Source organism: Rattus rattus, chromosome 9 (assembly GCF_011064425.1).
Source record: "Rattus rattus isolate New Zealand chromosome 9, Rrattus_CSIRO_v1, whole genome shotgun sequence".
NCBI lineage: Eukaryota > Metazoa > Chordata > Mammalia > Rodentia > Muridae > Rattus > Rattus rattus.
Genome location: NC_046162.1, coordinates 33045501 through 33117373, shown reverse-complemented (window position 1 = coordinate 33117373; position 71873 = coordinate 33045501). Strand labels below are relative to the sequence as shown.

At 46.3% G+C, this 71873-nt stretch overlaps 1 protein-coding gene across 1 annotated transcript; it reads left to right on the top strand.

The window, feature by feature from the left end:
* The first annotated feature begins 27228 nt into the window (after nt 1–27228).
* On the top strand, nt 27229–69716 carry Rufy1 (RUN and FYVE domain containing 1). The gene is made up of 18 exons (XM_032912511.1): nt 27229–27573; nt 35627–35800; nt 36913–37030; nt 37710–37811; nt 39292–39415; nt 42559–42620; nt 44812–44877; nt 48228–48297; nt 50891–50992; nt 52250–52366; nt 53820–53987; nt 57066–57163; nt 59915–60034; nt 60611–60740; nt 63347–63441; nt 66776–66824; nt 68626–68703; nt 69061–69716. Exons 1-18 carry the CDS (start codon nt 27255–27257, stop codon nt 69202–69204), a joined length of 2136 nt encoding a protein of 711 aa, XP_032768402.1. The 5' UTR covers nt 27229–27254; the 3' UTR covers nt 69205–69716.
* Nucleotides 69717–71873: the final 2157 nt, after the last annotated feature.

Genomic DNA, 71873 nt, shown 5'->3' with positions numbered 1-71873 from the left:
CACCACCCACTGTGGATTTATATGACACCCTGGGATCAAACTTAGGACCCTAAGAAGAAAGCCCTTTACCAAATGAGTTACACTCTCTATCCCCAAACCGGCTTTTATAGAGTTTCTTGCCTACCCACTTGTAACTAGATAGAACAAAAATCCTCCACCCAGCTTACTTGTGTCATGGGGACAGTTGCTTGGTCACCCAGTGCCTACCTTGGAGACACAAACATCATAATTCATCAAAAAGCACTTGCACACAGAAGTGTGGTGGCACATGCCTTTAATCCCAACACTCCAGAAACTGAATCAAGTGGATCTCTGTAAATTCAAGGACAGCCTGGTCTATAAGCAAGTTCCAGGCCAGCCAAGACTACACAGTGAAACTCTGGGTCTTAGTCTTCTATTGCCCTAAAGAGACACTATGACCCAGGCAACTTATAAAAGGAAGAATTGGTTGGGGCTTACCAACCAATCCAGTCCAGAGGGTTGGTACATGGCCATCATGGCAGGAAGCACGGCAGCAAGCAGACAGGCAGGCATGATGCTAGAGCAATAGCTGAGAGCTTACATCTCACCTCTAAGCATGAGTCGGAGAAAGCACAATGAAAATGGTGTGGTCTTTTGAAACTTCAAAGCCCACATACCACCCTCAGTGACACACCTCCTAGACCTTTCCAAACAGTTCCACCAACTGGGGACCAAGTATATAAACAGATGAGTCTATAGGGGCCACTCTCAGCCAAACCACCACACCCTGTCTCAGAAAAAAGCGAAAACAAAAACTTGCCCAATTGAATGGTTTCACGGCCTGATTTGCCTACTATCTTTTCCTTACCCGGACCTAATGTGAAGCTGAAGAAAGGTATTTATTTAGTTTGCAGGTGGGGTAGCATCTTTCATTGTGTCCATTCAAAGTGTAATGACAGATTACTAGAACAAAGAATATTTCGCTCCTTGAGGAGATGACATCAGCTTTTATGCAGGCCAGAGTGGCAGGCTTGGGAAAGGATATGAAATTACCCTTTAGAATGGGCTTTATGAGGGGAGCCTATTACCAGAGTCAGAGTGATGATTGACACTTTAGATGGAAGAGCATTAAGAAATACAGCAACATGCCAGAGGGCCAGAGATAGCCTTGAAAAAAGAAAGAGAAGCTTCTGTTCAAAAGCTGGAGGAGGGCAGGAGATACCATAGTTAGGAAATAGCAAGGAGGTGTGGCCTGATTTCTGGGAGAGCTTGGGGTGCCTAGTGGGGCTGGGATCTAACACTTTGACACTAAAACATGTTCTACTCTTGTTGATTCTTTCCTGTGTTCAAGAAAAACATGGTTTTGAGACTACTTCTTCAAGATCTCTGGCCCCACATTCCGGAGATCCAACCATCCCTGCCTTCACGGCCATGTTGGTCAGACTCCATACAATGCATCTTCATTTTCTGAGCCACAATCCAAGTCCCCAAGCCTTTCCATCGATCCTGGTCACGGGATTCTTCCAAGCATTCCTGAGGGCCCAGTTCCATACACCATGTTTCCGGTACCACTGGACTAGAAAGAGCAGACTCAAGTCTGCTGACTGGAAACAGCAAGAACTTGCTGGAAAAGCACGCTGTGAACTTGGACTTAACTTTTACATCTTTATCTGTTTGAGATCCTCTGGGCTCCCTCCCTCGCCCACCCTGAAATCCTAGTGATCCTTGGATAAAGAGTCCTCACTAGAAAACTATTGGGCAGTGATTAAACTTAGGCTTCAGGGAGTCACCAACATCTTCCCAAGTTCCCTAAATAAAAAGATCAAACGTTGACTCAAACATTGATGGCCAGCCCTTGAATTGTGCCTGCTGGTGTCAAGGGCACTGCAAAAAGAACCCTGGGGTGGGGGTGGGGGGCCTTTCTGTGCTGGGAAGCCTGGCTGTGGAATGCCTCCTTTTTGTAGGCACCTCAGCCTCTTGCACCAGCCTCGCCTCTGGTACTTTTCCATCCTCGCCTTCTGAATCGCTGCCACTCGGTCCGCTCCCCAGATAAAGTCACATGGAACTTTTTAAAGTTCTCTCACACAGAGCTCAGACTCATAAAGACAGTAACCAGAGCTCCAGGAACTAAAGAGAAGCGGAAAGGGGAGCCTAGGTCTCCTCGATACCGCGCGGCTGCCAGGAGCCTAGCAGGTGAGCCTGCGCCAGCCACCTGGCTGTGCATTCCCCACGTGTCCCCAGCGGCCCACTGCCATGGAAACCGCACACAGCATCGCCTGCTGCTCACACCCTCCAGGAGCCAGACAAACAACCGGGTTTGGCAAGGCCACAGGATGGGTAGAAAAGACAAAACAAAAAAATTAAACTAGCGGAGCCTTCTCTGCTCCCAACTGACACGATGTCTTGGACAAGATAGCCCCACTAATGACTTCCTCCTCTTTGAAAGTGGAAAGTCAGATCTCTTGCATGGGAGATTCAGAGGCACCAGCAGCCCTGGGATCTGTCTCAGTTACGACACATTTGAATAACAATGATAAGGACCGCTCCGAAGGGACCTAGTGGGAAAGTGCCCTCTCAACCTTTCCAGCCTGGAAGCTGAAATGCTAAGTTTCACCCCCACCACACACCCCACCCCTTCGTGGAAAATATGATTGCGAAATAGGCCAAATAGCAATCTCTCCACAGCACACAGCAGGAAGTTAAGAATTAAAAGTTAGAATCTCTTTTCTCTCTTCCATGCCCCGCACAGGTTCCAGGAATTAGATCCTCCTGGTGACATTGTAACCATCTCCCTCCTCCTCACCTCCTCATCCACGGGGATGGGGAGTAGGGGGCGGGACGGGGGAGGGGAGCACGGCAGCATCACAAATCCCAGCACAGGGAAACAGGAGACAGTACGTGAGTACAAGTCAAACCTGGTCTACATGATTCTGGGATAGTCAGAAGCTACTTTTCTCAAAGCACTTGTACATGCACACTTGTACACAAAATACCCTCCGTGAATGACAGCCCAAATTCTTCACAATCTGTCTCTGGTCCTGAACCCTCCCCATCACCAACAGCTTGAACCTAAATCCCCACAGGCTTGCCTGCCCATCATTCTTTGAACAGTCTGGGCTCCCTTCAAGATCCTTTATTCCAGAGACAGAAGGAGTAGGAGCTAGAGGCCAGCATCTGCCACATAGTGAGTTGGAGGCCAGTCTCGGCATCACAAGATCCTGTCTCAAAAAACAACATTAAATAAAGCTTCCTCATCCAAAACACCATAAATCAAGTCTAACAGGACATCTCAGGAGCAGTTTGACTTGTGTAAGTAGAAGCTGTGATAAGGGCTGGAGAGACGGCTCATTGGTTAAGAGCACTGCCTGCTCTTCCAGAGGCCCTGAGTTCAAATCCCAGCAACCACATGATGGCTCACAACTATCTGTAATGGGATCTGATGCCCTCTTCTGGTGTGTCTGAAGACAGCTACAGTGTAACTTATATGTAACAAATAAATAAAAGAAGCTTCGATGCTACCCTGAAGCCTGTCCCATGCTACAAGGGAAAGGTGTGAACGCTAGGATTTGATAGCTAGAAAACAAGGAAGAATCAGAACTATTCCTCCCAAAGCAGGCAAGAGGGGATGGCACAACCCCAACAGAGGGACAGCCAGCAAAATCTGCAAATATAACGGGTGCAAAAACCCTGAGATACAGTAGTCCCACTACTGAAATCAAGTCTATAAAGACAAATCCACACAGACAGCTATGCAAGTTTATTTTGTGTTCCATTTGCTGGAACCGCAGACATTTGGACACTTGCATTTGGACACTTGCTAACAATAGTGGGCTGTATAATGTACTGTTATGCAGATCCACCAGTCAGCTGGTGAGCCCCAGCATTATGGGTAAGTGTATGGCACACCACCTCTCTAAGGCAGCGAAAGGAAAAACACGTTCACGCGCATGTGCACAGAGACCCTAGAGGGCTAGGGAGGTAGAGTTAAGTAACATTCACAAAGCTCTGGGTTCGATCCTCAGCACTGCATGAAACAAAGCCTAAAACATGTGCCTGGGATGCCATCACTCAGGAGGTCGAGGCAGGAGGATCAGAAGCTCCAGATCACGCTCAATCACGTAGCAAGTTCAAGGCCAGCCTGAGCTACATGAGAGCTTTTCTCAAAAGAAAAAAAAATTTAGTTAATTAATTTTAAAAATAAAGACACTATGTAGACAAGAATCTAATAAAAAATGATTATCCAGAGGGTCAGGGTTGTAGCTGATTGGTACGGTTATTGCCTAGCATGTGCGAGATACCTCAAGAAAACAGAGATGGGAGAGGCTTGCTGAGAATGTCTTTCCTCTATATTATTTTGATTACTGAATCACATAATGTTCAGCTTCCACTGGGAAGCCAGACAAAGTTCTTAAAAGGATTTTAGTTACACGGGTCTGAGACACTTTTTAACCCAGTCACCTTCCTAAAGACCTAAAGAGTTGATAGAGATGCTCCCTAGAAGCTATGATCTCTTTTCTCCCTAGAAAACTCCCTGAAGGGACAGCATCTTGTCCCATTCATCTTTGGGTCACTAGACTGAGCAACAGATAGCTGTACATCATCAAATATTGACTGACTGGATGGGTGGGATTTTGTGGTGGGATTTTGATTGACAGGCACAACTAAAGATGCCAAATTAGGCTCCAGGACGCGTGACAGGGGCTGTTCACTTTATTTAACAAGAATCACCATAGAGATGAGAGTAAGACAGTGGGGGAGATGACGGTTGCTAACAGCAGCAGCCTGGGCCTGTTGAGCCCCCGGAGGCAGAGCCTGTACCATATCTAAATACAGGGTTCATCTCTGTCAGGAACTTCATACTTTGTGGGGGGGGCACTTTTGGGGTGAAGTTTTATTATTTTAACAGCAAATGTTGAAAATGTTCAAATATGTATTATCCCCTAAAATGTGTAGTAGGAGATTCAGTTTTTCTTGCCATTTTTCCTTTGCCGATCAAAAAAAAAAAAAAAAAAAAAACAGGAAATGAAATCTGGTTTATATATAATTTGTCACACATGTAATATACCCAACTCTGTAAGCACTCCAAGTTTTCATTAACTCTACTGAAATATATTCACATTAAGAAATCTCTCAGCCCTAATGTTGTTAGTTTCAAACTTCCCAACTTAGTTGTTTTGCTAAAAATGCAGATTGGAGCCAGATGGAGGGCAGAGCACCCCCGTTTGACCTTCCTCCTAGCCAGAATCCCACAAATGACAGGAACATCTTCCCTGATTAAAAGACGCATAAAGAAGAAAGGGAGAGAGAGGAAAAGCAGGTCCAATGCTGGTGTGGGCGGATAAGAAAGACCACCATCACTGACCACAGCATTTGCTGTCAGTCTAAAGCCCATACCCTCAGCAGTAACAGACAAACAGATGGGCGGATGCCCAAGGATCTACAAGTACTTAAAAAAAAAATCACCACGATTAAAAAAATAAATATGACACCAAAGAATTACGACCAAAGGAAATTAATAGAAGAAATAAAGAAATTATGATGTAATGTCCATCTTCTGCAATGTAATAGAAAATAGTTCATTCATTTAAAAACAAATTATAGCTATAGCCAAGAATGGTGGTGCAAACCTGGAAGCACTCAGGAGGGTGAGGCAGGAGGATGTGTCTGAGGCCAGCCTGGGTTACATGGTAAGATTTAATCTCAAAACAGGTTATAAACAGGAGAAACTGAAAATGAGTTCTTTTAGTGCAGTCGATGGGAACTGGAAAGGTGAATCAGCAGTTAGGAATACCTGCTGTTCTTTCAGAGAACTAGAGGACGTTTCCAGCACCCACATAGGGCTTGAATAACTATAACTCTATACCTCCAGCTCCAGAGGATCCAGCGCCCCCTTCTGGCCTTTATGGGCATCTGTACTTATATGTGTGCACATGCGTACACATAAAAATTATAGTGAATATATTTTTTAAAGTCAATAGAAGACAGATAGTGTGTTACACATAACTGAGGGATAGTAGCATCATGGAAGATGAAGCCAATTGTTCTGAAGCTAAATGTGAAAGGACAGAGAAGCAAACACTGTGGGTTAAAACTCACCAGATGCGGAGGACAGACCCAGACATTCCAACGTCGGTATGACAAGAGTTCCCAAAGAAGAGAACACATAAGCGGGGAATGAAGAAATACTAAAAGATCTGAGGGTGGTAAGCATTCCAAACATGGAAAGGACATTGCTCATCAGATTAACCAGGGCTATTTAATGTCAAGTGGATCAAATGAAAAGTAACAGAACTTTCAAAATGTAGGCACATTGAAGTAAATATTTATAATATAAAAAAATAAAGGGAAAATCTTGATAACTTTTAGAAAGAGAGAATAAATTAACAATAACAGCGTGAAAAATATCTTGGCATTAGGTATATCGTCAAAGCTGAACGCTAGAGGATCACGGAATAATTTTACTGACATTCTTGGGCAAAAAAAAAAAAGTATTTTCTAAAAAATTGTTTATTTTTTTCTTTATGCATATGAGTGCGGTATGTGCCCCATGTGTGTGCTTGGTATTCATAAAGATGAGAAGACAGCATTAGATCTCCTAATCTGGTGTTAGAGATGGTTCTACACTGGCATATGGGTGGGTGCTGGGAACAGAACCCGGGTCTTCTGCAAGAGCTGCCGTAGGCTGAGGTCTATATACAGGTGGAAGCTGGCACAAGTTGAGGGGAAGCCTGAAATTGAACAGTGAGAAAGGGAGCGGAAACAGTTTTGGTAAGGAGAGAGGGGGGGGGGAGGGAAAGGAGAAGAAAAGGAGAGGAACCAAGATGGAGGCAGAGAAGGACGACCCAGATCCGTACGGCCTTAAGCGGTCACAGGTAGTTATGAATATTTCTTAAGGGGTGGATTTTTATAGGTCATCTTATCTAGGTGGGCGGCTTTTACCCTTATCGATTGAGTGTATTGTGTAGACGTATTGTGGATTGAGAATTTAACATATAAATCTGATTGCTGAATTACGAACATCTAGTGTCCCGATTTTACGGGGTTACGGGGTTGCTGGGAGCGTGAGCAGAGCTCGAGGCCGAGAGCCAGCCGGGAGAGGGTGGCCACGGCATGCGGCTAGCAACAGGGGCGGAGACACCTCCGGGACAGAGATAGCTGGGGGTGGGGTGGCATGGTGCGCTAAAGATGAAACTACCCCGCAGATGCCATGTGGCCCTATGGTGCCGGCAATAGCGAGGTTATGAGGGTGTTTTAATACTTACGCAGATCGCTAAGCCATCTCTCCATTCTAAAAACTATTTTTAATTTAGATTTCAATAACCAACCAAACGACCATTCAAGGGTAAATGTTAGATAGACATTCCCAAGCAGGCACAGGATCAGGCCACCTCCCAAGAACTCAAGAAAATAGAAGATAGAGACTCAAGCTGGATTCTTACAGCCACATTGCACAGCTCATAACCACCCCTACCTCCAGTCCCAGGGGATTGATGCCCTCTTCAGGCCTCCTGTATTCGCAAACACATAGAGACACATAAATAAAAAATAAATTTTTAAAAAAATATTAAATTTCAGGCAGATGTGGTGGTGCACACCAATAAATTCAGCACTTAGGATGCATCCCCGTGCACATGCATCCCCGTGCACATGCAAGAGCAGGTCATAGGAACTATCCAGTTAGCTCTGACACACAGGCTGGAGAGATGGCTCAGTGGTTAAGGACATTTTCTGTTCTTGCAGAAGGTTTGAATTCATTCTGAGCACCCACATCAGGGGGTTACAACCACCTGTAATTCCAGCTCCAGGGGGCCTAACACCCTCTTCAGTGTACACACAAATAACACACACACACACACACACACACACACACACACACACAATTTTACATTTTTAAAGAAAATATTTTTAAAGCTGTGAGATTTCTAAGAGAAGTATAATTTAAAAGTTCTCTATATCATCCAATCAGTAAGCTAGTTTTGCTCTTTGAAACAAATGGAAACTTTTGTCAATTTCACATATTTGAATTCACTCAGGGGCAGGGTTTTAAAAAAAAAGGAAATCACCTAAGAAATGTATTTAAATAATTACATAACTTTCTAACTCCCTTTAAGCTGGTAATGCAAGGACTGGGGGTGTTGCTCAGTAGCTGGGTACTTACCTACTGCATAAGGTCATGGGTTCAGTTCCTGTCACCATAAGAAAGAAAAAAAAACTCAAAGAGGAAAACTCATGAGCATTGGGGCACAATGATTGCAATCCCATCTGTCAGGAAATTGAAGCAGGAGGATCACGAGTTTGAGACCAGCATGGACTGCAGAGTGAGACCCTGTCTTTATAATAGAATATATAAAAATCATGCTAGCTAAGAAGTGTCTAAACTGAGATGGGTACTATATGACCAATCTCTCTCTCTCTCTCTCTCTCTCTCTCTCTCTCTCTCTCTCTCTCTCTCTCTCTCCCCCTCCCTCCCTCATTCCCTCCCTCCCTCATTCCCTCCCTCCATCTCTCTCCCCATTCATCTCCATCTCTCTCTATGTATGTGTGCTGGAGCTTGAACTAATAGAGACCCACACACTAGGCACTCAGTCCACTACTGAGCGTCAGCCCAGTGCAGACAAATTCTCTTAGAATTCTACGTCACTTAGATAAGTTAAGCAACATTCCTGATAGGTCCTTCTACATCGTAAATTAAAACTTACGTCCAAAATGCAAATGGTACACACCTGCCATTCTGGTACTTTGGAACCTACACTAGGAGGTTGTTGAGCTTGAGGTTGGCTTGGGTTACATAATAAGACCATATATCAAGGGGCTGGAGAGATGGCTCAGTGGTTAAGAGCACTGACTGCTCTTCCAGAGGTCCTGAGTTCAAATCCCAGCAACCACATGGTGGCTCACAACCATCTGTAATGAGATCTGATGCCCTCTTCTGGTATGTCTGAAGACAGAGACAATGTAATTAATATATAACGAATAAATCTTTAAAAAAAAAAAAAGACCACATATCAAAAAGAAATTGAATTTTGCTAGCCTACCAAACATGATATAGACAGCAACATGGTATAACAGAAATACCAGGTATTTACCTCATGACCACAGGGTCACTACTCAGCACCTCAAGACAGCATCATAACAGGAAAAAATCCAACCTAAAAAGCCAAAGTATGGTTTCCACTGAATACCTCTATCATCAAGAATTTTGAAAACTCTTTAAGTAGAGTTGTCATAAGCTGGGCACATATGCTACATTTTGAATCTGAAGTGTCCCCCACAGCCCATGTTTTAAGTACTCAGTTCCCAATGTGTGGCGCTGTTCTGCAGGCTGTGGAGACTTTCGGAGGTGGGACTCGGAAAGTTACACCTGATGCTGGTTCTGGCCTGCCATCTCCGACTTCTGGTTGGTGCCCTGTGAACAAGCTAGAACAAGCTGTGGCCACCACGGTCTGTGTCTCTCCCCTGAGACGTCCCATTGGGATTAACTGAAATGCCTCTTCACTACGAGTCAAAAAGAATCTTCCCTCTATTAAACTGTCAGCTATTTGGATCACAGCGGTGTAAAATAAGCAATGCAGGTACCATCTGTCTATCGCCATAGTAAACAAACAGAAACATCTCCTTTGTCCTTTCAAGTCCAATAAAGACTTTCTTGTAACCGAGGACTGCAGGACACAGGGCATAGTAGGTCAGCTTTTTAGCCCCAGATCTTCACCTATGCTCACACTCCATCCATAGCCTCAGTATAAGGGGAGATCCACTTCCCAGCCCTTGACCTTGGGGCTTGGCCAATGGGATGTCAGCAGATGTGATGCAAGCAGAAGCTTGAGAAGTGTTTGTGTGACAGATGTGCTCCCGTTGGGCCCCCGACATCACCCACCGGTGTGCATGCCCTTACTAATCCAAGGACAGGGATGACAGACATGGAGAGAGGAGCTGTCCGGCTGCCATAGCAACCGCCTGCAAACTCTGCCTAAGATCCAAACGCTTATCATCGTTGGATACCACTGTGATTTGGGGATGGCTTGTTATACAACACAATTGTGACATTAGCTAACTGATACTTGGAGGCCAAAACATCCAGGCACCTCCGTGGGGCACGAGGAGTAACTCGTGGGCTTTATTGTTAAAATGGCTTCTCTTCCTTGGGAGGATACTCCTGGAAGAGTCTGTCCTCTGCAAGCACAGCTCGGAGACGCCAATGCCCTAGCATGCTGCTAGCAAGAATGGCTAGGGCAACAGCGCAGAGATAGCTGTCAAAATAGTCCTCGAAATATTGGCACCCACTGACCCAGCAATTTCACTTCTGCCTATCGATCCTAAGGGGGAGAAAAGGGATTTCTGCCCATGCCAGTGTGGCTCGTAATAGAAAGCAGTTCTCTGAACATCTGTTCTCCAAGGTTTTTCCTCTATCGTTCTACCCAGTGCACACAGCACTGTAAGTTTCGCAGAGGCCCAGAGAGATGGATTCACCTTCCCAGAGTCAGACGGTGCTAGTGATAGACATAAGTGATGCCTCTGGCCCAGGGGTCCATGGTCCGAACCTCATGGTCATCCTCCCTAAAATAGCCACGAAGGTGTAGGACCCATTCACATCTTCTTAAAGGTTTTAGAAATAAATTACCACAAGGAGACTCTATAGAATAAAAATAAGAAAAGTACCTCAATATGGGATGTGGCAAAACATGAATATGTTAATAAATAAAATAATGGGGGAGGGGGGTATGGCTCAGTGGGTAGCGTGCTTGCCTAGCACACAAGAAGCTTGTATGAAGTACGGCATAAACTGGGTGTGGCACCTGGGACAGGAAGGGAAGTAGGAGCAGGAATCTAAGATCATCCTGGGCCCAACACTGAGACTGAGTCTGAGGCCTGTGAGATCCCATCTTAAAATACAAATTAAGACACCTACAAAATTAAACGTACAAACTAAACGTCTGAGGTTCTGCTACACGACCATGCAAATGCCCACTTTAGAAAGGACTCATTTGGCCAGGTATGGTGGTGCACACCCTTAATCCCAGCACTCAGGGGGCAGAAGCAAGCAGATCTGAGTTTGAGGACAGCCTGGTCTACGGAGTGAGTTCCAGAGATCCGGGGCTACACAGAGAAACCCTGTCTTTTAAAAAAGGATACATTTGGGGGCCAGAGAAATGACTCAGGTTAATCCCAGCACTTGGGAGTCAGAGGCAGTCAGATCTTCGTGAGTTCAAGACCAGGCTAATCAACACAGTGAGTTCCAGGACATCCCAGGATGTATCATGAGACCCCGACGCAAAAACAAAGATTAGAAGCCCTGGCTGTTCTCACTGAGGACCCAGGTTCAATTCCCAGCACCCACATAGCAGTATGCAAACATTTCTAACTCCAGGTCCAGGGGATCTGGCTTCCTCTTTTGGCCTCTGAGGGTACCAGCTATACACACTGTGTACTTGCATGCACATAGGGGAAACACTCATACACATATAATAAAAATAAACTGTTTATAAAACAAAAGGACTAGCAATAGCAAGGCCTTGGAGCTACAAGGGCTTTTACAGCGAAAGCGTGAGAGCATTCCCTAAAAGGCTTGGGCTCCTCGCTGTAACATCCTGTGACTCTAAAATTATACCCCTCAAACACTCACAACAATGAAATGGCACGTGTCCACACACACACACACTTGGTCAAGCATGTCAACTTCAACTTAATTTGTTGTAGAAGATGCCAGAGCCCGGCTCAGCCTCGGATAACAGTACCCACATGCATAGCAAGGCCTTGTGCTCCATGCCCAGCATGGGGGAATAAAAGACTTGAAAACAATGACCATCAGCAAGACGAGGAATAAGCAGACTGTGCTGTCATTCATCCTGAGGTCTTCACCACAGCCACGCCGACGCCTGCCCCACGCTCTCAGACTTCCAACCACGCCGATTCCTGCCCCCACGCTCTCAGACTTCCAACCACGCCGATTCCTGCCCCACGCTCTCAGACTTCCAACCATGCCGACGCCTGCCCCACGCTCTCAGACTTCCAACCACGCCGATTCCTGCCCCACGCTCTCAGACTTCCAACCATGCCGACGCCTGCGCCGAGTTCTCAGACTTCCGAGTCTTCTCATCACAAGAAATTGAAGAGATTTTGGCATTGTGTGTATTTCCAAAAAGAAAATATGCAGTTACGATTAATTTTTAGTATTTATTAATTAAGATAATCTTGAAGTTAAATGAGAGCAGATTTAAAGTGCTCACATCACCAAAAAAATTATATAAAGCAATCACATGATGATGAGCTTAACTACCCCATGATGAATCATATTCAATACATCATGTTAGACACAATAGATTTAATTTTTATTTATCATATTTCAACTTAAAAAATATTTTAAAATTTGGGGAACTAAAGGTTCAAAACTCCAGCTCTAGCGGGGAATCTAATGCCCTCTTCTGGCTTCCCCAGGCAACTGCAGTCATGTGCACATTCCTCCTCAACACATAATTAAAAACTTTAAAAATATTTTTAATATTTAAATTTTTTATTTTGTTTTTTATTTTATGTGTATGTATCTTAGTGTACAGATGTTTGTCACACACATCAAGTGCCCACAGATGCCACAAGGGGATGTTGCATCCCCCAAAGCTGGACTTGGTTGCGAACTATCCAGTGTGGGTGCTAGAAACTGAACCAGGGTCTTCTCAAGAACGGCAAGCGCGGGGTTGGGGACTTAGCTCAGTGGTAGAGCGCTTGCCTAGGAAGCATAAGGCCCTGGGTTCGGGTCCCCAGCTCAAAAAAAAGAACCAAAAAAAAAAAAAAAAAAAGAACGGCAAGCGCTCTTGACCAGAGTCACCTCTTCAGCCCCTCGAATGTTTACATTTTTAAGTAAAAATAATGAGTGCTTTGCCTTTTAACAATAGTGTCTAAAAATAACCACATATTATTAAAAATATAGTGAGAAGCTGAGAGTTTTGGCTGCAGCATTAAAGAGGTAGAGATGGGTGGATCTCTGTGAATTCCAGGCAAGCCTGATCTACATAGCAAGTTCTAGCCCAGCCACCGCTACACAGTGGAAAAAGTGTCTCAGAAAAACAAAGAAAAATTTTAATTAGTTTAAAGAGCAGCATGGTAACATTTACAGCTCTCTAAAGAGATTCCCGGCTTAGTGGGTGACAGCTAGATTCTCACATCTGCTTCGGGGCCCGTCTATTGAATGCCGCACATCTTGAAGTCTCCCTGGAAATTTCCACTGCATTCTCAAGGGAGAATGAGAAGTATGTGCTTTTAGAAGGCAAATGAAATCTTAACGTAATTATGAAAATATTCGGGGCCATACTTTTTAAACTACTGTATACAGTCTAATTACTGCATAAAAGTAGGCAAAGACGGATTTCTGGCTAGGTGACACATTGCCCCCTAGTGGTGCTTTTAGTTATTGCAATCTTCTGATTATGAATCACAGTTGTGTTTGTGCCTTAGATATATCGATCCATATTTTATGAGCTACATATAGCATGCGAGTGTGTGAACATGTGGAGTGTGTGGGCACAGGTTGTGTATGTGCAAGGATATTTGGTGTATTGTACACAGGGCATATGCGCATATGGCATGGTATAAATGTGCATATGGTTTGCATGTTGTGTTGTATGAAATATATATGCATGGGTGTGTATGCATACGATATAGTATCTGTCAGGTAACGTATGTGTCTTGTGGGTGTGAGGGTACATATGCTATATGTCTGCCTTGTCTGGGTATACATGTAGTGTTCTATGTGGCATGTCATATTGTGTGTGGCACATGCCCTTACCATGTGTTTTGCTGCAGCACGTTTGTCCATGTGCATGTGTTTGTGTATGTACTGTGTGTGATGTAAGCTGGCATATGTTGTCTACCTGTCTGTGGGGCACGTATGAATATGTGGTGTGTGTTTAGGACTTGTAGGTGAAAGAGTTAACTTTCTGCCTTCTCCTGCATATATGCCCTCTCTGTATATTCACACGGAATCCTTTTGGTCTTTCACCAAGTGTGCATTAAACCACCTGGAGACCGACAGGCAGGCGGAAGTCCTTGGGAGACACCCACTCCTCTCCAACACTCTTCCTCCATTAACTTCATAGTCGGCCTCGCCCCCATTTTCCAGCCATGGCCCTCTCTCACACGTGAGGCAGCTAGCTCCAGGGAGTCAGTGCTAGATGTAGGATTCCAGCTTGAGTCTCCTGGCGGGCAAGAAACGTAATGCTTTTGTAGTAGTGTTATAAAAAGATAACATGAGATGCTAATGTAATTGACATATTAGTGCCAACTGCGACCTCAAATATAAATGTAACTTTTGTAGCATTAATGTTACCGGGTAAACATTAAAATGTTATCACACGGGCTGGAGAGATGGCTCAGTGGTTAAGAGCACTGACTGCGGGGTTGGGTATTTAGCTCAGTGGTAGAGCGCTTGCCTAGCAAGCGCAAGGCCCTGGGTTCGGTCCCCAGCTCCGAAAAAAAGAAAAAAAAAAAAAGAGCACTGACTGCTCTTCCAGAGGTCCTGAGTTCAATTCCCAGTAACCACATGGTGGCTCACAACCATCTGTAAGGGGATCTGATGCCCTCTACTGGTATGACTGAAGACAGCAACAGTGTATTCATAAGATAGATAGATAGATAGATAGATAGATAGATAGATAGATAGATAGATAAATAAATAAATAAATAAAATGTTATCACACCTCTCTGAGATTAAAAACAAAAACCTAACAACCCATGTGTAGGGCAAGGGTGTAGCTCAGTGGTGGGGTATCTGCCTAGCAAGCATGACAGCCTGAGTTAATCTCCAGCACGACAAAGAAAGCAAGGAAGTTTCTGAAGAAGAACGATATGAATGTGTTTCCGGGAGCAGGAGGTGGGGGTTTGTCTCTTCTCAGGATCCCGACCAGACCACCGCCTCAGCCTTCCCCTTGCTTCCCATGGAGAGGAATCCTGGCTGCACCTACAGCCACGCCCCCACCTATCCAAGGCGCTGTCCACCGCCAGCATCCTCTCTCTGACTTCGCACGTGACTGGCCTCCTCTAGCATATTAAGATGCTGTTGCCCACACTGACTGAAGAGAACAAACAGAGCATCCAGTCTTACTTTCCTCTGCCAGCTATTTGACTTTACTAATCTCTCATTCCTCCTCACGTCCCGCCATCTCACTTAAGCCTACTCCAAACAGGCTTCTGTTTGCTTGGTTTTGCATGTGGCTCCGTGGAATTATTTTAATCAAGATCTCAGGTTGTTTCTGCCTGCTGGCCCTCAATCGGCTCACTTTCCTTGGTTCCCCTTCTTTGTGTATGGGGGAGCGGGGTCCAGGGGCTCACCAGCCAGCACGGGCTGGTCTCCATGTCTCCGTCCTCCTGCCTCAGCCTCCTAATCCCTGGGATTGCAGCTGGGTTCCTGCCCGTCTTGATGACTCCCTCCCTGGGTTCTCTGATATCTCCTGGCCCTCTCCCTCCGCCCCTTCCTTAACGTGCCTCTACTCTCCGTCCACTCTGCCGTCTCTACTTCTCCGCGGCCTCCTCTCCCTCTCTGTCCACCTACTTTTCCTTGTTCTCTTGGCTCATCCGTATATCCTCTCCCGCTTTGCCAGCGAGCAGAGAGGCATCTTGCAACTGGTTCTGGCCCAGGAGCTGTGAACAGAAGAGACAGGTCATTTCCCAGCACCGCCTGGCGCACGACGCTCCAGCTGCCTTTTCTCTGGCTACAGCTATATGAAAAGATCTTCACATCGAGACGTGTGACCGAAAACCGAAGCAGCTGGATGGCTGAGTCATGCTATGAGAGACAGATGGGCTGGGAAGAAGCCCAGACCTGCAGCAGGCTTCGTAGGAGCAAGAAACAAAGTGTGGTGCCAGGTGTGGCGGCGCACGCCTGAGATTCCAGCACTTGGCAAGCGGAGGCAGGAGGATTGCAAGTTCCAGGTCAGCCCGGGCTACATAAGATCATCTCAAAAAAAAAAAAAAAATTAAGTCTAACCACAGGTTTGGGGGCTGTTTGTTACCAAGGCAGAGGCCCAAATCTGACTTCATATAGTTAGTTATCTTGCCCAGGTTTGTACTTTAAATACTGTCTGTACACTAGTAACGTCCACGTTTCTAGATCTTCCTAGAGTCTAGACCAGTGTTTCTCAGCCTTCCTAATGCTGTGACCCTTTAATATAGTTCTTTGTTCTGATAACCCCCAACTATAAAATAATGCTTGTTGCTACTTTGTAACTGTAAATTTTGCTACTGTTATGAATCATAATGTAAATATCTGTGTTTTCCAATGACCTTAGGTGACTCCTGTAAAAGAGTTGCTCAACCCACAGCTTGAATACCACTGGTCTAGACCCACATAGCCAACACTCCAATAAAATGTTAGATATCTCAAACAATATATACAAAGTGAAGTGTGTGTGTGTGTGTGTGTGTGTGTTTCTGTCTCTGTCTCTGTCTCTCTTTCTCTCCCTTTTTATCTGTGTGTGTATGTCTCTCTCTGTCTGCCTGTGTGTGTGTGTCTCTCTCTGTGTCTGCCTGTGTGTGTGTGTCTCTCTCTCTCTGTCTGCCTGTGTGTGTGTGTGTGTGTGTGTGTGTGTGTTGTGTACATGTTGCTATGGGTGTTTGCTTGTGTAAGTGTGCAGGCTCATGTGTATGCACATGTGGGGAGGACAGACATTGACACTATATGTCTTTCTCACTCACTTTTTGCCTTATATTTTAAGACAAGGTCCCAGTAACCCTGACACTCGGGTTGACTCAGCTGTCTGGCCAGTGAGTTCTAGGATCCTTGTTTTTCTGTCTTCTCCCTCACATCCCACCAAATGCTGAGGTCACAGATGCTCACAGCAAATGCTGGTTCTTATGTTGGTGCTGGAGTCCTGAACTCAGCCCCTCATTATTGTATGACGGCTATCTTTATCAAATGAGCCATCTTCCCCACCCCTGCATGGTGGCTATCAACCGTCTATAACTTCAATTCCCGGGAATCTGACCCCCACCTCTAGCCCCTGTGAATACCATGCATGCAAGTGGTACACAGACACAAATGCCAGCAAAATCCACATACGCGTAAGTTATTTTTTATAAAAATAATGTATTTAAAAATAATGACTGTTGGGGTTGGGGATTTAGCTCAGTGGTAGAGTGCTTGCCTAGCAAGTGCAAGGCCCTGGGTTCAGTCCTCAGCTCCGAAAAAAAATAATAATAATGACTTTTTTAAAGCTGGGCGTAGTGACTCACTCCTGTAATCTCAGCAGTTGGGAAGCAGGCATGACGATTGCCACCAGCCTGAATGAAGAACTGAGTTCTAGGCCAGCCTGGAAATTATGCCATTTGCAGGAAAATTAATGGAACCAGAGTCACCGTAAGTAATAAGGTAAATAAAAGACTCCAACAGCCCAATAAATCATATATTTTCTCTGATATGCAGAATCTAGATGTGTACATGTGTGTTCATGCATGTATGTGTGTGTGAGCATGTGTGCACAAAATGGAAGGAGGACTATTAGGGAGGATGAAGAGGCACAGGAGGACGGGGAGAAGGGAAGAGAGGATAATGGAGGTTAGGTATGCATACGTAAGAAAATGTCATACCGAGCGCTATTATTTTGTACACAACTGAAAATTCACTAGATAAAAGGAAGCCATTGGGCATACAACATAGAGATGATGTGCAGGTCACCTGAGGCTGAAGATTGTGCCTGTGTGTATGTGTGTGGCACGTGCATGCAGTGCCTAAGGATGACAGAAGGGGGCGTCAGACGCCCTGGAGCTGGAGTTACAGGCGAGCTGCTCTCATGGGTGCTGGTAACTGAACTTTGGTCCTCTGCAGCAGATGTAGCAAGAAGCCGGTGAGCCTTCTCTCCAGCCCCCACGTATCACTTTTTTGTGCAGTGAAGTGTATCCATTGTTGCTCTTATTGCTTCTGGATTTTGAGTCATAGGAAAACTAGACTTGTTTCCAGTGTGAGTCACCGTGTGAGCAAACATCTGAGGAGCTGCCTTCCTGTGAGTGTTATTTAATGACATGCACATGTGTGAATGAACGTTTGCCCAGATAGCTGCAACTCCAGGCTCACAACACTGGGAAATTCACTTGCTCTCTAATGCTTCGTTTAATTGTCAACGAGACACTGGGAAGGAAGTCTCAATAACCCCGGTTGTCTGGATCCGGTTGGCCTCTGGGTATGCCTGGGTGAGGGAGGCCGGGGGAGCTGTTTTGCTTTAATTGAGATAGGAAGACCCAGGCTGAAAGTGGGCAGCACCACTCGCTTGGTTTGGGCCCTGCTGTGTCTAAAAGCGGGGAATGCTAGCTGAGCATAAGCAGGTGTGTGTTTCTCTGCGCTCTAGACCAGACATGTGCTATAACCAGGTGCTTCAAGCTCCTGTCGCTTTGACCTCCCTGTAATGGTGGGCTGTAATCTGGAACTGTGAGCTACAATAATTCCTTACTCCTTTAAGATTGGCAGGGGTGAGGGGGAGGGTCAGACTATTCTAACATAGCAGCAAAAGGGAATCTAGGGCACTCATTTTCTGTTCTCATTCTTTGTTGCCTCAAAACCTCTGAGGTCAGTCTTACTCCCAAGCTACCAGTTTTAAGGGAACTTCTCTTCATCTTGTGTGTATGTGCTTAGGTGGTAGTTATGTACATGTGACAACACATGGACATGTGTGTGAAGGTATGTGTACCCACCGTACATGTGCTTGGGAAGCCCAAAGGTTGGTGTTGAGTATCTTATTTGCTCTCCACTTTACTTTTTGAGACAAGATTCCTTCACTGACCCTGGAGCGTGCCATTTTGGCTAGTCTGGCTGGCCAGCAGGCTCCAAGATGCTGCCCATTTCTGCCCGCCCCGCCCCCAATCTAGAACTGCAGACACATGTAGCCACACTAAGCTTTTTACATTGTGCTATGGATCCGAACTCGGGGTTTTATAACCATGCTCTCTAAATTCCTCTTTTACTTTTCTAAAGGGTGAATTTTGACTTTTATGTGTCTGAGTGTTGGCATGTAGATATGTGCACCACAGGTGTGCCCGTGGAAGCAGAAGAGGGAAGGCATCAGATTTCATGGAACTGGAGTTACGGATGGGTGTGAGCCACCCACCCTGTGGATTCTGGGAGCTGAACCTGGATTGTCTGCAAGAGCAGCCGTGCTCTTAGCCTCTGGGCCATCTCTCCAGCAAGTCCTTTCCTCTCCTTTGTTTATCCGGTTGTTCGTGTGCCTTTGGCTGCTTCCGGGAGTGTTGCTTAAGGGTGGTGTTCCAACGTGGCAACTCTTTCTTCAGCACGCTCTCTCTCTCTCTCTCTCTCTCTCTCTCTCTCTCTCTCTCTCTTTCTCTCTCTCTCTCTCTCTCCCCTATTACCTAAATCATCAATTGTGCCTTTCATTTCCATTGTTATATTTTGAACACTTAACCTTTTTTTGTTACTTTAAAATTATTGCTATGGGGCCTGGAAAGGTAGCTCGCAGTTCAGAGCAAGAGCATTTGCTGCTCTTCCAGAGAAAGATCATAAGTATAAAATAAAATATAGCCAACAGAATCAAATCATAAACACACACAGAGAGAAAGAGAGAGAGAGAGAGAGAGAGACATACAGAGAGAGACAGACAGACAGAGACAGACAGAGACAGAGACAGAGACAGAGAGCCTGCCATGCTATGCTGTCTCCCTGTCTCACTACAGGCCCAAAGCAGCAAGGCCAAGAGTCAGTGGACTAAAAGTCTGTCAGTCAACAACAATAACAACCCTAAGTGGAAAGGAGAGAGCCCACAAGGTCTCAGTGCTTCACAAAGGACTATGGGCAACAAAGGAATGCTGGGAGTGAAGGGAACACTCTTCCCCAGAGAAGAGGATATTTATAGGTTAGTTATCCAATACCAAATGATGAGCCCTAAAAACATACACACATAACATTACACAGACTGAGCAGGAGGCATTTGTGTATGTAGGACTACATGGGCATACATAATCATATATGTGTATAACAATAGGTAATGAAAAGGAGGCCATGACTTTGATAGAGGGAAAGGAGGGGCACATGGAAGGGGCTAGAAGAAGGGAGAGATGACCTAATTATATTGTAGTCTCAAAAAGAAAATTTGTCAAGATAGACCTTTTCCCTTATTAAGTTGATTGTTAAATTACTGTGCCATGTGGTACAAAGCTGACTAAAACAGAACTCAAAAACAAAACCCTCCCAATACCAGTTATGGGGGTAAATGCCTGTATTCTCAGCTTCCATGAGGCTGGGACAAGAGAATAACCACTTGGAGTGGAGGTAAGAGAGTAACAACCTGGAGTGGTGGTAGAAGGACAACCACTATGGGTGGATAGAAGGATGACCAGTTAGTTGTGAGACTTCCTGACCTGTCTGAAAAGCAGTCATGGAACAGGAAAGGAGGAATATTCTTCATCCTGCCCTTTGCCCTGCTTGTCAATTTCCTCTCAAATTCCGGTCCCAGGCAGCCCCAGTCCCGAACCTCCCCTATAGCAAGTACAACAGGCTGTGTGTGTTTGCAGGGTTGTTTGGTTGGTTTTGTCTGAGGGTTTTTTAGTCCAAGCTGTCCTCAAAGTCACCTTGTAGTTGAACTTCTGATACTCTTGCTTCCACCTCCTCAGTGCTGGGATCACAAGCACTGAAAGGACCTTCTTTCTGCTAAAGACACGGGAAGACCATGCTCTCAGCACAAAGGAGATTTATTTGCTCCAGAGGGACAAATGGCAGATGGAGGCAAAGGATTAGGGAGAAGGGGAAGGGACAAGGGGAGGGGACGAGGGGAGGAAAGGGAGATATTTGCACCAGAGGGACAAATGACTACCTCTGGGTGGAGAAAACAGAGATGTGGCCCATAGGCAAATTGCAGTTATAAAGAGAGAAAGAGAAACCACAAGTTAGGATGACTTTGTTTTGATTGGGCATTTTAATTAGGGTAGATGAAAGGGGCTTCAGATTGCTAGACTTCAATACTTTGATATCTTCATCGTGGTGGTCAGCCTCAGCTGGAGGAAGTGGCCAAATAAGGGAGAAGACTGTGGAGGCTAGCTTCAGGGATGCAATCTAGCAGTTGAGCAAAGCAGAGGGGATGAGAGAAAGGGGTTAGTAAAAACTTCGGGGGACATGTTTGCCATGCTCAGGTCTGCTAGAGACTGACACCACAGACTCGTCTTACAAGGTGTTAGAGATCAAACTCACGGCTTTGTAGATGAACTCTGCCAAGGGAGCTACAACCCCAGACCCAGACCCAGACACCCAGACACCCAGACCCAGACTCAGACCTGCTATGTGTATTTTTTTTCTCTCTCACCTCCAACTACTTGATCACAAAGGCTAAACTGGTGAATGATAAAGAGAGGTAGGGATGAAAGTGCCCAGGAGTTAGGCAGGATCTCCAGCCAATGTAGCCATTGAGATGTGAACAGCAACAGAGTCCTTCCTGTCCCCATCTTCCTACGGAAACAATAAAGGTCAAAAGAGCGGAGGCTCTGTCAGCCAAGCCTGTAGAGGAGTGAGCAGGTACTCCACTAACCCGAGGCGGCTTTGAAGTAGCACATGGAGTAAACGATTGGAGGATGTTCTGGGGATACGGAGGTAAACACAAAGGACAAGCTTCCCTCTGAGCTGCATCCCGGGAGGGGAGGAAGACAGACACAGGCGCAGATAAATTCAATGAGAAAGCGTTAGAAAGCGGCAAATGTGGGAGAAATAAAGCCAAGCTGGCGGCAAAGAGAGACGGGTCCGGAGGAGTGCGTGTGTTAGAATAGCTGGAAAAAAATCCCTTTGAAAAGTCGTGTAAGCTGAACTTGGTGATGTTTAAACAAAACAAAAACAATCCCGGGGCTAGAGAGATGGCTCAGTGGTTAAGAACACTTGCTGCTCTTGCAAAAGACCTGAGTTCAGTTCCCAGCACTTACATGGTGGCTCAACCACCTATAATTCCAGTTTGGGGGAGATCTGACAGGCCACTGAGGAGCACCTGCACACATGTAACATATACTTACAGACAGACATAGACATAGACAGATGGATGGATGGATGGATGGATGGATGGATGGACGCACAGACAATTTGGGCAAGGACTGAAACAGGGTTCATTGTGTAGCCCTACCTGTCCTGGATTGACTCCATTGACCAGAGATCCACCTGCATCTGCCTCGAGTTCTGGGATTAAAGGTGTGTGCCATTACACCTAGCTAAATATATATTTTTAAAGTCAGCCAGTCATGCCAAAACTGGTATAGAGGGAAGAACCTGTACAAATAGTTTGGAGTCTTTGAGAATAGAAAGAAAAGGCTGAAGAGATGTCTCATCTATTAAAAGCACTCGGTGCTCTTCCAGAGGACCTGGGTTCTATTCCCAGCAACCACATCAGATTACCCACAACTCCAGGAGTTCCAGGAGATCCAACACCCTCTGCCTTCTCAGGGCACTGCACATACATGGTACACGTAAACTCATACACACACAGCTACACATAAATAAAAACAAACTCTCTGGTGTGGTAGTGTACTTTAATCCCAGCCCTGAGAGGCAAGGGCAGGAAGACCTCTGTGAGTTCAAGGCCAGCCTGGTCTATATAGTGAGCTCCAGGTAATTAATTATGCTTTTAAACCACATGAAGAGATTATGAGGGGTTCATAAATCCACATACTCATATAATGAAATGAAAAGGAGTCAGAAAGACTAATGGAGGACAAGTCTCATAGAGTCACAGGATAGCGGGTGGGTAGAAAATGGATATGGGTGAATTAGGAGACAATAGAGCATAAATTGGTGAGGAAATAGGAGGATAGAAGTATAAATACATGGGTAGATACACGGATGAATAGATAGATGGATGGATAGATAGATAGATAGATAGATAGATAGATAAATAGATAGATAGATAGATGGATTCATGGATGGATAGATAGATAGATAGATAGATAGATAGATAGATAGATAGATAGACAGACAGACAGATAGACACTGTCAAATCCTAGATGGTTTTGATCCCATTTTAGATCCATTTTAGATCACTCGATGGAAGACAAACATTCCTATTTGTTCCATGGATGCTCTTTATTTTTTCCATTTTATTTCCACTTCTGTGTAGTGTGTGTGTGTGTGTGTGTGTATACGTGTGTGTGTGTGAGTGTGTGTGTGCATGTGCCCTCGGAGGCCAGAAGAGAGAATAGGCTTCACAGGCAGTAGTGAGCAGCCATGCAAGGGTACTGGGAACCAAACCCAGGTCCTCTAGAAGAGCAGCAAGCCGTTAACCACTGAGCCATCTCCTCAGCTCCCACATGCCTTTTCCTAGTGACTTATATTCTTCACTGAGAAGTAGATGGGCCCTTGATTCCACAGAGCAGCACAGCTGTTCCTGGCCAGGGTGATTACAAAGCAAATTCCCATGCAAAGCTCTTAATGCCCTTAGTCCAGGCATGGCCAGGGCAGGTCCCGAAAAAGCCAAATTCCCCAACTGCTACCTCTGAGGCAAGCGGCTTCCTCTCATTCACAGCACTGAATATACAACCAAAGTTACCACGCCCTCAATGGGCCATGATGGAGAAAAACAGGAGGCACAGGTTTACAAGGTGAGAATCCTTTGTCTCACAAGGTGAGGATGCTGAAGCTAGGCCCTACTCTATCTCTCTCCATCGTGTATAAAACTGTGATTTTCAGGCCGTGCCATAGGAGATGCTATTTTACAGGCAGTTTGGGGCTCTATTTAGGGAAGAGGGATGTTAGGAGAAAAGAAAACTAGGGAGGCTTAATGGTGATGGGGATCGGTTTGTTGTGGAATAGTGAAGATCTGAAAAGATGAGAGAGAGAGAACTTCTCTTACAGGTGAGGTGTCTTATCAGCCCTGGGGATCCGGGCTGGCAGAGGGAGGGGTTGAGGTCTGGTGTTGTCAAGAAGTGTAAAGAGTTAAACTAGAATATCCAGAAATGGTGTTAGTAGTGCTGACTTCGGGAATTTGAAACAGTCACAGGAGGGGCTGCTGTTGATGCAGGAGAGTCACAGGAAGGGGACACTGTTCAGGCTACAGTGGAGTTGCCTCTGAGTCGCCTCTCAAGGATGGACCCACAACTTCACCATCTGTCAGGCACACATCATGCATCACAGACTTATGAAATGGGTGGTTTCTGGGAATAGAACCGAACTATAAGCTTGTCACTCTAAGGGTGAACTGAGAGGAGAGGGAAACATGGAAATTTCAAAATCATATGAGGGGAAAACAGGCCCAAGAACGGATTGGCCACATCAGACCAAGGATATTGTGTAACCTCCTGGACCTCATAAACTGATGGACACCCAGCACTAAGATAACATGGTATGGCCCACCAGCTTGACACCCTGTATGCACCAAAGATCAACAGTCAGGAAACACCGGTCTGACCCTGGAGCTTCGGCTGGGCTTGGGTCCTGCTGCCCACTGGAATGCCTGCTGGTCCATCTGTTTGCCTGGTGGATCTGGACACACACACACACACACACACACACACACACACACACATATACACACACACACACACATGTACACATGTATGCACATGTATACACATACACACACATACACACACATACACACACACACACATACACACAATATACACACACATACATATACACACATACACACACATACATACACACATATACTCATATACACACACATGCACACACATACACACATGTATGCACACACATATATACATACATACACATACACAACATACATATACACACATACACACACATATACTCACATACACACACATACATACATACACACACACACACACACACACACACACACAGAGTTTCCTGCTCCAGACTGTTTCCATTCTTCCTAGACTCCAGCCTGAAGTCTGTCTTTAAGCCTGCCTCTCCCCTGGGCCACAACAGCAACTTCATCCCAGGGTTGGTCTCAGGTTCTTATCTGTAAGGATTCTATCGACATTTTCTATACATGCATTTCTCAAACCCACTGCACTCTGCCGTGGCCTCTTTAACTTGAATCTGCTCTGTAAACCACATAATAGGGACCTATATGAAAATAGAGAGCTATATTTACCGTGTGCAGTGAGATAGGAGAATTAAGGCTGGAATCAATGGATCTGCCTTAGCCTCTGCCACATTTCCAAAACAGGCGGGATTGTCTGAGAAACTGCCGACACAGAAACCACCAGGCATTGTGAAGGTGCACAGAGGATGAGTCACTTCTCAGATCTTCAAACTCATCTGCATCAAAGTTGGTGAAGGTCCCGTTCTTTGAGATGTGAGTGGGTCTTCTAGTGGTCAGCGTCCTTGAACCTGGCCCTGCACGAGGCCTCAATCACCTGTTTCTCGTTCTGCAGCTTGGTGCCGCAGATAGGATGATCTAGAAAACGTGGACCTTTCCTCTGTGCCTCGGAGCACGCAGACACTACGCTGCGCTTCTCCAGACTGTTCCAGCGTTAGTGTCCGTAGTGCCAAAGGGAGTACATTCAAACACTACTGACAAAGTATTACCATCAGGATACAGACTAAATCCTCCAATCTTTCAATAATTCAAAAGGGACTAAAATCCAGGCTTTTAGGTAAAACGATTTGATCTCTAGCAATCTACCACAACTTTTTTCCTTTTTTCTTTTTTCTTTTTTTTTTCGGAGCTGGGGACCAAACCCAAGGCCTTGCGCTCGCTAGGCAAGCGCTCTACCGCTGAGCTAAATCTCCAACCCCCGCAGCTTTTTATTTATTCTACTTTATTTTTTTATTTTATTTTTTGAGACAGGCTCTTACTACCTAGCCCTGGCTGGACTAGAACTGGTTATGTAAACTAGGCTGGCCTTGAACTCACAAAAATTTACCTGCCTCTGCCTCCAAAGTGCTGGGATTAAAGGTATGGCCTGCAAGAACACTGTAATAATGTCAAACACTAAAAGTTCTGTGGTTTGACATGGTCCAAATTGCTAAATTCTCACGACATCCACATCTTAATCTGGCCAAATTCCCTTCTATTCCTAATAAGAAAATAGGCTGAATAATCACATATCTGTTTGGTGACATCTCCAGGCCAGAGTTGGAAAGCAGAGACAATAATCACAAGGTAGGCTGTGTGCTGTGTTTCCTTATTGTGAAATCCTATTTAGTAATGAGGTTGGTTCAATTCCTATCACACTTAATTAACAGCAGAATCCAGAGCTCATTTCCAGTCCACCACTGTGGATCTTGCCTGCCAGGCTGTCACTCAGATTCATCTGACTGAAAAGAAATAGCCCCACCACACACACACACACACACACACACACACACACACACACACACTCTACCTCTGACTCATCTGTCCTAGTTTCTTTGGCAGCTCTTTTACAGGCTGCTCTGAAGAATAGTGCGGAAAACGATACAGTTGAAAATATTAGACCTGAGTTGGCATGGTGAGGCACACATTTAATCCCTGTACTCGGGAGGCAGAGGCAGGAGGATCACCAGGAGTTCAAAGCCAGGCAGTGCTATATTCCCGAGTTCTAGGACAGACTGAGCTACACACTGAGATTCTCACTGGGAACGTAGCTCTGTGAGTAGAGTGCCTGCCTAGCATGGTGTGGTGTCAGAAGCACCTGAGAGATAGGAGAATCACAAAATCAAGGGTCCTGTTGGTTGTGTATGTTGGGGGTTGGGTGAAACTCGCTGGTAGAGGTCTTGATTAGCATGAGTGACATACAAAGTTCAATTCCCAGAACTGCCATCTCCCCCAAAAAAGTAATTAGGCACACCCTTGCCACGTGGCCTGCTCGGGGGTGAGGGGCCTGGGTTGTCGAGACAGGATTTCTCTGTGTAGCTCTGGCTGTCCTGGAACTCGCTCTGTTGACTAAGCAGAGATCTGCCTGTCTATGCCTCCCAGTGCTGGGATTAAAAGCGCGCACCACCACCATTCACCACCACTCGGCTACATGGCCTGTTTTATTATCAGCCCCGGGAAATAAGAGGCCTTATTGGGGAGTGAAGGGGGGAGATAAAGAAAAAGAAAACAACAACAACAACAAATAAAAATCCAACAGTGAGATTTTGTCTCGAAAATTAAAAAAAGTCATGAAAGTTTAAAAGAGGAAGTTGTGTCGGAAAACGTTAAAATAAGGCGCATTCCCGGTCGTGGGAAGTAGAAAGTCCAAAAGGAACTAACTTCCAAGTACTCCCGGCTGGGGATCACCTGCGTTTAAGAACCGCATTTTCCCCGAGGGTTATACAAGAAAAGCAAGCCCAGGCGAGCGCGAGCAGAGAGGGAAGCGGCAGCAGGAAGCAGCACAAGGCCGCCGGCCCAGGCCAGTGGCGGGTCACGTGACCGGCCAACATGGCCGCCAGCGGAGACTGCCGCCGGGCGGGGCAGGATTCGGAGCCGGAGCCGAAGCCCGAGCCCGAGCCGCGGCCGGAGCCTGGGCTCCAAGCAGGCCTAGAGTCCGGGGAAGAGTTCGAGATCGTGGACCGGAGCCAGCTGCCAAGCCCCGGCGAGCTGCGGAGCGCGTCGCGGACTCGAGCAGCCGAAAGCTGGTCGGCGCCCATCCTGACGCTGGCGCGCAGAGCCACCGGGAACCTGTCGGCGAGCTGCGGCAGCGCGCTGCGCGCGGCCGCGGGGCTGGGAGACGGCGGCGGCGGCGGCGGGGAGCGCGCAGGTAGGCCGGGGTCCCGCGGGCTGGGGCTACTGCACCGCTGTAGAAACTTGACCCGCCGGACGAAGAGCTCTGCGGTGCTGTGCCGCGCGGCGCAGGGCTCTGCAATTGGTGTGACCCAGCGGGAGAAGCGCGGGACGGGGCGGCTGCGGGCCGGGACTCCCCTCCCACCTTGTGTTTGTCTTTGTGAACCTCAGAACTGCCGCGTCGTGATCACCGATTGACTTTAAATAGGAGATTTAAATTAGAGGCTTAGACGGAAAGTCATCTGTGTTCATATTTTGCATACTTGAGAAATAAAGTCCGGTGCTGGTCCCCTGTCAACAATCTCGGCAGCCAGCCGGTTGTGCACCTGCGGCTGAGGTTGACAGCTTAGTCCAAAGTTGGTGAGAGCAGTGAGTCAGAGTCAGGAGGTTTTGGTTCCCTTTATTCTCCCGCCACTAACCCCCTGTGGAACAAGGACAACCCATCACCCCTCCTACTCGTATTTCCCTATCTATAAAAAAATGGGGATTTAAAAAAAGAATTTTAATCAGCTACCTCATACAATCCGGTTCCACTCTTATGATCTAGATTAGAATTTCAGCTTACCAGTAAGAAAGGACAGACGCAAACGATTATTTATTTTTGATGGCTGAGCATGGTGATTCAGGTGCATACTTCTTGCACAGCATGTTAGTGTATGTACTCGGGACTGTGCTAATTATAATGCAGTGGTGTTTCTGTTTCTAAACATAGCTAAAATTACAATATAAAAGATAGCCAAGGTGTATGGTGTTGTGGCGCTCACCTGCTATTAATACTAACACTTTGGAGGCAAAGGCATGTGGGGCTCTGAGAGTTTGAGGCCGGCCAGGTGTTCATAGTGAGCCCCTGCCTCTAAATAAACCAATAAATTAATAACCATGTTTCACATGGCTAGGGCACTTATTGTGAATGGACCGTGCAGACTTCAAGTTGCTGAGGTAGAGTGAGTGTTGACTGTAAAATGCCTGGGATATCACTTTACGACCCAGATTTTATTTTAAAAAACAAAACCACAACAAAAAAGCAACAACAAAAAAGCTTCTTTCCTTGGTAATGAATTAACCTTGTTTTTTGGTCTTGGTTTGGTTTGGTTTTGAGGTTTTTTTTGTTTGTTTAGTTTTTTGTTTGTTTTGAGACAGGGTTTCTATATGTGGTCCTAGTTTTCCACGAACTCACTCTGTACACCATTCTGAACTCAGACTCAGAGATCCTTCTGCCTCTGCCTCCTGAGTGCTAGAATTAAAGACGTGCACCACCACTGCCTGGCAATCTTGGTTATTTTTATAATCTTGGCTTGGTGTGTGTATGGTGGTTCACATGTGTTTGTACTTGTGTCTGTGTACTTGAAGACCAGAGGTCGATGTTGGCTCTGTCTTCCTCAACTGTTTAATTCGCCTTATTTTAAGTCAAGTTTTCTCACTGAGCCTGGAGCTCACCAACTGGCCACACTGTCTGACAGGACCCGGGTATCCTCCTGTCTTTGCTTTCCCAGCACTGGAAATACTAACAAATGCTGTCACGCCCAGTTTTTAATGCTGGGAATCTGAACTCCGGTCTTTAAGTTTCATCTCTCCAGCCCTGATTTTTTTCTTTATCGTCACCATGCATGCCATGGTGTGCCTGTGGAAGTCAGAGGATACCTTTCAGGAGTTTGCTCTCTTCCTCCACCATGTGAGTCCCAGGGCTAGAACTCTTGATCACCAGGCTTGTTAACCAATGCCTTTACCTACTGAGCCGTCTCACCAGCCCTGGCTTTTAGTTTTTGACTCTTATAACAATGGCTTAACACCTACACACATTATGTATCTATACAAAAATAGTTTTTCTATTTAAAAATGTTTTGGTTTTAGATTTTTACTTAAACCTGTTGGCTAAGGAACAAAATGCAAGCACCCCCACCCCAACTCACTAAATAAAATGTGTGTGTATATATGGACATGTATCTTAACTAAGATACATTAGTTCAGACCTCCAAGGTCAGGATCACGACTATTACTTTGCTGCACCTTGTCTAACTGGAAAATCGTCAGGAAACAACACACATAGAGCCATCACCTGTGTTAGCAAAGCCTTCTTCTAGAACATACCACACACACACACACACACACACACACACACACACACACCTGTAGCTAACATTTGTTAATCTCATAGAAGGAGAGTAAGGACCGTTATCCAAATTCTTTGGTCAGATCGTGCAAGCCTTGTTTTCTGTCAGACAAGGATAAGTGGGCTTTTAGAAAATAACACCAAACATAGGAGAAAGTGAGATTCATGTAGCCCAGAAAGCTGCAAGGCTCAGGGGCTTCTGAGGGTTTTTGGTTACATAGGAAATTGACAGAACATCTCAAAAATTTTTGGCAGAACATCTTATCTAATCAGGGTAGAGTTTAGGGTATAGGATGTGGGACATGTCAAAGCATGGTCAAACCCAAGTTTCACAGAAAACAGGAATGAACTTATTTTGACCTTGTAACAAAATGGCTTTTAATCTTTTGGGCTGTTTGTTTGTTTGTTTGTTTGTTTTGGGCTTGGTTTGGTATTTGGTTTTGTTGAGACAGGGTTTCTCTGTGTAACAGCCGTGGCTGTCCTGAGGCTCACTTTGTAGAGCAGGCTCACCTTGAACTCACAGACATCCACATGCCTCTGCCTCCTGAATGCTGGGGCTAACAGTGTGTGCACCACCACACCGGAGCAGTGCTGGCGGCTTATAATCTTAAGCTGGTGTCAGGCTGGTCCATCACTCTTCAGTTAACTTTTTAAATGTGGGAGGAGGACATACTACAGTAATGACAAAAAGCATAACAGGGTGAGTACATGAGCCGGTGGCTGTGACTCACCCCCACCAGGTTCTCTTGCTATCCACGACTGTGTGGACTGTACTCTGCACCTCCAGTGGTAGGAAAGGCTTGTTTAACAAGGCTGCCCCATGGTTCGTGAGGAATGCAGTTTTGCAGCAGCTCTGAGGTCATAGAGCTTGGGAATTCTTCTGTTCCCTCGAAGTCTTTATCAGTCACTGACTGAAGCATTGTTACTCCTCTCATGTTATTCATTGATAGGTAAAATGTGCCGGTGCCTCTCAAGAATCATAGATAATCAATAACCGTCTGATGAACAAGGGTGCATCTGTTTTCCTTTTAGAGCCGTGACATAAAGTATAGACAGCACTTTATTCTGTGTTTACCGAATGCCACAACAGTGTTAGATCTTTGCTCACACCGTCACCCCCATGCAACTCAGTTTCTACGGTAAGCCTGGATGGCAGTAGGGCTGCCTTCATGAGTATGCCCCTGCAGCGGCTGTGATCAAAAGGCAAGGCTTGCAGAAGCATTATGCTTGGAATTGATTTTTTTTTTTCAATGAGGCATTGTGTCTCATATCTCTAATCCTAGCACTAGAGAGACTGAGGCAGAAAAATTACCGTAAGTTTGAGGCTAGTTTGGCCTATAGAGTGAGACTCCTGTCCCCCCAAAAATTAATAATAATTTTTCCTCAAATTTCTGGGAGGTGAATAATTAATTATAATATGTTTATATGTGTGCCTGAGTGAATTTATGCTCACGTCATATGTGTGAGTGCTTGCAGAGTCCAGAAGGGGGCATCAGATCCTCTGGAGCTGGAATGAGCTGCCCAATATGGGTGCTGGGAACCAAAGTCAGATCCTCTGGAAGAAGCAGTACACACTCTTAATTATCGAACCAACTCCCCAGCTTTGAATTTGTGTTTCATAAATGAAGCATGCTGAGACCAAGGAGCAGGGGTACTTGGAGCCCAGCTCATATGAGATTCCTGTCTGCCGTCTCAAAAACTCTGAATCTTCTCCCTAACACTCCTCAGCTCCACCATAGCCATGAGCGGCCAGGAAGGGCAGGGACAGAGTGCCTCTGAATACCAGGGCAGGGTGGGAACAGCACCCTAGTCAAACCACTATAGAGGTGACCGTCAATTTATGGTAAGGGAATACTGACATTGGTATTTTGGTCTGGCCCAGATTTTACATGGGCTTTATGAATTGTGTGGTAGTTACAATTATCTTCATCCATTTTATTACATTTTGACTGATTTAATGAGAGACTTTGGGGTGGAGGGAGACAGAGAGAAAGAAAAGAAAGAAAAAGAATGTTGTAGGCTGCTTTGATGCATGTTTTAAAATATCTCACATGAGCCCAGGTGCATAGTTGTCTTGCTTTACTTGGGGGGCTTTTTCTTATACATGCATGTGTGCATGCGTGCTCATGTGTACTATTCAGTCTTTCCAGTGCCTTTGCACATAACTCACTAACTTTCCCCTCAGTGTGGCACTTTCAGACCCACTGATATATATATAATGGCCCATCTTGCTTTTTGAAGTGAAACTTCCTAAAAGACGAAGGCCCATAGGGGCAGTCTTTACTTCACAGTTATTGGATAGGCCTGGAGCATACAGCTGGGGATAATATCAGTGGAGCATACAGCTGGGGATAATATCAGTGGAGCACACAGCTGAGGACAGTACCAGTGAAGCATGCAGCTGTGGCTGTAACTCAATCGAAGAGTGCTTGCCTGATAGGCACCAGACTTTGGGTTCAATACCCAACACAAGGTAAGTGGGCATGGAGGCAGGTGTCTGTAATCTCAGCACTTACAAGATGAAGCAAAAAGGTCAGAAGTTCAAGGTCATGTTGTCTTTTATATGTTTCCTGTTTTCATGCATTGCTGTTCATGTGTGTGCGGTGCCAACACTGCTTGTATGACAGAGGATAACTTGCAGGAGTTGGTTTTCTCCTTCCAACATGTGGATCCTGGGGATGGAACCTAGGTCTTCGAGCTTGGCAGCAGACCCTTTCACAAGCCGAGCCACTTTAAAATGCTGGGCCAGATACTGACTTTAAACCTAAATGTGGACTAGGGAGATGGCTCGGTGGCTAAGAATACTGGCTGGTCTTTCAGAGGATTCGAGTTTGATTCTCACATCCACAAGGAGGCTTACAACCATCTGTAACTCTGGTCCAAGGGTATGAGACACCCTCTTTTGGCCTCCACGGGCAGCAGGCTCGCATGTGGTACACATGCAGACACGCAGGTAAAATTCCCATACACACATAGCATAAAAATAAACCTTTAAAATGCTTTTCTTTGAAAAAAAAAAAGGAAAAAGAAAAAAAAGAAAGGAAGAAATGTCTCTACTTCTGAGAAATACCAAAAATATTTCACCAAGACTTACCAAATGGTAACTATACCTGTTAGTCATCCATTTACACACACACACACACACACACACACACACACACACACCTTGTTTGATTCAGAAAACTTAAAATGATCTAAATGCTGCTTATTTCAATACCCTTTTGCCAATGCAGTATTTTTTCCCTTGATGTCATTGCACTGAGACAAGCTATGGGCTCAGGGATCACCTGCCTTTATAAAGCAAAGGAAGAATGCATGGGAAACCTGGGTTCTCACAATGAGTGCACTGACAGATCTCAGGGGCCCGGTGTGCTGCTGCAAGCGTTTAATCCCAGCACACAGGAGGCAGAGGCAGGTGGATCTCTGAGTTTGAGGCCAGCCTGGTCTACAGAGTGAATTCCAGGACAGCCAAAGCTACACAGAGAAACCCTGTCTCAAAAAACTAAATAAATACTTTTTCATAAATTTTCTGATTACGATATATTCATGCTTTGCCCTTGTAGAAGTCCTCCTTTCTATTATTTTTCCCCTTTTACAACTTTTCCAGTCTATTTTCTTAAAATGTAAATATTTAATTAATAGGTTTTCCCAACAGATAAAAATAACTTTACAATTCCTATTCAAATGCAGCATTTAACCCACTTTTTCCTCCACGCAGCCTAGAGGAAATGTTGAGAACATCAGGCCCAGCACCTCTCCCCAGATCGAGAGAATTTAGAAACATTAGTCCCGGGGTTGGGGATTTAGCTCAGTGGTAGAGCGCTTGCCTAGCAAGCGCAAGACCCTGGGTTCGGTCCCCAGCTCCGGAAAAAAAGAAAAAGAAAAAAGAAAGAAAGAAAGAAACATTAGTTCCATTGCAGTCTTAATAACCTTTATTGTAAAGTAAGAGTTGTAAACCTGTCTTTTAGATTTAACTATTGGGGTGTGTGTGTGTGTGTGTGTGTGTGTGTGTGTGTGTGTGTGTTAGATACCTAGAAATTCCTTTCCCCAAAGTCGGGCATTTAGACAAAAGACATTCCCTCAAGGACTTAAGATAGTTCATACTTACTAAAAGGAGTCATTCTCCTTATCTCTGGCAGAAAGGACTTATGGCTCCTCCATTAACCTATGCCTCTGTTGCCTATTAGCATATCGAGGTCTATGCTAGCCCCTAAGCTCCTTCATTCCCCATTCAGAAGTGTCTGCTACCTAGTGCCCACGACACCTCCTGTTCCCACTCCAACTCAGCTTCCATCCCTCGGCTTCTCTTCCCTTCCCCCAGCTTCTCCTTCCTGTATAACTCAGCCATTTTGGTTACGAACTCTGTTGGCTTTCCTCTTAGCTCCACTCTTGGTCCTCTGCATCTCTCTTCATCCGTTTGCACACTCTCTCTCCTTCCCTCTCTCTTCACTCCTCCTGTCTCCCCCCTCTGCCAACACTCTTCTCATAGCCCTCTATTCTGCTGCCCATATTCAGTCCGGACTCTTCCAGATGCTTCTGCCTGTGCTCTCCCTCATATCTACAATAAAAACCTCCTCAACCATATCCGGGAGCAGTCGTGTCCTCGTTTTCATTCAAATGACACCTACATGTTCCCTTTTAATTCTGTGTCCTCAGAAGTGTTCACATCCAGAATGTACATTATCAACAAGAAGGGCAAAACCTCCCACACAAAAATTAAGATTGAGCAAGTGGGTTGCAAAAATAAACAAAACAAAAAACCTAGGAGGCAATAGATGATGAAAAGTTGCTTGACCTTAGCAGTAGTCAAGACGGCTCCAAAAACACTGGAACTTCCTGCACCAAAGGGCAAGTGAGAAGGCTGGCACATGCCAAGAGGCAGGGGCATACCACAGGGAGACCCCTTCACCGCGCAGCTAGTGCACCTGCCGGAGCTTTTAGTTTGAAGTCTTAGGGTGGGTGGGTGGGATTTAAGGTATTTGGGGTTTTTTTGCAGGGGGTTAATATGTGTATGGGGGAGGAAGGTATGTGCAGGTGCCTGCAGAATCTAGAAAACCTCATAGGATGCCCTGGAACTGGACTTACAGGTGGTTGTGAGCCTGGGTGGTAGGGCTGGGTCCTCTGAAATAGCAGTAAATGTTCATAACCGTATAATCTCTCCAGTGGTGGAGTCTAATTTTTTTTTAAACTCTAGGGTGCCATTTCCTGGACTTAAGCGGACATTTGGTAAGCACTTGTCCTAGATAATCCTATACTAACTGTAGACAGACGCTCACTCTCCAAAGCGACAAGATGAATAGAGTGGAAATGGAAATGTAGTTATTTCTAACAAACTTTTTTAAGGGTTTGCAAAACATAGAATAGCAACAAGTCGTGGATGAAAGCTCGGAGTCTGGAAAGGAAGGAAGGAAGGATGCTTTCCTGAAGGCACAGATAATGGGACAGAAAAACATCTGAAACCCTGTGAGCCTCAGGTAGCTCCAACTAGGTCCAGGGCAGGTAGCTCAAAATGGCCACTTTCCTCCATGGGGGTGGCTCTGAGCTGGCTTCGTCCAATAGGAATGGTCAGGGGCGGGGTTGGGGTGGAGCAAGGCTGCCTAGACTTTGCGTCCTATCATTGGTCAGGGGAGAGACCAATCGCGGTGAAGTTTGTTAGAACCAGCCCCCTAGCAACGCAAGGAGCGGCTTAGAAGGCTGAGTTTGTGGCAGTCAGTCTCTGCTGCTACACAAGCACCTCGGATTCATAGGAGCTGTGGCCTGCAGAAATGGACAGCGACTTGACTATGAACCCCGGATATCCGTCCGCCAGTGCGTCCTCACCCTGAGCAAGCCCCTGACCCTCTACCGTATCACTCTGACCCCTGTCACCTCCAAACCCCACTCAGCCCACTAACGAAGCTTTCCTTGCGTGTGCCCACAGCTTCCAAAGGCCAGATGATGGAGGAGCGTGCCAACCTAATGCACATGATGAAACTCAGCATTAAGGTCTTACTCCAGTCCGCCCTGAGCCTGGGACGCAGCCTGGATGCAGACCATGCTCCCTTACAGCAGTTCTTTGTAGTGATGGAGCATTGCCTCAAGCATGGGCTAAAAGGTGAGCCTGGGGGGTGTGGGAGCACAGGGATTTGGGCTAAGTCTTTGGCCTCACTAGCTCCAAGCATTGCTGTGGTTGCAGAGAGGAGAGTAGCCCACAGAACAGACAAGTTCCCTGTGTTCTAGAGCAGCATTGTCCAGTAGAAATGATACTGCAAGCCACAGAGGCCATCCTTAGTTCTCTGATAGGACACTTGTTAATAGTAAGGCTTAAAATCCACCCTGGTTTACATTGCCAGCACATGTCACTTCAGACCTTTTATGAACTAGCCACACTGCGGGTGCACCATTAGCAACTCGGGTGGCTCTTGGTGGCCTTGGGGAGCACAGTTAAAGGCCACGATGGTGAATACAGAAACATAGAATTATAAAATGCTACCAATTCAGGAAAGAAAAAAAAAAAGGTGAGATGGTAGAGAATGAGGGGTTGACATGTGGTCTGAGACTTGAGGAGGAGAGAATAGAGATTTGGGCCCCCAGCATTCCGAGCACAAAGTGGGGGGCGGGGGGGACAAAACAGATGCAAAGGTGCAAGTGGCCTGAGTGGGACCAACCGTGGCTCCAGACAGATACTTGGTAACCAGGGAGTGTGGAATGGGAGATGGGAGCGAGGAAGTGGGGAGAGGCTGGACCATGCAGGCCCTTAGAGGTCATGGCAGGAAGCTGTAGTTTCTTCTAAGTAAACTTGGAGTTTACAGGAGCAATGTGACTTAGTTTGCATCTTAAACAAATAACCCCTTATATCCAAATAGAGAACACATTATAAGGGTAAGGAAATGAAGACATTGGGAAAGCAATTAAGTCACTGTGGCAGCTCAGGATGGAAGTAGCTGTAACAAGGAGTCCAGCATTAATGCTACCACTGGGACGGAGGTGGCAGGATTTCGCAGATCTCAGCTCATAAGCAGTAACCTGAAGAAAGCGCATGGGATCAGAGACAGTTCACTGCTGAAGGAGGGCAGAGCTGGTCTGTCCAGTGGCCTCTGCCAGCCAAAAGCCTGGGGTCATAGCGTGGAGTATGGAACTTTGTGGCCTTATTTGCCTTTTGAAAGGAAGACAGTGGGCCTCGGGAGAACCTGCAGCCCAGACTCACACTGATGTTTTCTCTTTCAGTCAAGAAGAGTTTCATTGGCCAAAATAAATCTTTCTTTGGTCCTTTGGAGCTGGTGGAAAAACTTTGCCCTGAAGCATCAGATATAGCTACCAGTGTCAGGAATCTTCCAGAACTAAAGTGAGTAAGAAAATGCAGAGTAATGCTTTTCACTCTGATGTTTGCCTCCTCCGAAGTCCTTCCTGATTTGGAATACTCTGTAACATTTTGATGTGGCTTCTAATCCCACCTGTGCTGCTCACTGGTCACATGACCTTGAGTGGGACGTGAATCTTTCTGGGCCTCACACTTCTGTTCTTTAATGTGAAGGCAGTGTTTGCCACATGGTTCACGTCATTTATGTTTGTGTTGGGACGCAGACAGGGCTCAGCAGTGAAGAGTGCGGACTCTGCACAACACTGGAGTTTTGTTTCCAGCACCCACAGTAGGTGGGGTGTGGGGATCAGGGAAACTGCAGACGTGTCTCCAGCCCAGTGACACGGTATTTCACCACAAACATGAATTGCATATATGAGCCTGTGTCTCAGAAATGTCCTGACACTCTTAACACTTGAAGTGTCTGTGGTACGAAACTCAAAAAGTACCTAAGTTGTACAGCGACTGTTCTCAGTGCCCAGACAGAACCTCTAGAACTCCTGAACTACAGTGTGACTCTCGCGCATGCATGCGTGTGTGTGTGTGTGTGTGTGTGTGTGTGCGCGCGCGCGCACGTGTGCACCCCTCCCACAGGTGATTAGTTCATTCTGTGTTTGTTGCTGTTCTTATGCGGTAGTGGTGTGATTCTCTGTTTGAATTCTAGGACAGCCGTGGGAAGAGGCAGAGCGTGGCTTTATCTTGCTCTCATGCAAAAGAAACTGGCAGATTATCTGAAAGTCCTCATAGACAACAAGCATCTCCTAAGGTATAGACAACAAGCGTCCCCTAAGGCGTCATAGTGAAAGCTGTGATTAGTGAAAACTTAAATAGTGGCTATCACTGAGATTTATGACTGACTGGCTCTCTATAGGTATGGTTTATAAACAAGTAGTCACTGTAAAAGAGATTTTCTCTAGACTGAAGTTTATATAACAGAAATCTCTAGAGTTGATTCTCTCGTCTAGTTCAGATAAAAATATCCTTTACGTCATAGCCAAAACCCAAATTTTTCTTACTGTTGAATATAGCTTGTTTTAATTTTTGGTTTTTCTTTCCTTTTAAATTAATTTACTTATTTGAGGGGTTGTGGATACCACAGCATACATATGTGGATCAGAAAAAAATGAGGAAGTCAGTTCTCGTTCATATTCTCCCCCGCCCCCCAAGACAGGATTTCTCTGTGTAGCCCTAGCTGTCCTGGAGCTCTCTCTCTATAGACCATTCTGGCCTTGAACTCACAGACATCCACCTGCCTCTGCATCCCAAGTGCTGGGGTTAAAGATGAACACTACCATACACTGGTCAATCCAGTGGTTTCCAGAGATCAACTCAGGTTGTCAGGCTGGTGGCAGGGACCTTTGTCATTGTCACCACACCAGCCAGTCCTGGTGGCCTAATGTTTCAGATAGCCAGGTTCTGTGACAGAGAGAAGCCAGTGAAGACACAGGGACCCAAGGAAAAATGACAGGAAGTCAGTGGCCAGGAGTAGGGGAGAAGGACTGAGACGAAGATCCCAATAGAGGAGCCTGATAGGCAGCTTTGTGGATTTCTGTTGCTGTCCCAAAACACCTGAGAGAATCAGATTTTAAAGGGAAAGAGGTAAAGTAGTGGCTCGGTGTATATGGCTTGTTGTGCAAGCATGAGGTTCAGTCCCCAGCACACACAAGAAAGACTGGATTTAAAAGCTGTAGCTTGTGCAGACATACACATAGAATAAAATGATAAAAAATAAAATTCAAAAGCAGACAGACATCTGAGGACCAGCACCTGAAGTTGACCTCTGTCGTGTACACACACATATGTGTGCACCCACACGGTCCCACACAAACACACGTGGTTTCAGTCCATAATTGGTCCTTTCCCGTGTGCCTGGAGCAAGGCAGCATATCGTGTAGGAACCATGGGGTAGGTAGAATAAAAACTGCTGACTTCCAGCAAGTGAGAAAGAGGAAAAGGCAAAGGTCACCTTCAGAGCACACCTCCAGTGACCTAATCAGCTCTCAACTGGTCCCACCTGCTTTAACAGCACCAAGCTGGGAGGCAAGTTGACCACATGGACCTTTGGGAGACATTTAGGCCAAGAGAGGGGTTTGGCATGGTAGGAGAAAGGAAGCTCCCTGAGGGCCCCTGCTCCAGGCTAAGGCTGGAAGCCAGGTGGCAGCCTAGCAATGGAAAGGCAGGAGAGCCGGGGTGGGTGAGTAGTGAGGGATTTCTGGGCAGCTCCCTGACACGCCACTCTCTTGCAGTGAGTTCTATGAGCCTGAGGCCTTAATGATGGAGGAGGAAGGAATGGTGATTGTCGGTCTGCTGGTGGGGCTCAACGTTCTGGACGCCAATCTCTGCTTAAAGGGAGAAGACCTGGATTCTCAGGTACCGTGGAATTTAGGCTTTAGTGGAATGGACCAGGTCAGCAATTGTTTGCTTGAACTCTGCAGACATGTACTGAACCTGAGAAAGGGACAAAGGGCAAGAGCCCTTAGGTAGGGGTTAGGACAGACTGCTGTTCTGGGGAGGATGTCTCAGGGAAGATGAAAGAAGGAAGATGGGTAGAGGGACTCAGAGATGAGGCTCCTTTGGTAGAGTGCTTTCGTAGCATACACAAGGCTTTAGGTTTGGTTCCTAACACCACATAAACCAGCCGTGCCTGTAATTCCAGCACTCTGCAGGTAGAGCCAGGAGGATCAGAAGTTCAAAGTCATCCTCAGGACACAGCAATATCAAGGCCAGTCTGGGATACATGAAACCATGTCTCAAAAAAAGAGATGGGACAAGAGAGGTGGTTCATTGGTTAAGAGCACTGGTTGCAAGCTGAGCATGTTCATCCCTGCTTTTAATACCAGCGCTTTGGAAGACAGAGGCAGGAGGATCTCTGTGAACTTGAGGCCAGCCTGGTCTACAGAGTGAGTTCCAGGACAGCCAGGACTGTACAGAGAACCCCTATCTGGAAAATAAATTGTTTACATAAAAAGCACTAGTCGCTCTTTCAGCGAAGCCAGGCTTAGTTCCCCAGCACCCACATGGCAGCCGACAGCCATCTAACTCCAGTTTCAGAGGAGCCAGCGCCCTCTTCCGGCTCCCATAGGCACTGCAGGTACACAGATACACGTAATTTTTAAAAAGGAGAGAAGAAACGAAACAAGACAATGTCTCAATTTTAAAAGAAAGGAAGAAAGAATAGAAGGAAGGCCGGCTGAGAGTGGTAGTGTACACCTTTAGTTCCAGCAGGAGAAGCAGAGGAAAGGCAGGTTTCTGTAAGTTCCAGGCAAGCCTGATCTAGTGAGTTTCAGGCCAGCAAGGGTTCATAGTGAGACTTCTCTCACATAAAAGCGAGCCCACAGCGGTGCCTTACCGACTGACTGCTTATCACCTCTCTTTCTCCTAATCCGTATGCTGAAGCCTGTATCAACAAATCTTTGATAAAATTCTCAACTCTGCTGAGAGAAACAAGCAGAAAACAAGCCCCCAGCATCAACCTGGGCCTCCGAATGCACACACACTAAGGGGCACACACCACACACAGCAGCATACACACATCCACAAAAAAATCAAAGAACCATTCTAAGATGGGTATTGTAAGCCACGTCCGTGGGAGACCAGGGCAGGAGGACTTCAGTTCATGTCTGCAGAACTCAAGGAAAAAAAAAAAAAATATATATATATATATATATAGAGAGAGAGAGAGAGAGAGAGAGAGAGAGAGAGAGAGATATCTAGGAAATATATAATCAAATATATATTTAAAACTTTTATTCAGGGTTGGGGATTTAGCTCAGTGGTAGAGCGCTTCCCTAACAAGCGCAAGGCCCTGGGTTCGGTCCCCAGCTCCAAAAAAAAGAAAAAAAAAAAAAAACTTTTATTCTAGTTATCTAGTTTACTTTGTTTTTTACTTCTAGTAAAAAACTTCTAGTGAATGTTGAATGCTGTTGATTTCTTGTTTGGGTAACATCCATTTCTAATTCAGAGTAGTTAGTATGTGGCTTTCCCATAACAGTGTTCCCCAAATAAGCCCCACTTGGTCATTGTGTTGTATTCTTTTCCTATACTCCTGAATTCCGTGTCTCTGCTTATGTTCTGAGTCTCCAGTGGGCCTTTGACTCCTTCTGGGACTGTATTCCCTCATAGATTGAACCAGGAAATAGTCATTCTCCTGTTTTGTACCACAGCTTAGTAGAACATGAAGTTGGATCTTTGCTTGTTTGTTTTGTTCTTTCTTTAAAGGTTTGCATTCCTTAAAAAAATGCATAGTGTATGTGTACTCTTAATACGTAAGTACAACCTGCTCAGTCTACATAATGTTACTTGAGTGCGTATTTTGAGAGCTGACCATTAGTATTAGGTAACCAATTGGTATGCTTTTCCCTGAGGAAGACTGTCTCCAGCTCTCAGCATCCCTTAGTTGCCTTCCTGTAGGTTGAGGCTCTTGGGCTTTCACCTCCATGCACACCAGCTTGTCTGTTGGTGTTGCCCTTGTTCAGCTCGTGTTTAGGCAGTCATGTTGATGAGACCTCATGGGTGTAGCTTCAGACAGTCCCAGGAGGCAATCTCACAGATGGAATCATGTCCCTGTGTCTCTGACTCTTAATCTTTCCAACCCGTCTTCTGCAATGATCCCCAAGCCAAGTTGTATTGTAAATGTGTCATTGGGACAGGGCCCCACATGTCTACATTTTGAGTGGATGTAATTTTCTGTAATGATCTCCATCTGTTGCAAAGAGAAGCTCTTCTTGATAGGGGTAAGGACTACACTTATCTGTTAATATATGTATAAATATTTAGAATGCAGTTATAGATTATGCTGGTTTAATAAAGTGGTAGTTGTAGGTTCCTCTCCAAGATCCATGACCTCACTAGACATGGTTTCCCTCTTTTTTTTTTTTTTTTTTTTTTTTTTTTTTTTTTGGAGCTGGGGACCGAACCAGGGCCTTGCACTTGCTAGGCAAGCGCCTACCGCTGAGCTAAATCCCAACCCGGTTTCCCTCTTATTAATCGGGTCTTCAGTTCAGTTAGAGAGTGGTTGCTTACTGTCAAGGTATCTGTGCCACTCCTGGATCCTTAGGTCTGTGGTGCCATGCTGGTCATTGTTTGGTTCATCTTAGCTTTTCATAGAGCATCCAGGAGCACATGCCCCAAGGTACCGCCTACAAGGGGCTGGGCCTTCCCACATCAATCATTAGTCAAGAAAATACCCTAGGGGCTTCCCTACAGAAGCATTTCCCAGTTGTTCCCTCTTCTCAGATTCTAGCTTGTGTCACATTAACAAACAAACGAATGAACAAGACAGGTGTGCAAAGGACTTAGAAGTGTCCTCTCCCTCTCCCTCTCCCTCTCCCTGTCCTCTGTTTTAAAATTACTTAGTACACCCAAACCTTTGATGCTCTTTATGGATACCATGGTCCTCCTTTAGATGCACACACAGTTGTGGAGTGACCATCCTGAAATTTCAAGGCTTACAGGGTTTGGGGGGATGAGCACTGCCATGTTTGACCTAAGCCTGTGACCTTTATTTCAATCAGGTCGGAGTGATTGACTTTTCCCTCTATCTGAAGGACGTGCAGGATCTTGACAGCGGCAGAGAGTAAGTAGTGTGCTGCTTGTAGCTCCTCACCAGCTGGTGACAGGGGTTGGTTTTGCTTTGCAATTTTAGCTTTGTCGAGTAAGTTTAATTACAGAGGTGAGTCTGGTGGCAGCCTCTCTGTTTCAGGAGTTGAGCTCAGAATAGAGCATGCGCGTGCAAGTTCCCCTTTTATACTGTCTCCTTTGCCCATCGCAGCCCACCTCCCTTACCATGGGAAGCCACTATGGTCACTTCCTTCTAAGCCGTGTTGTGTGCATGCATGGTGCAGCACATGGGTGGATGCATATCCCACAGCACACATGGAGGTCAGGACAACTGTGTGGAGCTGGTTCTCTGACCACCTTTATGTGGGTTCCCAGAATTATACTCAGGTCATCCGGCTCGCATGGCCAGTACTTACCCACTGAACCATCGCATCAGACTCCAATTTTATTTATTTTATTTATCGACTCTCCAAAACATCTTGAGATTTTCTACCAGTAAGGGGTAGAAACACATGTAGTGGTTATGTGTTATACAGACATGCAGGACTAAATCTGAGCTCCTTGTATTGTAGAGTAAGAGAAAGTTTCCCAAAGGAGGATGAAATAAGAAAAGTATGATACCAAGGAATCAAGAAATATATATATATATATAGATAGATAGATAGATAGATAGATAGATAGATTTTTTTCTTATTTTATAAGCCAAAAAGTTCAATATATAGTACATGATATATGTTAGTAGATATGGTGGTTATGTGCACAAAGGAAGACAGACAGTCAATAAGCCATTACTATGGGTTACCTCAAGGAGCAATATCAAGTAAAGAAAAAAACAAAAGGTAAAAGAAGCAAAAAGGTAGCAACTGAAAAACAAACTCCAACCCAGCACCTGTGGCCTGAAACAGTGTGGGGTGACCCCACTTATGTGAGCTATATGTAAAGGTGCGTGGAGAAGTTACAGCAGGACAGTGAGATGGCTCTGTGAGGAACGGTGCCTTCTGACAAGCCTGGCAACCTGGGTTCAATTCCTGGGACCTACATGGTGAGTGAACTGACAAGTTACACACGCACACATACACACACACACACACACACACACACAGGCACAATTTACAGAAAGAAAGAGCTGGAAGGATGATTCAGTGGTTAAGTTGCTGCTCTCGTAGAGAGCCCACATCAGTGGCTCACAGCTGTCTGTAACTCCAGCCCCACGAAATCTGACACTCTCTTCACAGTTATTTGCATATGGTGTACTTACTGACAAACAGGAAAACACATATATACAAAATTTTTAAATTACTTTTTAAATTTTTTAAAAAAGAAATCAGTCAATCAGAGGGAAAGCTCAACTGTAAAATGTTGAGGGCTTTTACACTCCAACATCCCTGACCTGTAGATTATTCTACTGTGTTCTGAAACGTCTTTGTTTCCTCGAGAGCGTATCCCCTTTCTTTCAGCACAGTGAGACCCAGGGCCACGTGTGTGGCAGGCAGGTGTGTTCACCATGCACAGATGCCCATGGCTTTCTGTCCTCCCTAGAGAGGCCCAGGCAGTCAGGGTGGCTTGTCCTCAAGCCTTGCTGCTGTGTCAGGCAAGCCTTGCTGTTTACTCCATGGTGGCTCTGTGTTGTTGTAAAATTATAAAAAATATAATGCTGTCTTTTACCCCCTGCCAGAAATACACATCTCAGTTCTGTTTAGTGTCCCAGCCGCCACACACTCTCTTAAACTTAATTCGCCACAAGAAAGAAACACAACACTTTTTTTTTTTTTTTTTTTTTTGGTTCTTTTTTCGAGCTGGGGACCGAACCCATACACAACACTTTTTAATAACCTCTGGTCCAACTGATAAGATATAATTGCCCATCTAAGCATACAAAGCCCTATACACATCCATCCCTTAAGAATATTCATAACAACCTGCAAATACACAGTGGAACCTTAATGTCAGCCTCCATGTTCTCTCCGAGGCTTCCTCTTCCCATCTCCTTCTGTTCCAGTTTCCTCCTTTTCCCTCAGACTTTTCTCCCGCCCATCCTTCCTTCCCGTCCAATAGCAGGCCTTGTCTATCTTATACCTGCCTTCACCTGTATGACATCCTACAGCTCTGACGGTCTCTCGGTCTCTGGAGGTTGAAGATGGCTGTGCACAGGCTGTAAAATGTTTGACATGACTCTAAGGTTTCTCTTTGTGTGCTCTTCTCACAAGGCATGAAAGAATTACCGATGTCCTTGATCAGAAAAATTACGTGGAGGAACTTAACCGGCACTTAAGGTAGGGCTCCCTCCTGGTCAATGCCAGTTGCTCTGTCTACTGTTTCAACTGTTATGAGTGCGTTTTGTCTAAGCAGAGAGACAAGTTGTAACCATTCAAGCCACATTTGTGTAGAGAGGACCCCTCCCTGATGAACAGCATTGGGGACACCTTGGGCTTTGCTTTGTGCTGTCGTACAGCAGAGAGATAAATACACAGAGCCTGGAGTTCTGCCCTACGCCTTGGGAAAGGAACAAATGAAATCCTATGAGAAATGAAGGAAGAGGCCAGCAGTGCTTCTCAACCTTCCTAACTTTAATACAGTTCCTCATGCTGTGCTGACCCCCAACCATAAGATATTTTCATTGCTACTTGATAACTATAATTTTGATACTGTTATTAATTATAATATAAATGTTTTTGGAGATAGAGGTTTGCCAAAGAGGTGATAACCCACAGGTTGAGAACCACTGAGCTAGCTAGAGAGCCAGCTCAGCAGTTAAGGCATACTGTGCTTCCAGAATTCTGTTCCCAGAATTCTGTACCCACCTCAGGCAGCTCTCAACTGCTTGCAACTCCAGCTCCAGAGGGAGCTATCATCTCTGGCCTTCATGGGCACCTGCACACACACACACACACACACACACACACACACACACACACACACACACCCCCTCCCTATTCACCTGGTGCATGCGTGCGTGTGTATGTGTGTGTGTGTGTGTGTGTGTGTGTGTGTGTGTGTGTGTGTGTGTATGTGTGTATGTATTAAACAGGGTCTGAATATGTAGTTCTAGGCTGGCATGGAGCCTGGACTTCCCAGAGATCCACTAGCCTTTGCTTCTCCAGTGCTGAGGTTAAAGGTGTAAGCCACAAGCCTGGCCTAAAATGAAGTCTTAAATTTAGGGGTAGGGGAGGAAATCTAGGGTTGTGATTCAGAGATGTCCTAGATTTTAGCCCCATCACCAAAAAGAAAGGTTGAGGTGTGGCATATGTACTGGAGTTCTTTTTTTTTTTTTTTTTTTTTTTTTTTTCGGAGCTGGGGACCAACCTAGGGCCTTGTAGGCAAGCACTCTACCACTGAGCTAAATCCCCAACCCCTATACTGGAGTTCCTTAACATAAGTGCTTATGCTTGACCATGGCCAAAGTAGATTAACAGTGAAGCGAGCAACCTCTTCCAATTATGGGGAGGCTGAGTTGATACTCAAGGGATTTAAAATGCTTTCAGCAAAGGTGGCTTGACATCTAGTCCAGAAACTTAAGTTCCTGCTCTTGTCAAAGGGCTTGTTGCTGTCATCAAACCTGTTATTCCCTGTTTACAGAATCTTTCCTTTTTTATATTTTTTCAGTATAAAAGTAGTTCAAGATGTTACAGGAATGGTGGAATGGCTAAGTGGTTGAGAGCACTTGTTGCTCTTGCAAAGCACCCACATGGTAGCTCATAACCCCAGTTCCAGGGGTCTAACACCCTCTTCTGACCTCTGTGGACACTGCAGATATGTGGAGCACATATATTCATGCAGACTAAACATTCATATACATTAAAACATAAATCTAGGCTGAGTGTATTGGTGTAAGCCATTAATCCCAGCACTTGGGAGGAAGAAGCAGGTGGATCTCTCTGAGTTGAGGACCAACCTGGTCTACATAGCAGGTTCCAGGGCAGACAGAAATCCATAACAAAGAGTCCCTGTCTTTTAAAAAAAAAAAGAAAAGAAAAGAAAGGGAAAAATTAATAAATTAGTTTTCAAAAAGAATTTTTCAAAAATGTAGAAAAGTGTAAATAGGATTCGAAGGTTAACTTTGCAGAACTGGGCAGATGAGATGGTCCAGCAGTTAAGAGCATTGACTACACTTCCCAACATGTTCAATTCCCAGCATCTATATGCTGGCTCACAGCCATCTACACCTCTAGTTCTAGGGGATCTGACACCCTCTTCTGAGTTCTGCAGGCACTGTGCATACATGTAGTGCGAATATCCATACAGGAAACAAACGTGTATGCAATAAAATAAATAAATAAAAATTAAGCATCCGCCTTGCAGCTGGGGAGATGGCTCAGTCCTCACTGAGTTCCTCAGTGTGAGGACCTTGCTGCTCAAGGACCTGAGTTCTGAGCTCCAGTACCCACATAAAAAGCTGAACATGTCGTGTACATATGCACCCTCAGCCTTGAGACATAGAGACAGGCAAGTCCCTGGAACTTACTAGCTAACCATTCTAGCCAACTAGTGAGCTACACGTTCAGTGAGAAACTTTATCTCGAAGGTTAGGAGGATGGGGCTGGAGAGGTCACTCAGTGGTTAGGAGCAGTTGGGTTTGGTTCTCAGCACCTACATGGCAGATCACAACCATCTGTAACTCCAGTACCAGAAACTCTGATACTCTTTCTACTGGCCTCCTTAGCTGCTAGGCACACAGATACATGCAAGCAAAACACCCATACACATACAAGTAAGTCTTTTTAAAGAAGTAAAGAACAACTTAGACACCCAGTGTCAACTTCTGGTCTACACACGTATACACACGCACATGCACATGCATGTAGACACACAACTGGCAAGATTGCTCAGCAGGTAAAAGGTTCTGCCGCCAAGCCTGATGGGTCTTGGCAGGGCATGGAGGCACACACCTTTAATCACAAACACTTGGGAGGCAGAGATAGACAGGTCTCTGAGTTCGAGGCCAGCCTAGACTGGTCTAGTCTACATAGTGAGCTCCAGCTCAGCCAGTCTACATAGAGAGAGACCCTATCTCAAATAAAATAAAATAAACTGAGCCTGACCTCTGGGCCGCACTTGGTAGAAGGAGAGAAATACACCCATGAGTTGTCCTCCGAGCTCTACAGCTGCATGGTGGCAAATGACCCCTGCCAAATAAATAAATAAATGTAATTTAATTTTTCTATTTTAAAAGGTCTAATATGAATGCCAATATATTTTTTATTCTCTTCTATTATAGTGGAGGGAATATTTTCTTTATAGCTGAATAGCTATATTAGTAGATTATTTGGAGGATAAGATTTATTGATAATAGTTTTTTGTTGATGTTACTTTGGGGTTTTTATGTCAGGGTCTCTCTACATAGTCCTGGCTGTCCTGGCACTCACCGTGTAGACCAGGCTGGTCTGGAATGCACAGGGACCCTGCCTCTGTCTCCTGAGTGCTGGAATTAAAGGTGTGCACCACCATATCAGGCAGACAATGTTTTAATATTCACACACATTGAGAGTTCCTACCTCTGAGTTCTGAGCAGCCCTGAGCCTTCCCTTTTGTGCAGGAAGTCAGGGCTATCCCTTCTTGTTCACCACTTGGGAAAACAGTCCACAGTTTTAAGTTTATGCTGACCCCGTGCGTTTATTCACTACAGCTGCACAGTTGGGGACCTTCAAACCAAGATAGATGGCTTGGAAAAGACGAACTCAAAGCTTCAAGAAGAGGTTTGTAACTTAGCTCTGACAAAAGAGAGACCCACGGTTAACCTGCCACCCCAGCTTCTTGGGCAGCTGAGCCAAGAAGATTCTAAGTTCAAAGCTGCCTGGGCTAGAGAATGAGTTCAAAACCAGCCTAAACAACTTACGGACCCCGTCTCATAAGTAAAGAGTGCTCCATGACAGAGTGCTCGCTGAGAATACACTGTACAAGAAGAAAAGAGAGAGGAGGAGGTGGGATAGTTGGTGCATCTGACCATGGCCTCTCACTGGGAGGAAGGGCAGAGTCCTCCCGAGGACTGTACAGGAGATGGAGCATCCGTGTTCCACCTGCGTAGCGTTTGCCTATGAAACACTGAGGCTCATCTTGTCATAGAGCAAGTCTTTATCACCTCTGGGCAATGCACGGTCGGGTGGATGCAAAATGGAAGTTTTTTTTTCTACCCACCTTCGCTGTAGTGTTACATGCTTCCCTGCTGCCCCAGAGAACACAGACTACCCCAGAGGCACCCCAGCCCACCCCTTCTGTTTTGGCCTCTCAGGAGCACAGATCCAGTCTCCCCACAGTGTGGTCTTTCTCTGCTTTCTCACTAGGAAGAGAGAGAATGAAAGACAGGAAGAAGGAGGGCTGAGGCTGAGGAAGAAGGCTTGCTGCCCGCTGCCCCGCAATCTCCCTGCTGGATACATCTTGTCTCCTGTTAGCAGGAGGGGGCTTGCTCAGCCTTGAGACTTTCCACAGGTAGTAGGAAGGAGGAGAGCTTTGAGAAGGGATTAAGGAGCGTCTGGAAGTGTGGAGGCAGGATGCAGCAGGCCGGGAGGGTCTGTAAGTGAAGGACCCACCAAGGCTCACTGTAGCTGCTCTCCTTAGGGGCTCTCGAGGGAGGGGCTCAGGACTGAGTGAGTTGAAGGATACACAAAGACAGTATTCCCAGGGGTGAGGTGCCACTGCAGTTAGCCCTCATACCTGGCTGGGTAGGCAGGCCTTGGAGCCTCCTGGAGATAAGTAGGTCCTTAAGCCTTGTTCTAATGTCTCTAAGTTGGGTGATACATAGAACTTACCATTTTGTTGTGGAAATTAGTCAGTTTATTGTGGTACTCATGAAGCAGCACTGGGGGAGGAGCTGAAGGCTTGGCTGACTTCAGAACAAGGCACTGCCCCCAGGCAGGTGGCATGCTTCAGCCTGAGAAACTTAGTGGTTGGGTGTTTTCCACAGCGGACTGCAGGGGAAGACTTGCTTTAGAGAACCCCTCACAGAGGAATGGGAAGTAGCTAATGGCTGTCACCTGCTTCTTCCCCTTTGACAACTTATGCCTCCAGGGCCTTAGGCTGTCTTTCTTAGGCACAGCAGTTGTTGAGAAACTTCAGTCTGGGGTCTTAGGAGAACTCTGAAGGGTTTTAGAGGGAAGTTCAGTGTCTCAAGATCCCTCCACTGGGGAAAAATGAAAGAGGCTTGTTCCTCGCTCCTCCTCTTCCGCAAGCAGGGACCTGGAGCTAGACTAAAGAGGGTCTAGCATCTGTGTTGTCCCATCTCCTCTGCTTCCCAGATAATCTGCTTACTAGACACATGCATGAATGACTCCAACTCTTCCTCCCTTAAGCCATGATGATGCATCTCAGGAGACGAAGGACTCCTCTGGGCCCACTTCTGATGACTTATGTTTGATTCTTTCCTCCAAAATCTTTAATCTCCCTTGACAATAAAATATATTTCTGTTTATCAAGAACCTGAACATGAGAACTAGGGAGATGGGTCGGTGGTAAAGTGCTTGCTCCATAAGTGTGAGGAACTGAGGGGGCTTCTCCAGCCCCCAGTCACATGCCTGGAACCCCAGTGCTGGGAAGCAGAGACAGGCAGATCTCTGCGCTTGCCAGGCAAGCCCAGCCAGAACAGCACAGTCCAGGTTCAGTGAGAGACCCTGCCTCAAAAACTAAACTGGAAGAATGGAGAAGACCCCTCTGCCAACCTCTGGCATTCACATGTGCATGCACAGGCAAGGGTGTGCACACACATGCAACAAAAAATGGGGCTGAGAGTGGTAGCATGCTGTGCTGATCTCAGTACTTGGAAGGCAGAGAGAGGCAAGCACGTTTCTGTGAGTTCCAGGCCAGCCAGTAGCTACACAGTGAGACCCCATCCCAAGAAACAAGAAAACATGCTGAGATCCCTCCACTGAGGCCTACTTGAGTTTTTAAAATTACTGATGAGACTGTACCATACATGTCCCCCTGTTGGCATATCTTTTCTCATCATTAAAAGCTATTCTAAATGTTTGAGTGATGGCAAATTTCTGTTTGGCCTTCTGTAGCCATAGATAATGTGTGTGTATATACAAATTATCACTCGCATGAAGCATGAAGTAACTGATCTTGCAATGTGGGAAAAAATTTGGAGAGGGTACAGAAAGCCAGGATGGGGCAGGTGCAACAGAGTTTTTACTATGTTCTCTGGAAGTTTGAACCATACATTTCCTATTTAAAGGAAATAAAATACCAGGCGTTAAGGTGTGTCATAAATTGTGTAGAAGTAAGTGTCAGCTCTTAATATGGGCAGCAACATTAGTTTTGATGTTAAAAAAAATATAAGAAATCTTTCTTAATCAGCTTTCAGCTGCAACAGACCGAATTTGTTCCCTACAAGAAGAACAGCAGCAGCTAAGAGAACAGAATGAATTAATTCGAGAAAGAAGCGAGAAGAGTGTGGAGGTGAGAGACTGACCTGACAGCCAGGCAGTCTTCTTTTCTCTGTCTCTCTCTCTCTCTCTGTCTCTGTGTCTCTATGTCTCTCTCTATGTCTCTGTCTCTGTCTCTGTCTCTGTCTCTGTCTCTCTCTCTCTCTCTCTCTCTCTCTCTCTCTCTCTCTGTCTCTTTCTCTCTCTCTCATGCACGCACGCACACATCATTGGTCTCAAGCTTGTAGCTGACCCTTGGCATGGTGGGGGAAGGCTTCAGGGTCCCCCTAAGAGTATTGAGTCTCCTGTATAAAATGGCATCACAGTCTTAGATGGCCTGCAGGTGTCCATCAGGATGCTTTACACCTCTCTAGATGACCTGTGGAAATGGTGGCCATCCTGGCTTTTCTGAGGAGGAGAGACTGAGCCTGCGCCATGCAGAGAAGAATGGCTTTCACTGTTCCCACTGCGTGGTCCGTGTGTGAGCTCATGCTGAGCCTCCAAAGAGCAAGGCCAGCTGTGATGTCACTGTCCCAGACTCCAGAGTATAGAAAAGGTGTCGTGTATGATCAGAAAGTACCTCTTGTTGCTGTCCCTACGCATGTCACACACATGCTACTGGATCACTTACAACTCCGCAGACTCTGGTCTTCGTACTTAGAGTTCCAGTTTGTTCTTCTTACTGTTCTTTCTTGGCTCAGTGCTGAGTGGGCTGTCATTCCGTCCCTGGCTCTGTGGCTGGGCACTGTTTTAGCACCTTGTTCTTCCTTCACTGCAGATGTCCTAGCGTCTGTAAGGTACTAGGTCGCAGCTCTGCCTCACCTGGTAGCTTAAGGGTAAAGATCAGGTCTGAGTCATCACAGTGCTGGGTGAGAATGGCAATAAATGCAGTGTGACGGGTCTAAAGAGAGCCTTTTCCCCCAGGAATTCTTGTCCTGTCGTAAAGAAAATTAACTAAACCATTACACAGTTTAACTCATAATAAAACTGTTGGGTTGCCCACATGTGGTAGCACACCCATAAGTCTGTCACTAAAGAGGCAGAAGCAGGAGGATCACAAGTTCAAATCCTGCCTGAGGTACATAGTGAGCCGCTGTTGCACAGTCACACTAATGTGTGGGCCTGCTGACAACCGTCATCTTTCAGGCTATTACATCTTTAAGATCCTTCATGTTCAAGAGGTAGAAAATTATCCTTTTGTTGTGTTAAGGATTGTGACATAGTTTGAAATGTATTGTCCCTAGCTCACTTTCCAACAGTGAGTCATTCTTGGTGTTCTTGTTTGATTCAGATAACAAAACAGGACACCAAAGTTGAACTGGAGACTTATAAGCAGACCCGGCAGGGCCTGGATGAAATGTACAGCGATGTGTGGAAACAGCTGAAGGAGGAGAAGAAAGTCCGACTGGTGAGACCCGGGGCCTTGGGAAGAGTCTGTCAGCTGCCCTCCAGAGGAAACCTGTCTACACTCCACATGCGTGCTCACACCTGCTGGCACTCCTAGAAAGCCGGAAATGGCCCTTTTTAGCTCATGTCTACCCTGCAGTTCTGTGTCATCATTTGTGTTTGTTCCCATTGTCTGCATCTTCTCTAGAGGCTGCTCTGAGACCATTTCTGGCTCTCTGTCACAGGCTCTGGCCCACTGTTTCCATGCTGTGCACTGGAAGCCACAGTTCCATTTTGAACCTAGTTTTCCTGTGTGCTTTCTTGTCTTGGCTTCCCATAATACATATGGGACACTGTGTCCTGAGGCACCCGGGCCAGAAAGAACCATTTCAGAATGGTGGCAGCTGTCCCATGATAAAGTCCAAAGTACTCAGAAATTGTAGTCTTACTCCATGAGGTCTCCTGGTACACAGCCACAAGCCAATCAAGTCTGCAGACCATGAGACAACCTGGCTTCTAGAACTCTAGGCTCATGTTGACAAGTCAGTGTGAATCGCCCAGCATTGAAGGCCAAACATCTCTGGATTATCTCCGCCCACCAGCTTCCCAAGTAATGACATGGAGACTTTGTATTAATTATGAAAGCTCAGGCCTTATCTTAGGCTGGTTCCCAGCTAGTCCTTATAACTTAAGTTCACCCATTTATATTAATTTACATTCTGCCACAGGGCTTGTTGCCTCCTCAATTTCTACCTGAGCCTGACTCTTTCCCAGAGTTCCTATCTCTGCTGGAAGTCCTACCTACTCTCTTCTCCTTTGCTTGTAGGCCATCAGCTCTTTATTAAACCAATCAGAAGGTGTTAGGGAGTTTACAAGAGGTGATTCAGCTACCTGTAATCAGATCTCTGCCAGTACAGAAATCGGCATTGAATTATACAAAGACAACCTTTACATGGTGCTCAAAAAGATCACCCCAACATGGACTTGATACAGAGCCAGCTTTCACTCTACCATAAGAAAAGTGGGGGGTTGGGGATTTAGCTCAGTGGTAGAGCGCTTGCCTAGGAAGCGCAAGGCCCTGGGTTCGGTCCCCAGCTCCGAAAAAAAGAACCAAAAAAAAAAAAAAAGAAAAAAAGAAAAGGGGGACAAAGAGCCAGGTGTGGTGGTGCTGTATTGCCAGTAACTCGGGAGCTAAGGCAGAAGATTATTAGTTAAAGGCCAGCCCAGGTTACACAGTTAGACTCTCTCCAAACTGAGAAGAGGGAGGAGAGAGGAAGAAAGTAAAAAAGGGAAGGAGGAGGGAAGGAGGGAAGGAGAGAGGGAGGAGAGAATGAATGAATGCAATCCCATGAGACCTTTCTCCACCTGGCACGCCTACCCTGCCTTGCAGTGACTCATGGTCACTGCCCATGACCCCACCTTAATTGAGTATGATCCCACCTCTGCCTCAGTGCTTCTTGTACATGTCATTAAAGGAACTAGAAAAGGAACTGGAGTTACAGATTGGAATGAAGACCGAGATGGAAATCGCCATGAAGTTACTGGAGAAGGACACCCATGAGAAGCAGGACACACTCGTTGCCCTCCGCCAGCAGCTGGAAGAAGTCAAAGCAATTAATTTACAAATGTTTCACAAAGTTCAGGTGAGAGCTGGCCTCAGGTCTGTATCACACACACACACACACAGACACAGACAGATGCCTTCCAGTGCTGTTGTCTTTCCTACAGAATATGCAGACAAGCCTAATCCTCAGCCTTCGTGTTTTGTAGCATTTTGGCTTCTATGTTTGAAACAGGATCTCATGTGTAGCCCTGGCTGCCCTGGAACTCACAACATAGACCAGGCTAACCTCAACCTCGGAGTTCCACTTGCCTCTGGCTTCTGAGTACTGGGATTAGGAGGGTGCACTGCTGTGTCTGCTCATATATTTATTTTTAAAGGTTTATGTGCGTGTACATGTGTGTCTGTGTGAGTGTATGCACGCATGTGTGTGCAAGTACCTGAGGAGGCCAGATACCTCAGATTCCTTAGAGCATTCGTGAGCTGCCCACTGTGGGTGCTGGGACCTCTTGGCAGACCATCTGTTTTAAGTTTTTACATTTTTTTCAGGTTTGGCTTGTACAGCAACATAATGGTGTATGTTAGGGAAAAGTGCTCTAGCAATCTACTAGAATGCCTTTGAAGCGTGGAAGTTTCTCTGTAACAGGGTGAGCCCTTCAGACCTTGTTCTTGGCAGTCACTCAGAGACCTAGGCAGCTTTGCAGTTGTGCCTCTGAGAGGGAAGAGGAAAAGGAGCCATCCAGACACGTCCTGTCTCAAAGTGAGATGGAGACTACACACTGCCTCTGGTATGCCCCAGGGGACTTGTTGATCATTGTAGCTGCGGGGCTCTGGGAACTCCATCTTTTTCTAGGCTGCAGTATGGTGAAAGAGAGTATCTGTTGGTGGGCACATAATTGTCTGTGTATATTTAACCCCAAGAGAGCTTCTGGGAAGTTCCATCCAGACCCTGGTTCCCCTCAAAGGGCATAGACTCTGGCTGATGCCAGGAACTCCCCAGTGGACCATGTGACCTATGAGCTGGAAGTCAGCTGCCCTCTCACGATGGCCCATCGCAGCCTCTGATGATGGGGTAGAAACAGAGTGCAGTGTAGATAACCAGCTTGGAAAGACACACTGTCTGAGTAGGAACTGCCAAGACCACCACAGCCCTGAACAGTAGGCTTTGTTTCTGCTTCTGAAAGGACTTTTGTGTCAACCGAGGGCCACCACCATCCTTGGCCACATTCTGAAGGAATTCGGGCAGTGCGTCCTTCTCAAAGATAAACAGCTTTGATGGCCAGCCTCTTGCTGGTGTCCGTTTGCCAGCCTGGCATTTGGAATAGGATTCCTAAGTATCTCTCATAGCAGATTCTTGGCTCGTTGGCAGTCCTGTCACCTCTGTCACAGGCTCTGGTCATTTCCCTCCCAAGTTCAGTGAATGCTCTTCTACCTCAGTGCTCTGCATGACTGTCGGAGTCTGGGTCTACACCTGTGCCTGTGTCTCTGTTTTATTAATGATGGATCATCCAAAGTCCTAGACTTTCGTAGAGGAAACTAGGGGCTGATTTTCACTACATAGGGCCGCATGTATCCTAGGCAGGTGCTCTACCAGTGATCGTTCCTCCAGCCTTCATGATCTGATTTACACGGCCTGTATGGCGAGTGTGTAGTCTTGGCTGGGTGGGTGGGTGGGTAGGTTGGTTGGTTGGTTGGTTGGTTGGTTGGTTGGTTGGTTGGTTTGGTTGTTATACCTGGCTGTACTGGAACTCTATATGTATACCAGGCTTGTCTCTGCCTCCCAAGGGCTAAGATTACAGGTATGTGCCTCCATGCCTGGCCTAGTGTTTAGTCTTCTATGTTGAAGGGTCAAGAGCAGTTGCTCTTCTAGCCCCTTCCTCTGGATGGGCTGTGTGTCTCTCTGCAAACCAGTAGGCTTTGGCCTGGTCTCTCCTCTTCTTTCAGCACCTTGCTCAAACAAGGGTTTACTAACTGCTTTGCATAACTGGCAAGAACCACCAACTTTCCAGCTTGTCACATCAGCCTTGACAGCCTTTGGCCTTAAGAGCAGCACTCCCGTCTTGGCCATCGAGTCTGTCCTACTGATCAGTAGTGACAGAGATATAGGCAGGGGAGTAACTGTGGGACCTTCCTGAGGTGAGGAGAGTGCATCTCACCTGTGCATCCTCGTTAACTCTGCAGGGCGCTAGCGAGTCGAACTAAATTAAGCTGTAGAATACCCAGGTGGCATCAGGGTTGATCACATGGGAACTGCCCCACACACTAGGGTCAGAAGTGTTATTGATGGACTGGAGAGATGGCTCAGAGGTTAAGAGCACTGGCTGCTCTTTCAGGGGTCCTGAGTTCAATTCCCAGCAACCACATGGTGGCTCACAACCATCTGTAACAGATTCTGGTGTATCTCAAGACAGCTACAATGTATTCATATCTATTAAATAAATAAAATATTTTTTAAAAAAGTGTTATTGATAAGTCAGGTCCCCCTCGCCCTTGTTATGATCAGTCTTCTCCGCATTTCCTCTGCAGCTCTTTCTTTGAGCTGAACTACACTTAGCGTGCAGTTTCATTGTTTTCTTTGGTGCTTTCCTTAGTGTGTCTGTCAGAGCACACCGTCTGTGTTCCCCAGGACTTCCTTCCGACCTCTTCCACTGCAGCCTCTCTGTAGCCTGTCCTTTTACAGCATATCCTTTGTGACTTCAGAGTGTTCCCTCCTGCTTCCTGATACTGGGTACCTGCTCTGACTACACAGCGCATCTCACAGACGTGACTGAGGAACAGCACTGCCTCTGACTGCCTCTTCAGCCCCCAGGCGGTCTCTTTTCTTCTGAGCCTCCCTCTCTTGATAGGAACAGGCTGACAGGCTCCCATGAGCACCTTCAAGGGATCACATGAACCGCCAAGTGTGCCCAGGCTATGAGAATCCTCAGGAGTGGAGTTCACACTCACTCCAGAGCCAACCCCAGAACCTGCCTCTTTGCTCTTCTTCCATTGCCAGAGCTGGAGCCTTGACCTGGTTTGTGTTCCTGGGCTCTAGGGAAGGGCAGCCATTAATGAAATACTCTTGAGAGTGTGGTAGAGTGTGTGTTAACAGTGAAGCCTGTGGTTGTGCAGAGATGTGGAGAAGGAGGCAGCTTACAGACCCCTCTCCTTGCTTTGATAGAGTGCAGAGAGCAGTTTACAGCAGAAGGATGAAGCCATTGCATCTTTTGAAGGAAAAACCACCCAAGTGATGTCCAGCATGAAACAAATGGAGGAAAGGTAATCACTTCCTGGTGAACAGGCCATCTCCAGAAGGTTCTGAGTGTGCATGGGCCTAGAGATAGAATCCCACTGAGAAGTTCAGACAAGTCGGGTGACTGTTCTTCCTTGGTCACCCTCTGCCTAAGGAAAAGGCTGGGGTACAGCAGCCTAGCCTAAGTGATGTTCAGTCCATCAGTCAGGCTCTTGGCCACTCCGTCAGAGTGTCCTCTCAGGATTTGGAACTACACAAAGAGTGAATTTCCACTGTCACATTCAAACATCAGCTCAGCAGTGGATCAGATCAGAGTTCCAGGGACTGAGAATGGCTCAGTAGTTACGAGCGCTTACCCCAGTTCATTCCCAACATCCACAGTGAGTGGCTCACAATGACCTTTAACTCTAGCTCCATGAGATCTTCTGGCCTCTGCAGACTCCAACATACAGTACACATGTGCATATGCGCGCGCGCGCACACACACACACACACACACACACAAAATAAATTTTAAGAAAATGATAGCATCCCAAACAGACCCTTCCAGAGGTGTCCAGCTGTGTTTTGAGAGATGCTGATGCCAAACAAAGTGGTCCTTTGGATAAATAGTATCAGAGCAATTTGGAACTTCATTTGCAAACAATGACTCTCAACCCCCACCTCTAATACGACAGAACAACTGCCTCAAAGAAGAGAGTAAAATTCAATGTAAAACTAAAAACTGAAACTCTTTTGGAAGGAGACAGGAAACTCTGCATGACCTATGTCTTAGGATTTCATTGCTGTGAAGAGACACTATAACCATGGCAACTCTTAAAAAGGAAAACATTTAACTGGGGCTGGCTTATAGTTTCAAAAGTTTAGTCAGTAAACAACATGGGGGAAGCATTGTGGCAGACATGGTGCTGGGGAAGGAGCAGAGAGTTCTACAACTGGATCAGCAGGCAAGGAGGAGAGAGAGAGAGAGAGAGAGAGAGAGAGAGAGAGAGAGAGAGAGAGAGAGAGAGAGAGAGAGAGAGATGGAGATGAGGCAGGGCTTAGCATTTGAAACCCCAAAGCCCACCCTCATACTTCCTCCAACAAGGCCACACCTCCTAATCCCTGTCAGGTAGTTCCACTCCCTAATAACCAAGCAATCAAATATATGAGCCAATGGAAACCATTTCTATTCAAACCACCTCAACCTATAAGAGAGAAACAGGATAAATTTAGACTCTATCAAAATTCTAAACTTACTAAGCAATTTGTCACTAACCTTTAATTAATTCCAGCACTCAGGAGATAGAGGCAGGTGGATCTCTGAATTAAAAGAGTCTACAGAGTGAGTTCCAGGTCAGCCAGGGCTACACAGAAAAACGTTGTCTCAAAAATCCAAAAGAAAAAAAAGTAATAATATTGTAGTGGTTTGAATATGCTTGGCCCAGGAAATGGCACTATTAGGAGTGTGGCCTTGTTGGAGGAAGGGTGTCACTGTGGGGTAGGCTTCGACATCTTCCTTCTAACTGCCTGGAAGCCAGTCTTCTCCTGTTTGCCTCTGGAACAAGATGTAGAAGTCTAAACTCCTCCAGCACTGTATATGCCTGGATGCTGTCATGCTTCCTGCCATGATGTTAATGGACTGAACTTCAGAACCAGTAAGCCAGCCCCAATGAAATATTGTCCCTTATTAGAGTTGCCTTGGGGCTGGAGAGATGGCCCAGAGGTTAAGAGCACTGACTGCTCTTCCAGAGGTCCTGAGTTCAATTCCCAGCAACCACATGGTGGCTCACAACCATCTGAATGGGATCCAATGCCCTCTTCTGGTGTGTCTGAAGACAGCTACAGTGTACTTACATATAATAAATGAATAAATATTAAAAATAATTATGAAAAAGAAAGAGTTGCCTTGGTCATGCTGTCTCTTCACAGCAATAAAACAAATATCAATATAATAATACTTAAACTTTCATCCTATAAAAGGTAGTTAAAAGAATTAAAAGGAATTCTTATAAATTTAGTAAAAATTTGCAGATAATATCTGACAGTATCTGAACTTGTACTAGACTATATAAAGAACCCACCAAACCAAACAATTCAACTAGAAACAGATGGAGCTGCAGGGATGGGCATAAGGACCTGAATTCAGATCCAGAGAACCCACATGAAGCCATGTATGGATCTATAAAATCGGAGTGCCTATGGCAGGATAGGAGGCGAAGAAAGCCAAGTCCATGAAGCCTGTGGGCCGCAAGCCCTGTGCATACAGTGGCAAATATATGGATCTGTCTCAGCACGATGGAAGGGGAGGACCGGTGCCTTGGGTAATCCTCTAACCTCTACCTGTGCATGCCTTTGATCCTAGCACTTGGCAGGCTGAGGCAGGAGAATTTCTGAGTTCAAGGCCAGCTTCATCTGAGTGTTAGGACAGTCAGAGATACACAGAGAAACCCTGTCTTGAAAACCAAAAAGAAAAAAGGAAAAGCAGCGTCCATTCATCATAGTGTAAATGCCTGGTTAGGTGACAGCTGTGCATGGTGGTGCACACCTGCACACTGAGGCTAGGTAGGAAGATCGCGAAACCAGCCTGAACTAGGTAGCAACTTCAAAGCACACCTAAGCTACAGAGCAAGATGCTATATAAGGAAGGAAGGAAGGAGGGAGGGAAGGAAGGAAAAGGGGAAGGAGCGAGGGAGGGGAAAGGGAGGGAGAGTCGCAGCTCAAACAAAGTTTTTGGTTACTAGAGGTGAGCCTTTCCTTACAAAGATGGAATCTGTGTGTGCTTGGCATTGCTGCAGGTTACAGCAGGCTGAGCGGGCCAGGCAAGGGGCAGAAGAGAGGAGCCACAAGCTGCAGCAGGAGCTCAGCGGGAGGGTCAGTGCCCTGCAGCTGCAGCTGTCCCAGTTGCGGGACCAATGGTAAGGATCTGGGCAATGCAGGGCCAGCTTGAGAGGACTAGGAGGTGGCTTCCCACCTTCCTTCTTGTCTCCAACAAGAGTAAGAGATAGTCAGTCCCCCACCTGAGTTCACCCTTGCACGGGTGAGTTAACATGAGAATATATCAGGTGTGATACCCAAACCTGGTTCACAAACGAGAACCTGTGTCCCCAGCCCCCTTGACTGGCAAAGGCTAAGTCAAAATCCAACCAAACTCACTCCTGACCATGGTCACTCTCCCAACCCTTTGGTGGTCTCTTCCTGACTACTGAATGTTCACAGAAAGAAGCCAGGTGATACTGAACTTTCTTGCCGCTCATGTGGGTCCTTGTGTAGTCCTCAGTGTTTTTCTCTCATTGGCATAATAGCCAAATATGTACCTGGCAGCTCCTAGTCTTTTGGGAGCTCAGGTGGCCATGTAGGAGGAGGAGGAGGCGGCATGTAATGGTTTTGATGTCTATTCAGATGGTTCCCCATATCTTGTATGGTAGACTGTGGGTCTTCCTTGGAAATCTTCCACTGAAACTAACTGTAATTCACCTTTGGGAAAACAACAGCTCAGGTCTAGAGAAAGAACTGAAGTCAGAAAAAGAACAAAGACAAACTCTTCAGAGAGAACTACAGCGTGAGAAAGACACCTCCTGTCTGCTGCAGACAGAGCTGCAGCAAGTGGAAGGCCTGAAGAAGGTAAGAGCTGCCTGTGGCCAACACAGCGACCTTTAGCTCCACGGAGGACCATCCCTCCCCTGCCTCTGTGTGGGAGCAGGGACTGGGGCAGTGTTTCACCCCAACAGCGAGTCTGTCCTAAAAGGAGATTTCGTAAGCTTGAGAGTAAGAACAAAGACGGGGGTGGGGGTGGGGGCACTAGGAAGAGCAGAAAGAGAAGCAGAGAAGAGAAGGGGAGGGCCAAGCCAGCACCGAGTGAGCAAGCTTTGCCCTTGCAGCTGGTCTTAGGGTTGGCTACTATATGGAGAGCTGGTGCGAGACAAGTCAACATTTTTAGCAAAAGCCTGTGCATGTAAGCTTCTCCCCAGAGGTTAGTGAGCCATTTTTCCCAAAGCTCAAGAATCCCAGGAGGCAGACAGAACCAGACCCCATAGTCATCCCATGCTCCATCTCCTTCTGGCATCGGCTCAGTCCTCTGGAGTCCCCAGTGTCACTTTCAGGAATGTCCTGGATAGGTGAGCAAGAGTGGAGTGTTGAGCCAGTGACATCTTGTAGTAGGAGCAGACCTCTCAGGAAACTCAGCTGATGGCAGTCTGCCGCACTGTGATTTCCTGGATACCTCCATGCATCCTGAGCGTCGGGCTTCCAAACCCACGGACCTCACCTGGCTAACAGAGCCAGGTGTGCACCACCCTCAGTGCACCTGCAAGGGAAGGAAGGGGCTCAAGAGCCGCATCAGCCGGAGAGGGCAGAGGAAAGGACACTGGGCATGAAAGGACCCAGAAAGTGTCTCTCATTGAACACACCTACCACAAAAACCTTCAGTCTGCTGGATGCCTGCATGCTCCCCACAGTCACTCTGACCTTTTCATTTTAAGACAAGGTCTCACTGCATTGTGCTCTCTGGCCAGCAATTTGATATGTAGAACAGACTGGATACAGAGGTCTGCCTTCTTCTACCTCCCAGGTTCTGGGATTAAAGGTGTGCATTCAGCCCCTTAGTCTTTTAGAGACCTTGACATAGACAAATCCAGGGTTTGTGGATTTTTGTGAAGAAAAGAATTCCATGACTAATCAATTCAAAGCAGTTGGAGTTCTATTAAATATCTTTTTAGAAACACTTTTATTACATTTTGTGTGTGTGTGTGTGTGTGTGTGTGTACATATGTGTGCACACGTGACAGTTAGAGGACAGCTTGCAGGTATCAGTTTTCTTCTACCACTGAATGGGTCTTAGAGGTCAAAGTCAAGTTGTCAGACTTGGTGAAAAGTGTCTTAATCCACTGTCCAAAGATTTTCTTCTTTTTCTCCAAAGACATTTCAAAATAGACCTTTGAACTGGGTGGTGGTGGCACACACCTTTAGTCCCAGCCTTTGGGAGGCAAAGGCAGGGGATCTCTAAGTTGGGGGCCAACCTGGTCTACAGAGTAAGTTCCAAGACAGCTAGGGTTACACAAAGAAACCCTATCTCAAAATAAATGGATGGATGGATGGATGGATGGATGGATGGATGGATGGATGGATGGATGACAGAACAGACGTTAGAGCCAGTGGGATGGCTGAGCAGATGAAGGAGCTTGACTCTAAGCCTGACCACCTGGGTTCAGTCCGCAAACCCACCAGGTAAAAGGAGAGAACAGACCCTCTGAGGGCTATCCTCTGACATGCACACACATGTGCCCATATTCATGTACTCACATGCCGACACACAAAGAAATGTAAAAAGAATTTAAGCCACTTTTGAAGCAAGACAACTTTGTATAAAGTTCGTATGTGTACTTTCCAGATAGCTGTTGGGGGCTGGGATCCCGTGCACGCACTATCACATCCAGCCCAGATGACTGTTCTTAAAACCATGCCCAAGACAAGCAAAGCTTTACTTGCCCATTGGAGTAATTGTTTTTGGTTTTTAAAACAGCAACTATGTAGACAGGGTCTCACTACATAGAGACCCACGTGCTTCTGTGTCCCAGGTGCTGGGATTAAAGGTGTGAGGTGTGTGCCACCAGAAACTTTGGGGAAGGGGCTAGAGATGGTCTGTGTAACCTTGGCTGTCCTGAAACTAGTCCACACTCTACCTGCCTCTGCCTCCTGGATGCTGGGATCAAAAGTGTAAGCTACTGTGAGCTGCTGAGATGGTTTACCAGTTAAAAACATTGGCTACTCCTGCAGAGGTCCTGAGTTCAATTCCCAGCAACCACATGGTGCCTCGTAACCATCTACAAAGGGATTCGATGCCCTCATCTGGCATGTTGGTATATGTGCAACTACATTTAAAAATATTCATAATTTTTAAAAATAATAATTTTTAAAAAGTGTATGCCACCATGCCCAGCCCAGGTAACTATTCTGAACTGGCCTGACTGTATCCCACCCCGTCCTGTGCTCTTGTATCCAGCTAAAAGCCGTCTGTTTGAGAGAGTCTCCTGCAGCCCAGGCTGATCTCAAACTCACTGAATCCCTGCCCATAGCTGGTGTGAAGTCATCCATCCACAGGAGATGACAGCCAAGCAACAAAGCTACTTTTTGCTTTTGCAAAACATTCAGATCTCTTGACCACGATGCTTACTAAACATTTACAAAAGGAAAATGCAATCGTGTGTGAACATGTGTCTTGTCTATTTCAGGAGCTTCGGGAGCTCCAAGACGAGAAGGCAGAGTTGCAGAAGGTCTGTGAGGAGCAGGAGCAAGCCCTCCAGGAAATGGGACTGCACCTTAGCCAGTAAGAGCCACCCACATGCAAGACTGGATCTGTGCACCTTCCAGGCCTAGTGCAGGAGGAACCAGCCGGGAGGCCTCTCAGCTTTCCTGGGTGACCTCCCAGGAAGTCAGGCCTCAGGAGGCAGCTATGTGGCACTTAGTTCTTTGACCGACCCTAGTGGATCTGTCACCTGGCAGGTCTAAGAGAAGAAAAGTTCCTCTTGCACCGTCATGACCAGAGCCTTGGGGGATTGTGACCAGTTCAGCCAGGATACATGTGACCAGAAGTTTAGAGATGGGAACCAAACAAGAGAAAGCTAGAAAAATCAGGAAGTATGAGACTGTACACAACTTTTTGCTTTCTCTGAAAAGTTGGAAGGTCTTCTATTTTGCTTTTTAAAGAATTTATTTTTATTAATTTTCAGTATGGGGAGGCAGAATATACACATAAGCACTGTGCCCTCAGACTCCAAGGGTACTGGGTCTCCTGAAGCTGGAGTTACAGGCAATTGTGAGCCACCTGACGTGGGTGCTGGGAACTGAACTCAGGTCCCCAAGAAAAGTAGTGAGTGCTCTTAACTACTGAGTATCTAATCTCCAGTCCCAAAGGTTGTACACTTGTGGTACTAGAGATTGAACTCGGGACATGTGTCCTGTCACTGTGCTTTGTCCCAGCCTTAGGTGTGTTGTAGCCCAGGTTAGCCTTGAACTTCTAGTCCTCCTTCTGAAGCCTCCATACGAGGATTAGAGATTGCTCCACAATGCTGAATGGCTCCTATTACTAAGAAAGAAGAACATTCTGCCTTTGTCCTCTCCCATATGCTAACAAAGGCTCATTCACTATTCTCTCTCAGCGTCTTTCTGGGCTACTGATGGGCCACACCCTACCCTGAGCTTTTCTCTACACACACCACACTGCTTTCTCTAGACCTGGTACTTGCCATGTTCTGCCCTTTTCCCTACTCCAACCTACTCTCCCTGAATAAACACAAGGCCAAGTGTCTGTCCCCATGCCAAGCTCAGGTGAACTCCTTGCAGCCCAGGAGCACTCACCAGGAGCAGATGTGGAGCTGGCTGGAGGGGGCTACTTGTGTTTATACCTGGGGCTTCCTTTTGCCTGTCCCCACAATGGGTGGGCTCAAAGCGGAGTCATACCTAGTGGTCCTCAAAGATGTGGACTTCTGACTTTGGGGCTGTCTCAGTGCTGCCACGTGATCTAGCTTTGGAATCCTACCTGGAGATGCTCAGTCACTGTGTCCCTCTAAGCCATGCTGTTGTGGCTGTCCAGAGTTAGGTGTACATGCAACCCAGATAGGACTGCCCAAGTAGCCACTTCACCCTATCTCCCCTTCCTGCAGGGCCATGCCAGGTCAGCCTCTTGTTCAGTCAGTCTGCTGGCCTTTTTCTGCAGCTGGACAAGGAAAGGGGTACCTGCTAGTCAATAACAAAGGCCATGGTGGGGTTGGGGATTTAGCTCAGTGGTAGAGCGCTTGCCCTAGCAAGCACAAGGCCCTGGGTTCGGTCCCCAAAAAAAAAAAAAAAAACCAAATAGTTTTTAGGATGTTTTGATGCTATGTTTAAGCTCTGGCTTAATTCAGCCTATCTCAGAAATCTACCTAGCAATCTAAGGCATTTAAGACTAATCAGCTTGGGTTAGGGATTTAGCTCAGTGGTAGAGCGCTTGCCTAGGAAGCACAAGGCCCTGGGTTCCGTCCCCAGCTCCAAAAAAAAAAAAAAAAAAAAAAAAAAAAAGAATAATCAGCTTTTGAAGAAAGCCCAAGGCTAGCTATGGTAGCACACACCTTTAATCCTAGCATACAGGCAGGTGGACCTCTGAGTCCAAGGCCAGCCTGGTCTACAGAGTGAATTTTAACTTGTCCCCAATTACTTGGGGTTAATCGCCAGGCATAGTGGAGGACACTGTTAGTCCCAGCATTTTGGGAGGCAGAGACTGATGGATCTCTGAGTCTGAGGCTACTCTGGTATACACATTGGCCTCCAGGGAAGCCTGGAACCTGAGACCCTGTCTCAAAAAAGTAAATAAATAAAACACAAAAATAAAAGGAAGGGCTGTAGACTCTGTGCTACAGTCATGGTCTACCTGCACCAACCTGCACTTCCGAGCCTGGGGCAGGGCCCAAAAGGCCTGTGCCAATTGGAAACGCTAAAGAGGTGGAGGCAGGAGGATCACAAAGTGGAGGCCAGGCTAAACCACACATGGGATTGGGAGACAGTTCATTGGATAGAGCACTCATCCGCTCCTCAAGCATGAGGACTGGAGCGTGGATCCCAGCAGCTACACTAGCAGCCAGCGGGTAGGTAATGTGCCTGTAATCCCAACACTCAGGTAGGCAGGCTATCCCCCAGGGCAAGTGACTAGCTAAACTAGCCATGTCAGCAAGCTCTGGTGAGGTGAAGTGGAAAAGTGATCAAGGAGAACACCTAATATCGTGCATCTGTTCCCATCTGACATGTGCGAACAAGCATGCGAGAACACCCCCACACACACACACACACACACACACACATGCCACATACACACCACACATGCACATGCCACATACACACACCACGCATGCACATACCATACACACACCACACATAACACACACCGCACACACATATACACACCATATATACCACACACGCATACACCACACACACCACACATGCACACACACTATACACATGCCATACATACACACCACACATACACATGCCACACATACACACCAAAAAAAAAAGATCCAGAAGGTTCCCCTCAGATCGCCAGCACAGTGTTTCATTTTTGCTGATGTAGTTCTACCAACCTAAAGCTTATGCAAGCCTCTCTTCTGTGTGAAGGAGCTGTTCATCCATTAAAGGATGGAGAGTCACACAAAAATGGGGAGCATTTTAAAAGCACCCCTGGGGGCTGGAGAGATGGCTCAGCAGTTAAGAGCACTGACTGCTCTTCCAGAGGTCCTGAGTTCAAATCCCAGCAAACACATGGTAGCTCACAACCATCTGTAATGGGATCTGATGCCCTCTTCTGGTGTGTCTGAAGACAACTACAGTGTACTTATATATAATAAATGAATAAATCTTTAAAAAAAAAAAAGAGCACCGACTGCTCTTCCAGAGGTCCTGAGTTCAATTCCCAGCAACCACATGGTGGCTCACAGCCGTCTGTAATGGGGTTGGGTGTGTCTGAAGACAGCTACAGTGTGCTTATATACATTAAATAAAAGCACCCCTGTTTCATCCTTCTACTCCAGGGTCCATCCGTACCAGCACCCGTCCCCACCCCCAGCCACAGTCAGTACATTAGCTGTGTCTTAATCGTTCACTGCTGAAACTTGTCTCTGTTTTTGCAGGTCCAAATTGAAGATGGAAGACATCAAGGAAGTAAACAAGGCTCTGAAGGTATGGATAGAATGAAGGTATGGATAGAATGAAGGTATGGATAGAATGAAGGTATAGATAGAATGAAGGTATAGATAGAATGAAGGTATAGATAGAATGAAGGTATGGATAGAATGAAGGTATGGATAGAATGAAGGTATGGATAGAATGAAGGTATAGATAGAATGAAGGTATGGATAGAATGAAGGTATGGATAGAATGAAGGTATGGATAGAATGAAGGTATGGATAGAATGAAGGTATAGATAGAATGAAGGTATAGATAGAATGAAGGTATAGATAGAATGAAGGTATTAGATAAAATGACTTCTACCAACAGAGTCACAGCCCAGCGTGCTGCTGTGCTGCAAACCCAACACTCAGGAGGCAAAGGCCACCAGTCACGGAGTTGAAGGCTGGCCTAGCTAGGCTTACACAATGAGACTGTCTCATTGAAAAATAAAGACTACTCAGAGTGCCCCGCCAACACACACACAGTGGTGACAGCACAGTGAGCAGACATTCTGAGACGTCAGCGCTGCAGGTGGACAGGCAGGAGCTGGGGGTGATCTTCTGGTGGCTGCTGTTCTAGGACCCTAGCCCTAAGCCCAAGCTCTTGGTAGACGCTATGCCCGTTGGCTCTCTGACCTTGTGTGCTTGAGAAGTTAGCAGACAGCAGGGTCTCTGCTCTGCATGTCCGAGAGGTGCCAGGTAGAGAGGCCCGTCTCATCCAGTTGCCACAGCAGAGCAGAGGGGCTCCTTCAAAGGGAGCCCAGCAGGAGTAGGGATTCCTGGCTGCTCCTGCTCTTGAAGGAAGCTCCTTGATTGTAATTGTTGGGGGCTGCTGTCTCTGTCTTGCTATGCAGTGTGTGCGTGAGTGTGGCAGCAGACAGCTCCAGAGGGATTTTCAAGAGTAAGGGGAGTACCTTAGGTAGCCCCAGCAGCCTGCTCCTCTGGTAAAGGGTGTCATGGGGTCCTTCACACTTCTGCTCACCTGCAGAATCCCTAAGGGAGAACACACTTTAGGTTTCCCTTGTAAAAATTTGCAAGACATCCTCTTCCAGAGCCTCCGTTTTCATTTATGTAAAGGAGCTAAGTTGTTCCCCGCGGCCTCTTGAGGACCCAGGGCCGGGTGTGCAGAGGAGCTTCACTGGGCTGAAAACTTCCCTCCCCTGCAGGTTGTCTCTGCAGAAGTCCATGCTCAGATCTGGTCAGCCTTCCCTCCAGCCAATTTAGCTAGTCATGGGATCATGTCTCAGGCCAGACATGGGGGTTACAGGCACTGGAGTGTCAAAACTGTGGTGACCTCAGCTACAGGGAACTTAATAGAACAGGGAAGTCAGGTGGTGGTGGTCCACGCTTTTAATCCCAGCACTTGGGAACCAGAGGCAGTCAGATCTCTGAGTTCAAGGCCAGCCTAGTCTGTAGAGTGAATTTCAGGACAGCCAAGTCTACAGAGAGAAACCCTGTCTCAAAACAAACAAAAGGACAGGATAGCATCTTGGCAGAATCAGCCTTGATAGAGGCCAGGATGCTGTAAGCAGGCACTTTATATGGACATGCGAAGTCCACTGCAGCCACTTGAGAGAGCAGACGTCGTCATCCTAGTGAAGCAGCAAGGCCTGGAAAGAAAATGTGGGGTTGGGGATTTAGCTCAGTGGTAGAGCGCTTGCCTAGCAAGCGCAAGGCCCTGGGTTCGGTCCCTAGCTCCGGAAAAAAAAAAAAAAAGAAAAAGAAAATGTGGCAGGCAGTCACAAGATAGTAGGTGCAGCCAGCCAGGGACTGCCAGGGACTGCAGTTCTCAGGTGCTCTTTCTTCCTCAGGGCCACACATGGTTGAAAGATGACGAGGCAACACATTGTAAGCAGTGTGAGAAGGACTTCTCCATCTCCCGGAGGAAGGTATGTTGGAGCCACTCCTTGGTTGCCTGGAAAACCCTCTTCTCACTACAGCTCTGCCCGTTGATCGGCTGGAGCCCCTAGCCCCACGTTCTGTAATGACTGGCATGGGTGGGGCAGCCATGTGTAGAGCCATGTGTAGTTCTGTGTAGAGCTGCTGCAAGTGTGTAGGACACTGGCAGTCCTCTATATGCAGCAGGACCAGTTGTTTGACTAACAGGCAAACCACCTGATCAGTAAGTAGAGGCTGCCCAAGCACATGGGTCTAGGACATAGCCATTTAGAGAAGCCACGCCTTACATGATAGGTGTGGGGTCCCACTTCCCCAGTAGTCTTAACTGCCTTTGTCCCGACTTCTAGCACCACTGCCGGAACTGTGGCCACATTTTCTGCAACACCTGCTCTAGCAACGAGCTGGCTCTGCCCTCCTACCCTAAGCCAGTGCGTGTGTGTGACAGCTGCCATACCCTGCTACTGCAGCGCTGCTCTTCCACAGCCTCCTGAAGCCATCAGCCCTACCAGCAGGGACCTTAGCCTGTTGACCTCCATCCTCAAGAGTGGACGGAGCCTCAGGTACAGTGCCAAACTTGGGGTCTCCAGAGACCTGCAGGGACCCAAGAGAATCAAAGAATGAAGCCTTCACCAGGCCGTCAGCCTCTGAAGAGAGCGCCCAGTGGCGGCTGAGCACTTTCCATGGCTTATGTGGAGCCAGCTCCTGTAGACACACTTCGTGTCCTCGGTTATGTCCTGGCTTTGGGACAGGTGCAAACTCACGATTTTGCTATGCCACTTTCACTCTTCAGAGGATTGACCTGTTTTGCAGCAGTTGTGCTAGTACAGAATCCTCTCTTTCCTACCCGCGTCCCACAGAAACCTTGATTTCTGCTGTGCTTTGAACCGTGTGGGTCTGTCAGTGTGCCTTGTCTGCTTCAGCATCCAGCATTTGCCATCATGCCCCTGGCAACTCCTACTGTTAGCCCTGCAATAAAGTCCTTTATTTTTCACTCTTGTACAAAGTGCTGGCCTCCAGCTTGCCTGGGGAGGAGGGCCTGCTGGGTTTGAGCTCTTCAGCTGTGTTGCTCTGACTCAGGCTGCTCTATCCAGGTGAACCAAAGCCAGGGTAAAGGACCTCAAGCCTGTCACCAAAGTCCAACTGAGTTACACAGATGCCTGACTCAAAGTGGGGTTACATCTGCATTGCAGTCAAGTACAAATGAGCCAGTAACGACCACTGTACAGCCTCAGCCTGCCTTGAAAGTCCTCAAAACACTGAGCCTGTAAAAGGCAGATGGCTAACAGGTTTTTGGTTTGGTTGGTTTTTTTTTTTTTTTTTTTTTTTTTTTTTTTTTTTGAGACTAAGTCTCAAATAGCCTAGTCTGGTCTCAAATTCAAATGTAGCCAAGATTTGCCTTGAACCTTGAAGGTATTCTCTTGCCTCCACCTCCCAAGTACTAGCATTCTAAGCATGTGCCACCATGTCCAACAAAACACACAAAACCTATTTTATACATGTTGGGTTACCTCAAGTAACTTACTGAAAACTGGCTATCTGAGTACTTCTTTTTAATTTATTTATGTATGTAAGTACAATGTCCCTCTTCAGGCACACCATAAGACACACATCAGATCCCATTACAGATGGTTGTGAGCCACCATGTGGTTGCTGGGAATTAAACTCAGGACCTCTGGAAGAGCAGTCAGTGCCCTTAACCTCTGAGCCATCTCTCCACCCCCTATCTGAGTACTTTTATACCATGGCAAAGCTGAGCCATCCATCAGGACCATGTAGCTACATGAGACTTGCAGTGCTAGCAGACATCTGTGGCCATGTAGACTATCTTCCTTATGGTACCACCCAGTGCAAGTTCACATATCCCTCCCAAGGTCAATGTTCTCAGACTTCTTTGGGCAGAAGTAGGCAAGTGCCAGGGTACAGGTCAGATGGGAGCTTACTAGAAGTTCCCTCTACCATGTGGAGTCCAGGGATCAAACTCAGTCATTAGGCTTGGCAGTAAACACCTTTACTCAATGAGCCATCTCGCTGGCTTGACTCTAAGTATTGAAACATCTACTCTCTTGCTCTCTCTTGCTCTTCCCCCTTTGTCCCTTCTCTCCATGTACTCATGGCCGACCTCTACTCTTCTACTCTTCCTTATCTCTCTCTTGTCCCTCTCCCCCTTGTCTTGTCATTAAACCTCTCCACTTGGAAAAAATATCTAGCTACACATGGCTGTCAGTCCACCCGTCTTGGCAGCCTTTCTATACCTGACCCTTTGTTCACAAATGACACCTTCACTGCTGAACCTGACCGGATTATTGTCCAGACTCAGCCCAACTCAATCCAAGCCTGTATCTCCTGCTTCCCATTTCAGTCAGAACTGGTACCAGCACTTTACTCTCAGACTTTCCATGTTTTGCAAATGAGAAAGAGGATGTATTAGGCCTCTGCCTCTTCTCCAACCCCCATTTACCCCAAGTTCTATAGCAAAAACTGCACATCCAGGCTTTAAAAACAGGCCTGAGTAGGGGCTGGGGATTTAGCTCAGTGGTAGAGCGCTTACCTAGGAAGCGCAAGGTCCTGGGGTTCGGTCCCCAGCTCCAAAAAAAAAAAAAAAAAAAAAAAAAAAAAAAAAAAAACAGGCCTGAGTAGCTCCCAAGCCATTAAACCCAGTGAGAAAGAAGATACAGTGGAATCCACTCCTCTACCTGAGCCCATTTTCTAACCTCAAACAAAACCCAATTTTCCCACAATGTTCACAAATTGTAAAAAACTGGGAGCATTAGTCATTTAACTTGTGTATCACACCTTTCCATCTGTATACAATAATAAAAAGAGGGTAAGGCCCCTCCATTTCCATGCCAGATCCTTCAGTAAAAGCACATCAAACCCCACCAACTCCTAGCACATATATGCTGTTCAAATTTCTTCCTTTTCCTCAGCTTCAACTCCACATCAAGTAACAATTACTTTTTCACAAAGGATCCAAGTCCCAAGTCACCAATGTTAGCTGCCTGGTCAAGGCAGAATTTTTATATCGAATTCAACTGTCTGGTCTAGCTTGTACCTTCCAGCAAAGGCACAGGTGCTCCAGTGATGCTGCTCAAGCTGAAATATAATGTAGCCCAATAGACAGGTTTATTACATTATGTGCAGAAGCCATGGCATTTTTTGG

What these genes read in the sequence shown, in the direction of transcription:
- Rufy1 (XM_032912511.1), top strand. Translation starts at nt 27,255, where the DNA reads ATGGCCGCCAGCGGAGACTGCCGCCGGGCGGGGCAGGATTCGGAGCCG. An exon ending in GAGAAGACCTGGATTCTCAG is followed by an intron (nt 39,416 to 42,558) that starts GTACCGTGGAAT and finishes TATTTCAATCAG; the next exon opens with GTCGGAGTGATTGACTTTTC. An exon ending in AAGTAAACAAGGCTCTGAAG is followed by an intron (nt 66,825 to 68,625) that starts GTATGGATAGAA and finishes TTTCTTCCTCAG; the next exon opens with GGCCACACATGGTTGAAAGA.